The sequence below is a fragment of the Eleutherodactylus coqui genome, chromosome 11 (genome assembly GCF_035609145.1).
Source record: "Eleutherodactylus coqui strain aEleCoq1 chromosome 11, aEleCoq1.hap1, whole genome shotgun sequence".
Classification (NCBI taxonomy): Eukaryota; Metazoa; Chordata; class Amphibia; order Anura; family Eleutherodactylidae; genus Eleutherodactylus; species Eleutherodactylus coqui.
The window spans coordinates 107,723,296-107,795,384 of NC_089847.1; the positions used below are offsets into that span (position 1 = coordinate 107,723,296).

A 72,089-nucleotide genomic window follows, 5' to 3' on the forward strand; every position below is an offset into this window, starting at 1 on the left:
CTTACATATTAGAAGACTATAACAACAACGAGAATTAAAGAGGACTCGTCACATCATCTGTCAAATGTACCTTTACAGTTGCATCCTCACCAATTCCTCTGCTGTTTTTTTTTTTTTTTGTTTTATCCATTCTGGTTGCCCCCAATGGCTTCCATTAGCTTTAGAGCCCGATACTATAGTCTGTCTCACAAAGAGAATGTAGCCGAAAGTGGTTGTATTGAGTGTATCACTCCACCATTTGTGGTTGGGGCATTAGCCACCTGGTACAAATGTCATTGGTGCTGATCATGTAACCGTCTCTGCTGACTGGAGGAGAGGTGAGAAGAGAACAAGAGGTCAATCTCCCAACCACAAATGATGGAGTGATACACTCAATGTCACCTCCATCGGCTGCATTCTTGGCATGAAACAAACTGATTGCCAAATGGAAACCCCCGACTTTACAATGGACCGGTATCAGGCTCCAAAAGTTATGGAAAGATAAAATGGATGTGACAGGTCTTCCTTAAGTCACTATTAATGCTTTCAACTACCAAGAGTCGCAATGTATACATCCTTATAAGGTTATCTCTTATATATGTTGCAAATGTTCCCTTTACTCAAAGTGTCTTATAATTTTATAAGTACAGATCTATTCTTGTCTACTCTTGGACTATATCTTGTATTGCAGTTCAGCTCCATTCAAGTTGAATGGGGCTAAGCTGCACTACCAGAGGCAGCCTCTAGATCACAGTGGTGCTGTTCCAGGAAAAAAAAATCTGACACTTTTTTCTACCTTCATAGAATCCCTTCAAATACAGTTGGTCCTTGAAGTAACAGAGACTGTAAAGAATCATAATGCAGTAGACGCATTCATAGCAATGAATGGCAAGAATGTATCAAAACATCTATTTGAAAAAAAGTGCTGTCATCCCAAATGTAAATATCCATCAACTTAAGAGGGACCCATATTAAAACCCGGTGATGGCTTTGCAAAGAGAATGGCCATTTTTTTACCTAATCCCTAGATATTTCCATCCTAAATTCTCCCTAAAGTGCATCCATAGAAAGAGGAAACAGCAATAGCTTGGCAGAAACCAAAAATTCGTTGTATCACTTCACAAGGAAATAGTGATATTACTGATGCAAACCAGACCTCATGCGTCCGTTGCATTCTCATCCATACGAATCAATGTGCAAAATGGCTCCCATCTCTCACTAAAGAAAATGCACTTTAAACAAAGTTCTTGCACCCCTGTTCCTATAATCTCAGCTCTTGGCCCGTCCTTCTATGTTTGGTGGAGTGCCATACCTACGTTTTCCAATACTTGATACCACGCACGCATAACATCCAAATTGTTTGTTACTTTCCTCCGAAACCCGGTGACGGCTCCACATCTCATTTGCTTGCCTATTAGCATCAAGAGGACAATGTTACGCGGCCAAAAGTGCTTAGATAAACAACATCCAGGTCGCATTTGTAATGCAAATGTCAACAGAACCCAACAACATTCTGATCAGCTTCACATTCAAGATCTCGGCTCTTCTATATCTGCAACTTCCTTTTCTATAATTTTTTTTTTTTTTTTTTTTTAAGTAATGCGCCGGTCTTGTATGAATTCCCGAATAGTATACACAGCTGTAACGTAGCATACAAAAGCCTGCAAGAAAGAGAAAGCTTCATGCCCTCATTGAAATACAACTCCGTTTCCAATGCAGGTTCGAAAACGTTTAACATGAACATTGACTTTTTTTTTTTTTTTTGCCTTTTTTTTTAATTGCCTTAACTTTTTTATTTATTTATTTATTTTTTTGATCAGTAGTCTGATTCGAGTTTGCAAACACCTTCACAACATACAAAAAAAATTAAATATTCGTCTGCTTTTTTTTTTTGCTTTTTTTTTTTTCAGCTAGAACACATAGTCATGACAAGCTCTTCGCAACTTTTTTTTTTTTTTTTTCCAGGAACGGAAAAAAAAAAAAAAACGAAAAAAAAAAAAAAAAAACACGAAAAATTAAAAATTAAACAGTAGAGCTATAACAACAGCACCTTGACATTGTTTTAATTCCAACGCTATCAGAAGTTAAAAGCAGTAAACAGATATAATACCGACATGAATAAAGATACTGTCTAAAGTGTAAACAGAATGTTTTGGTTCGATTTTTTTGTCTTTTGTCTGGATGAAGACAGAGTGTTATCAATTCACAATTGAAGCAGCATGCATGCTTGTTTATATCTTTTTTTTTTTTTATGATTTCAATTCTTGGCAACATCAACAAACCACAATGTTTTTGAGGAACGTAATGCAGGCTTATCTCTTAACCCATGGACTGCAAAAGGGGCCAAGGAATAATTGCACAGCAATGTGGTCCCGGGCCCCCTAGCAGAGTACAGGCTACATTGTGCACAGAGGACTCTGTTTTCCTTTTAGGTTATGGATATGTTCAATAAATAGATTTGTAGAACCACGGTACTGTATAAACTTCATTTATACATGCAGTCCATAAAATTATTTCTTTTACTGAATAATTTACCCTGTTATGTATATATACAAATAGATAATTTTCTTTTCAATATAATCTATACAAGATAACTTCACTATCTTCCTCTTTTAATGGTCAGTGTGCATACACAAGAAGTGTCTATTCTTATAAAGCGCCAACCGACTTTTTTTTTGCTATCCATGGTGAGAGCGCGCACATAAGACTGGGTAGTTCGGCATTGCGAGTTCCAGTACCTCTTGTCGATGCCCCTGCAACCTTCCTTCATGTAGCCAATAGGATTGCATTTGGTCTCATAGAAATATTGTTTCAGTTGACCCTTCGGTACTGGGACTTTTTCAAGAACAGTAACTGTTTGACCAGCCATATCTATGGCAGTTTTCTTGTCAGCTGCAGTCACCCATTTGCTAATACTGTCACATACGCTCAATTCCCCACGCCTGGCTGGGTCGGAGTGGCGCCGTACCCTCATGGACATGTTTGCAGCATCCAGGTAATTTTTATACTCCTCAAGAAGAAAAAGCAAAGGGGGCTCCAAAGGCACTTGAGTGCTCAGCATAACCCTTGAAGAATACATATCTGAGTCCTTGTTCTCCTCACTCTGCCTTATGTTTTGTTCCTCTTCTAGGAGTTCTTCTATGACATGTTCAAAGGTATCTGTCAGGGATGGAAGTCCACCTCCTCTTGAACTACCCATTGGCCCACCTATGCTCTCCAGAGTACCATGGGTCCGAAGACCCGGATAGGCCAGGCCACTTTGTCCTCTGACACTGGCTTCTTTCATAGGGGCAGCTTTCATGCAACTGAAGTATGAAATAACCATAGTAAGGAAAAGGATGGTCATTACTCTTCTCACCTGATGGAACTGTGGGAAGAAAACACAAAATGATATAGAGATTAGAAAGCTAGGAAAGACAACAGATGTACCCAGTGACTCACACATTTGTAATTCATCGGAAAATAATAAATTATATAACTATTTCTAATAACATAATCTCAAATCAGTGTGAATGTCGTACATGTGTTTCTTTTAGCGTATAGAGTAATAGGAATACAGTGTAATTTAGAATTTTCTAACATTATTTTGAGGTGCGGATTGTAAATTAGTGAATATGAATTGATTGCTAGTGTTTCCCAACAAGGGTTCCAGGAATAAGAGATACTACTAGCAACCATGAGGCCCCATAGCAAAATGTGGGCCATACATATTAGATATTGATTTGCCAAACCTGCCAATTTTGAAAGGCCAGACCGATCATCTGCTATGCATGGAGGCCTCCTTACTCTCACCGGATGCCATGTGTCGGGAGAGATGAGGATCATAGAATTGTATTCCAACTGCTTGATCCTTTAATTCTCGGGAAATAAGCCGCTTCTATAGATGTCTGGCAGCAATTTTCTCCTCTGTGTACATTCAAAACACATGCACCCTCAGCTAAGTATGCATCTGTATGGAGGTGTCGAATGAGATAACTATCAGCTAAATGAGCATTTGACCAACAACTATCTAATCTGTGTGGGTAACTTTACAATAGACCCCTCTTCAACATCACAACCTTCAGCAACAAGTGAAATCAAGACTCAAGACATTTATGATTATTTTGGCTTCCACTAATCCCATGGATCTCTTCATCCTTACCTTGATTTCCTAGGGGTCTACTTTGAGTTTTCTACAACCCCTTCCACTCTCACTTTTCTTCATTCACAGTAATACCTAACTCAACTCATCTCTGATTGATAGTGGGTCCTCTATCTGCTACCCTAGTAGTTACACCTATGCCATGTGTCACTTTCAAATTAGTGGTGAAGATGCTGGTGGTGTGGAATGAAGCTTTTGTGCTTTACTAAATGCCCATACACCATCATTTGAACAACAAACATTTCTTCCAATGACTATTTGGCTTGGCCGAGAATTCAAGTGTTAGGGCCGGTAGACCACAACCAGACACCTCTGGCGATAGCTTTTCCCCTAAAGAACAAAAGGATCAGGTGTTGAAATTCAACATCTCCAATCCTTCTATCCCATGACATCAGCTGTCTGGGGAAAGTTAATCCCTCCCATACACATTTGAAGGTCATCTGGCCCCACCCAAATTGGTGGGTTTGGATAACTAAACAGTAATGGATGGAGCGCTTTAGACAGGCAGAAGTAAGTAAATGTCATCAAAAGTTTTAAAAAATTATGGATTCCCCATCAAACAGTAATATGGTATTTTGGTATAGCATTAAATTTTATATTCTCATGCCCTTTCTATTTTCCATATTTAATACCTAAAACAACCATATGAGGTGACCAAGGTTAAAAGTATTGCTTATCTTACAATAACACACCATTCATCTTTCAAAAACAGCTTTATCTCACTTAAGACACTTAACTAATACATAGCAATAAAGTGTAACTACAGAGCAATAAAGTGTAACAAGCACAAAAATCTTCTCAACCATTAAACATGGTAGTTTGGTATAACATAACATTTCATTTTTAAGATGCTATAACAGGTGTAATGGTTACATATTAAACCTTATAAAATGCTACTTGTCATACAAATAAAAGCGTTTCTATCGTACACATCTGTTTAGATGTCATAATTAGATGGAAAACCTATGTATAGTTAATAGGTGTTATAAAGTTGAAAAATAGTCAGCTGAATAAATGTACTAACATTCTGATTCTCTGTTACTGTCTTTCTAGTCAATGGGATGAGATTGCACCTGACAAGTCTTTCCCTTTTCGGTTTTTCTATTTCCAATATAAGGGATGTTGGTGGGTTTGTCTGGTTTATTTAGTATACTACTAGGCCTAGTCTTACAGAGAAAGGCTGCCCTAAATATGCCACTCAATTATAGCACTAAGCTTGGGCTGCAAGTGGCATGCTTATGATATCAAGCATGGACTTCATGCATCCTGAAGACCAGGCTTTGTGCCATAGACATGCCTCACGGAGCTCAAGCTTGATGTCCTAAAAACACCTCATGAAAATGAAATTAACATTCCTCCTATAGTCCAGACATAGTGTTATAATAGGAAACAAGGCATGGTGCCATAAACATACCTCATGAAGCCCAAGCTGGTACTATAAACATGCCTTCTGTTGCCCAGGCTTGATGCCATAAACACACATCATGAAACCCAGGCTTCATGCCACAAACATGCTTCCTGGATCTAAGGCTTGGTGCCATAAACATACTTTATGAAACCAAATATTAATACCATAAATGCAATTCTTAGAGTCCAGGCATTGTGCCATTAACAAGCCTGCTGTAACGCATGGCCTAGGGTCATAACTACAGCTCATGCAACCTAGACTTGGTGTGATATACATGCCTCCTGGTTTGATGCCATAACCACACCTCATACAGTCTAGGCTTGCTGTCAAATATATACCTGCTGTAGCCCAGTCCTAGTTTGTCACAACCATGTCTTATACAGCCCAGGACTGATGCTATAAACAGACCTTTTCTACCCCAGATTTAGTGGCATTAACACACATGTTGGAGACCAGGTTTGGTGCCATTGCCATGTCTCCTGCAGTTGTGGATAAAGATAAAATAAAAAGGGGTGGAGCAAACCCAATGAAGAAGGGTTGTCGAAGGTCAAAGGATGAAGGTGCTGCCTTCCAGGAGACCAACCAAATGGTGGACGGAGGGAATAGATGAGCCAAGGAACAGAAGTGTTGGCACTAGCCTCCAAAGAAAGGTTGTGAGACAATGGAATAAAGTATCCAGCTCCTTTTTTATTTATTAATTAAAACCAGCTATAAAATGCATTTCAGGGTGAGCCCCTTCATGAGTCATATTGGGGAGTACATTACTGGGTACCAAGAGCAAAAACACTGAACGTTAATCCGGCGTATCTTGCTTCTCCCCCTAGATCATCGTTCAGCATCTCTGCTCTCGGTATCCCTCTCCCATCCTAGAGATGCATACTTTCCTTCTACTGAACCCAGAATAACTCATGAAGGGGCTCACCCCGAAACATATTTTACTGTTGGTTTTAATTGAATAAATAACAAAGAAGTGGAATACTTTAACTCATTGTCTTAGACTTTTCTTTGGAGAGTTGCACCAACACACCAGTTCCTTGATTTAAGGCCCATTTACACTGGATGATTATCACTAAAAATTCGCTAATTGGCGATCATTTTAGCAATAATCGGTGCGTGTAAATGTCGCGGGGCACCCGCATTTCAGTCACTTTTAGCTGATTGTTAAAATCAAGCTCACCTAAAAATCGTCCTTCACTTTTATCATTTGTTCTCCACAGGGGAGTGCTGATAGCATTGTTTCCCGGTGGAGAACAAAGGATCTGAGCACAAATAATAGCCTAGGGCTATTAGCTGCATTCAATGAAGGCTTCATTTGCATACATAATTGGCATTTAAGTAGCTGAGTAGCTACTTAAATATTAATTATTTTTTATGCAAAATAATTGCTCAAAGCTGTCTTGAGCGATCTTTGAGCGATTATCTGCTGGTGTAAATGGGCCTTTAATAGCCCGAGGCTACTATCTGCGCTCAGATCCTTTGTTCTCCATTGGCCAACAATGCAATCAGCACTCCCCCTTGGAGAACTACTGATAAAAGTAAACGATTTTTAGGTTTGCTTGATTTTAACGATCAGCTAGCAGTGCCCGAAAAGCGGATGATGGGCGCCCATTTGCATGCACCGATTATCGCTAAAACGATCGCCGATTAGCGATTCTTTAGCGATCATCGCTCCGTGTAGATGGGCCTTTATCCTGTAGTTGTGAGTATGCCTTTCATATAGTTGGATCCTGTTGACATTTCTATGTATTATTGCACTCATGTTGACATTGGAGACATTTATTAAAGAACATCAACAAAATGTGGAAGATTTATCCACTGTCACCAATGAAGTACTTGTAGAAAAACTGATGTCTGGAATCCCACTATTATTATCAGTAATTGGTATGTTTCATTTGCATTAGCCTATATAAATCTCAAGCCTAGTCTTTGTCCAGGATGAAGTGGGGTGGAGCTCGCAACAATTCATGCTTTATTAAAGCCAACACTGCATCGAGAGATTATGCTATTAAGTATCTATTGCATTTGGAAATCTATTACTGCTTTCCATTTAGAGAAGTGTCTGATAAAAATGTAAGTCGTACTGAATCCGAGCCTAAAAAGATGATACACACGTTAGATGACATTCTCCCTCTATTCGCACATGGCAAATCATGATTCCATTATCCTCTGTTTACTTACTAACCTTCTACAAGATGAAACATTGTATTTATTGAGAGAAACCTCCCGCACTGATAATTATTGCATCCCTAGCAGAAGATTTCTTTCTCTCCTATTCATTGGAGAGAGAGTGAATACGGTACAAATATTTGTCATAGGATTTATAACCACGAAGAGATAACCTGAGAGCTTTCTGGAGCAAATGCTACATGTCAGAAGCAGTATAGAGATTTAATTTTTAATGAGCTCTCTTATTCTGTAAAAAGCATTGTAAGGGCATTATGGGAGATGTATCTAGGCAACCGCATCAAAGCTCTAGTAACACATTCAGAAATCTACTTTCATGAACATCATAGTGGAATGTGAGAATTCCCCAGCACTTTTTTTGTATTGTTGGATCCTTTATGCAAGAAAGACAATACAAAAAGGAATCTTAGTCTAAAGAAAAAGACATTGTACAGCTATATTTAGCAATGCAAAATATGCAAAATATGTATGGGCTGATGCTTATCAGTGGAGATATGCAAATATTCATTAGGGCAGGAAAAAAACCCTCTAAATATTAACTTTCTATTTGAAGCCATACAATGCCTAATGCATCTATAGGAATCTGAGACTTCAGGTATTTTTTCATGGCCAACTATCGGCCAAAGAATGGCTGAGATGAGAGATCTTAACTGATAGTTGTCCTGAGCGAGAAGTTGCTAAGTAGTCGCTAGTTGTTCCATTTTAGGTCCCTGAAACGGAATGACTAGGAAGCGACTTCTCATTCAGTATAAACAGCAGTCGTTGATCTTTGAACCACTGCTTGTTTGCAGTGAATGGAGGCGGTTGGCCAGAAAAGGTCTCCCGCATGCTCCGGAACCATTCACTTAACAACTGTTGCTCCTGTGTGATGAGACATTTCTAATAAGTCCTACGGTGAAATCTCTGCTCTGCTATAGCTACCTTGTGTCATTTTGACATGAAGACTTAATTGTGGGTCATAGATTCTGACAGAAGAGGAATGCCAAGCAGTGAAGCATGCAATGTATACCAGAAACATGGAAAACTGTAATCCAAACTTCTCCAGGAGGTACAACATACTTTTGGCACACGTTGTGTGAATGGGGCTCTACAGATGTTTGCCACATGTGCCTTCCTGATGCCTACACTGAACATAGTTCACAAACTAGGCGTGACTAGAGTTTAAAGATGTCCATATGTAAGGGCCCAGAGTGTAATATGGCCATAGAGCTATAATGGAAAGAAGGCCCAGAAATTGCGCTAGAATGATAGAGTGCACCAAAATGTGGTGCAACTGAATTGAGCATGTTCATGGGACACTTACTTTGATTATAAAAAGGGACAATTTTCTGCTGCGCAAACGCAGGACCAAGGATGATGGAAGCTGGAGCCTGTGCTGCCTGAGACCAGAGAGGAGCTGTAACACCACGCCTCTGAATGAGTGAAGTGCAGCATCCACAACAGGAACTGAAGAGAGTGAGCTGGGACAAGCGCTCCAAGGCCAGATAAAGCAACTAACTTACTTGGAACAATACAAGTTGGGACATCCAATGCAGCAAAGCCGTAAGTGAGGCTGGCCTTTGAAAGGACTATAGGTGTACAAAGCAATGGAGATAGATAATGATTAGCCAGCAGGCCTGCTGCAGTAATCACTATTTCCAGAGGCTGCACTGGGAGAGACATGTGGTGTCACTCAGGCTCCTGTGAGTTTCCTACACATTTGAGGGAGTGTAGAAAGTTCCCTATTTCAGTGCTGAGATACTCCGCGCAGTCAGCAAGAGGGACATCAGAGAGTAGCAGTGTGGAGTAGAGCTCAAGCAGCAGCCACCAGGAAGTGACAGATGCCTACTTCAGGCCTATGCAGCAGGCAAATTCCCCATGTTGGGGAGCTGCTGGGAGAGGGCATAAGCAAAGAGACCACCAGCAAGCCCTGATGACCTCGGGGCTGAAGAGGACAATAGCATCATGGATTCAGAGCACAGTCTACTGAAACTGCATTCGTAAAATCCCTGGCCAGGGTGGGGGTTTAAGTACCTTACGATACATATGAAAAGAAGAATTGCTAGCATAACTGTTGTTTGACACCGTAGTTTAATGTGGGGGCTTGCTGGGTAGTTGTTATGTCTTTGTAAGGTAATGTTGTTATGTTGTAATATGTGTGATGTTATGCCATATAAGAAAATGTAAGGGGGCAGTAAGAGGAGGTAGTTGAGGACTAATGTGATCCCGGGATTGAGCCGCCATTATGGTATGATGACTTCTGTAAGGATACGTCTACATTCTGTATGAAAGGACGCAGTTCCTATGGAGCATGAGTGATCAGACCCTACGGAAAAGTACATGAATGTAATGTTATTGCCACAAATTAATGTCGGGGGTCTTGCTGCTGCCATCATGAAGAGATATGTAGGCAATCTATTTACCGGTGTGTTACGCCCAGTAATGAGGAGCCATAGAACACATTATGAGTAATCCAGTACTGTTGCTTTAAAAGAGTTGGTATTGAGTCATCATGCAACATTTACTTATCTGAACCCTGTTGTGGAATGTAACAATATAAATACCGTTCCTGTTCAGTAAAGTTGCTTTCGATAAAAAAATGTGCCACCTTGACCTCTGAAGAATTGGCATGCCATCCCGTAACCTGCCACCAGGCATATACAACCTATCCTTTACAGTCAAACCAAAGTGTTCATGTGTATGGCAAAGCTAGAGAGATAGCTGTTCAGCCACAGATATTAAAGGTGGTAAGTAGAGATGAGCGAATCTACTCATTTCAAGCAATTGCTCGATCGAGTACTTCAGTACTCGGGTGCAAAGATTCAGGGGGGGGGGGGGGCGGGGGGTTTCGTGGCGGAGCGGGGGGTAGCAGCGGGGAACAGGGGGGGAGCCCTCTCTGTCTCCCTCTCCCCCCCACTCCCCGCTGCAACCCCCCACTCACCCACGGGGCCCCCCGAATCTTTTCACCCGAGTACTGAAGTACTCGAAAATTGCGGTGCTTGGGCAAAAAAGGGGCGTGGCCGAGTAGGTTCACTCATCTCTAGTGGTAAGGCATCTTTGCACTGGACGAACTGGAATCATGACTTTCCAGCGCCCTACCACACTAACGGAAAACCTTTCAGCAATACTTTAAAGGTCAATGGAACGTTTTGTAGAAGAGTGCAGCCTTTTATATACAAAGCAAGACCAACTATGGGCAAGGAACGAGATGTTCAGCAAATCTATATGGTTGATATATTCAGTTCTCTGTATATTTTTAGCCATGCTGTCTATGGTACCGACTGGTATACAATTCAAACAAAGTACTCATTGTGGGGCCAAGATACTATGAGCTAAAAATGAAGAGTCAGATCTGTCACTCATCACAATGTGGGTGTATTGACAAGACGACGTGGCCTCGCTGTCCAGAGAACAATGTCCTCATTTTTCGTGACTAATAGCCTGTGGGCTGGTCCGATATGACAGTGCGTAACCCGTCTTTGCTGAACATAGTGTTTTTACTTTATGTAAATGGAGATCAGGAGAAATGATTCACAATCGGAACTGAAAGATCGAGACAAAAGTATCAAAAGAACCTATGATAAAACTCCTTGTTTCGGAGGAGCACATTTTCTCTGACTGTTTAGAATGACTGCATCACTGACTCACTGATGTAACGCTGGGGAGCCGGGGATATTTTTATCTTTCAAAATATTAAAAACATGCATGGAACGCCTTACACCTCAGTAGCTGTGCCAAGGACAGTGAGAACAGAGACATGCATTTATAGTTATATGCAAACTCTCCACAGTAGACAGCGTGGAAAAAGAAAGAAACTGATGCATTATACAAAACGATTATGGATGAAATTAAACTCAGTATTGATTGTATTACAAAAAAATCTGACATAAATGAGGCCCCAGTGGTCAATTAGGACTACGGTGATAAGGGATGCTCAAGCAATGGGCTCTAATTTCATTCTCTACATTTTGTCAAGCTAGACCAATAGCTAGCTCCAGAGGCGTAACTTGAAGCTCCCGGGCCCCAATGCAAAACTTGTAACAGGGCCCCCAACTATAATGCTTTACTCATAGTACTGGGTTCCCTATATGGAGAAGAGAGGCCTTATGGGCCCCCTAAGGCTCCTGGGCCCGGGTGCAACCGCATCCCCTGCATCCTCTATAGGTACGCCACTGGCTAGCTCTATCTATGTGCAACTTGAGTGGTTCCAAAGGGCGTCAGCCACCTGCTTGTAGAGGGGCATGTAGGCTGTCTTAGGTTCTACCATGTTGTGGAGCTACATGAATCATCCTCCTCCTGTCTCTGTCTCATACTCTCTGATGTTCCGTGCAGCACAATTACTAGTTCTGTTAATCTATTTATGTTTGACCTTGGTTCTGGGACTGTATTTATGTTATGAGCTTGGTTCTGGTATTGCACTTACATGACGAGCTTGGTTAGGGTGCTGTTTTTATGTTCTAACATCGTTTTTGGTGCTGTATTTGTGTTATGAACTAGGTTATGATGTTGTATTTATGTTATGAGCTTGGTTCTGGTACCATGTTTCTGTTATGAGCTTGATTATGGTGATTTACTTATGTACTAAAGTTGGTTCTGGTGCTGTATTTATGTTATGAGTTTGGTTCTGGCACAGTATTTATTCACAGAGCTGTTCTGGTGTGGGTATGCTGCTATGTTGCTACTTTCTGCACAAGCAGAGTGATGAAATTATATAAAAAATTGTTTTCCCACCAAGTGGCAGTGAGAGTCAATGTGAGAACCTCTCACAAATATGTGATTCAGTAACCCAAGAGAGTAAGCTAGTGCCAGAGTTATCATTGGTCGTATATCCTTGCTGCGTGCACCTTCCACTTGGAAGATGTGTAGTAGAGTGGGTTGGGCAGAAGATTGTGACCAAGATGCAGGTCTGTAACAGCTAAGAGGCCAAATTAGTCGGGACTATGACTGGGGCTACAAACAATGTGTCCGAGACAGTTAGAGACAGAGAGAGGCCACGAACCAAGCACCAAGAGACTGGAAAGAATTGGATTGGGAAAGATTGAGCGGAGTTATTGCCCTAAAACTACTGCTTTCATCAGTTTGGTGCAATGCAAGTAATTTGGCTCTCCTGTTGGAGAAGGTTAATCTTTTGCTTCGAATATTGTTGAAGTATAAGGGCTGTCCTTGAGTGGCCGAACCAGGCAGTTGACTCCATTCCTAATGTTTTGACTCAAGAAACTTTCCTTGCCTTTTGTGCCATGTTCTGGGACCATCCAAGAGGTCCCTGCCTCTTCTTTAGCAACCTGCCTGCAACACTTTACATAATCACAAGCAGATTTGGTAATGTGACACATGCCATTTCATTCTTCAACTGGTTATTGTTGGTATATTAAAGGATTTTATTTGGGAGGTCATGATGAAGGCTTGCATCTAGGCATCTTCTAACTATGGCCATCAACTGTAAAATAGCTAGATGTCACTGCTCACCAGCCATATCAGATTAGGACCAGGGTGACATTAAGGGGCATGCTCAGTGCCATTTCGGTATTGGATGCCAATATGAAAACATCTCTGCTGGTGTTTATATGGATTGGTTGGCTAGGAGGTGTGTATTCCAGCTAGCCAATCAGCACCAGTCTGTACATGTTTATCCAGGCTTCTCCTTACTTCTATTCTGGAGGTATTTCTGGTCTCGTCAGCCACTCCTGTCCAACTGTTGTAACATCTTTCTTCCAACTTATTCCTATAATAGCATTAATATAACATCCGGTTCATTGTTTCCTGTTTTATTTCTATATCGCATGTATGTCATTTATTGTAGAGAACGTTAATCCTCTTTCCAACTAGGGAGCATCCGGTTCACCCTGAGTTTCTGATATGGGGTTGCCCTCATCAGTGTGAGTGCTCTGCTTTCTGATAGGGTCTCATTGCATTAGTAGGTGAGGGTCAGCTTTCCCCATTCCCCCACTTTTGGTTACATTGTACTCGTAAATATTTTGAGTTCTCTGTGTTAGTATATGATGTGTGTAGATGTCCTTTAAGGACATTAAATTACGTCTAGTCTGGATGAGTTGCTTTTGTGTCCAGCTCGGACGAAACACTAGATCTCTTTACTGCTACAATTACATCTAAGCAGCCAAAAAATCCCATATATACTGTGTTAATGGTGGTAATTTCTAAGAGGGTAAGGGAGTTAGTACTAGAAACATGCATGGTTGTTATACTATAGATGTAGGACCCTTTAACTATTTAGACCAGAATTTTCTATTATTTCTAGCTGTACAATGAATCAAGATGAGACCAATTCACTGTAATATCTCAAAATAGCCCGGTTTGAGTAAGGTTTATTGGTAATCTACAGGGCTGTCAGAGGTGGAATGAAGCAATACTCATAAATTTTTCCCATCACAGATGGTATGTAAGCAGTTTTGGAAAGCCCATTAACCTTATATTAACCATAAAAAGGTTGTGTGTATATCCATACTCCTTTTATAGCTTACACTTAAATGGCCCTTGCAGCTTTATCATAAGAGGATGTGATTTATTCCCATTATTTATACAAGCCATGGTTTAAATATTTTACAGCTTGTAATACTCTGTTCAGACACTCTCAAGGCTACCATTTTATGTCCAAATTTGAAGCTTTACAAAACTCTCTAGTTGAATAAGCTGCATGGGAAGACGGCCAAGCCAAGAACTATGCAACCTGATAAGAAGAGGATACAAATGAAATGTTTCCTATTTCTATCTTAGCTATATACTTAAGGCCAGTTATATAAAAAATCTGGACCCTTGGCAACAAGCAAAGGAGACCCATACCCTCTGCCGGTTCTCTGGTAATTTAAAATGCCTGGTGGTCTTGGATGATGAAAGGGTTGATTTTATTTTGCCTGGTGGTCTAGAGCAGTGAAGGGATTAATGGTAATTTTAGATTGCTTCTACAGTTCCTGTTCTTGGGATGGGGGCCTTGGCCACTCTCTAAAACCATCCCTCTATATATTTTTCATTGGATTGTATTAGTGCTAACACAAACTTGATTTGCAGCATCTATATTTTACATTGGTGCCCACTCTATAATTTCTCTTATTAAAAACAAGGCATTTCATCCTGGCTGTCGTCCAAGCAATAACGCTGTCTCACTAATTGGCTGTTTTTACCTCCCCTGTTTCATTAACGCCTATTCTTCCAAATGAATCGCAAGATGACCATCACAGAATATGGAAGAGGACTCATACTATTTTCATTGCTTTATCTGCCTTATCTGCCTTATAAATTTAGGGTTCCATTAGTAAAATAGACTTGATGTTGATTAAGCTTTAATATCGGATGGATATTCCTGAGCTATATTATTTCATAATGTTTGGCATATCTGGGATAACTAGACTTTAAATACCATTCCAGCTCAAAGCACCTAGACCATAGATCAAAAGTTAAATCTTGGTCCACCATCTAATTACCAATGACATATGTCATATGTTATGACATCATGATATCTAATACTATAGTGGGGTGGGGGGGGGGACAGAAGGGCTTCTTCAAACATTGATGTCAACCCAGAGACAGTTCCCATTACTAAAAAAGGTAACTTGACATTTAATTTCATAAACAATTTTAAGAACATAGAAAGTCATTTGTTGACTTGCATAAGAGTGAAATGATATATGTCCACTATATCGGTAACAACAGTCCATTGGTAGTCCTGGCAAAACAATAAACAAAATGCTACACTATCATGGCAAAAATTGGTCACTTAAGCAAGAATCAAAAGTAGTATTTATACATTGTTACACTTAGTGGCGTCTCCTTTAGCTAATGACATCGGATACTCTCTGTGATACACTCTCTACTTTCATCTGATACACTTCAGCTGGTATTTCCCTCCATTCATCCTGCAAACACTTGGCGTGTTCTCTCAAAGAAAATGGATGCTGTTTATATTTCCTAAGCCAATGTTCCAGTTCATCCCAAAGATGTTCAGTAGGGTTCAGGTCGGGACTCTGTACAGCCTAGTCCAATCGTAGAACATCCATTTCCTAAAACTAAAGTAAAACAGTGTTGTACAGGTGCGGCATGTTGTTGGACGTATTGCTGACCATTCCCAGAGTATTGCCACATTTTCGGCAGCACATGTTCATGGGTCTTGCCACTACAGCCAACAGGCTGAGACCATGCCACATAAAACATCCCCAGACTATAAGGGAACCTCCGCCGTACTTAACTGTTCACGCATCACACTCAGGTAGAAGGTGTTCCCAGGCATCCTCCTCAGCCAGATACAATCCACCTAATTTGAAGATGGAGTAGTATGATTTGTCGCAACATAGACCATTCTGTCATTACTCAACTGTCCAATGATGACACTCCTTGCACCATTGCAGACAGGCCAATGGATCTTCTTTGTAGGATAAATGGAGGGAAACATAGTAACATAGTTTGCTAGGCTGAAAAAAGACAAATGTCCAACCAGCTGAAGTGTATCAGATGTTGGTAGAAAGTCTTGGAGAGTATCCAATATTATTGGGGCGAAGGGGGCACCACTAAGTATTCACATGTACATAAATACTACCTTTGATTCTTACTTTTGGCAAGACACTGTAGTTCAAAATGGCTGCCTTTTAAGTCTAGTGACAAAACCACTTTAAAGATAACTAGTCACATCTTTGGAGAAGTGAAAATGTCTATATAACGTAAAGCTGGGTGCTCACCAATTTCTTCACTGTTTTTATTTTAGTCCCGACCCCTCTTTTCATTCCACCATGATCACTTCTATTATACTAGTTAATTGTTATGTGGGTGGTCTCCACCACCCAGTGTCAATCAGATGTCACCTCTATCATTGACAGTGGGAGATGGAGACTGCCTATATGACAACTGACAAGTAATAGAAAGGATTGTGCTCAAACAATGGTGGGGCTAGAAGAAGAATAAAGACAGCGCTGGAATCAGTGAGGTCCTGGCTATATAGGTATGCTGCCACTTTCACTTCCATTTTAAGTAAACTTTCTAATATTCTCTATTTAATCGCTAACTGTAACAACTCAGTTCTATATTTAGAAAAACAGATGTGTAATGCGGCACAAGAACAAAACATTGACAGGAATGAGGCTTCCATGGACAAATCTGGAAAATCTGGAAATTATGGACAGTTAGCTAATTTGACAGGTGGATTTGGGAACGCTTTGTCTAAAAGTGGCAACGCTGTGATGTAATGTATGCATAATGCAGGATTAGATGGTAGCTGTGTATACCGAGACATTCCGCAGAACAACATGAGTGTATACATGTCCCTTTAAATACATATCTGTGGTAGGCAAAGGAGTCCAGATCCCAAGCTGGTCATGTATTTGCATTTCAAATAGTCACACATGGAAGAGATGAGATATTTCTATAGCCAAAAATAGCCCCGCAGAGATATAATAAAGGCGACAGACGTTTTTTAAGTAAAAATGAAACCATTGGTTTGTCTTACAAAATGCTGGGATATAAAGATAATATATTACAATGAATGGATTAGGGCCAACAAGTGGGAGTTCGCAGCAATTTACAAGGCTGTTCGTAGAACCATGTCACTCTTTAGGTAAAATATATCACTTGGGTGCCTGATGATCTGTTAAGCCGTCCTGCCAAATACAATAGTGCATACAAATTCTATACAACGCGATGTTAACATAGAGTTTGCATATACACTAACAGTACCAAGCATGAATTTTGAGCATTACACAAATAGCTTAGGCACGTTGCAATCTGTACACTATTGGTATAGTGCAGCCATTGCCATTCACTTTGCGTGCTATGAAAATATCATAGGTGCTCAATGCACAGATTTTGCACAGAATGGGGCAAATTGATTGTACTAAGATATATGTGATAGAATTTTGGTTCAATTTGCACCAGAAAACCTTTGTACATGCTGTGCACCACATCTATTATGTGTGTTAGCCTACGTGCACCCTATTCATGTCTGCAAGTTGTACCTGAGATAGTTGGCCCAATTCGAATCAGACAGCACACAGACACCAGTCCATTGGCTGTCTGATTTATGTTGAGGCAGCACATTGACATATATGCGTATGCCCTGTTTCTCATTTATAAAATGGGCAGGAATAGGATATGCCACATGTTTTTTCCCCCAGACCAATTGTCAATGTGCATGTCCTCCTAGACATATAATGGGGCCGTGTGCTGCCCGTGGATTAGTATGGACAGCACACAGTCCAAAGTATGCTACTGTGTCGGGAGCTCAAGAGACTTTTTTGCACCTTACTTTGACATAGAAGCATGACTTAGTGGAAAATTAGCATGGCTTAACATATAAAGGGGCGTGGATTAACATGCACCAAAATCTTGCGCAAAATTCTGGCGCAAGCCAAGGCAAGAAATAGGTAGTATAAAGTTAGACAAAAATACACCAGTTTATTATACAGCATTAGCCACTGGGAAAGATGACTTTCTAGTCTAAGTTTATGCTGTCTGAGGCCTAAGTCACACGGGCGTTTTTTCCCGCGATTTGCGGATCGCATAACGGATGCGCATCCGCAAATCGCGTGACCGGGGCCGACGATTCGCTGAAAAATCTGCACCTAGCAGCGTTTTCAGCGAAAGGGCCCGATCACAGCTGTGGCAGAGGAGAACGATGTTCACCCATTGAATTCAATGGAGCCGGCAATAGAGCCGGCTCCATTGAAAGCAATGGGCTGCCGGCAAGCGCTGTATGAATTTTTGGGGAAGGGCTTAAAAGATAAACCCTTCCCTGAAAAGCATCCTGCAAATGTGTAAAAATAAAAAAAAAATGTATACTCACCTTTTTTCTGCAGCCGGAGTTCAGCCGCGTCCGGCCGGCAGTTCTCCTGAACTGCTCTCTGTAGTATTCAGCAGCCCGGGATTTAAAATCCCCGCCTGCTGAATGGGCTGCCTCTGATTGGTCACAGCCCTCACCAATCAGAGGCAGCTCTGACTCACCCATTCATGAATTCATGAATGGGTGAGTGAGTGCTGCCTCTGATTGGCTGAGCGCAGGGACCAATCAGAGGCAGCTCTCAGCTGTCATTCAATAGCACATAGGTTTTAAGAGTCTATGTAATACATTTTGCAAAGAAGCCAATCCATACATCAGATTTTGTTTCAAACCAATTCAAGCTATCTCGGTGGTAAGAACTTTTGATTTGTTACCAGTATAGGCTGAACTGGAAAATAATGGAAGCTATAGGAATACTCATGATAATCATAAGCTGAAAGATAGTAGTAGACACAACATGCATGGTCTTCCTTCCCATGCTCAATGTTTGCTCTGCAGTCTACAATTATTTTAGGCCATCGGTAATGATCATGGCCAACGCTCCTATTTAGCATGTTGGCATAAATAGAAAAAAAGATTTCTGAAACTTGACGTTGAAGGACGAATCCTGTTATTTATCTACAGGATATTGTGTCATTGTTATGAGCTCAGCCTGAGAATTAACTGTATGACAAATAACTATTTCAACCATCCAGTATGAGTCAAGCGTAATACATTCAGTTCTCTCCAGTGTACTCAGCATGCCCAGTCATTACTGTATCACTAAGCTCCGTGTGGGTCACCATAAAACTAAAAACGCATGAATTTATTACTTGCCACAGAGCTTGCCACATATAGTGTATAGAAATCAAACTATTGCACATAAAGATTAGTTCAATTTCTGAATCAAAGCCGGTAACTAGTGACCCCAAGCTGTTTATTGAGTAAGAATTCTAGGGTATGCTTTTCCCTTTAAGGCTGGGTTCACATAGGGCGGATTTGCCGCGGAAATTCCGTGCGAAATTTTGCCGCGGCAAATCCGCATGCGACCGCTAACCCTGGGATTAGCCAGCCAAGTGGACGAGGTTTCTAAGAAATCTCGTCCACACGGGACGGCAAATCTGCTGCGGTTAAGCTGGCAGAAGCCGCTGCTGCGGCGCGGATTTGCCGACCGCAGCATGTCTATTTTTTTTTTGTCCGCTGCGGCCGTGCTCTCCTCTATGGGGGCGCCGGCCGCAGCGGAGGAGCGAGCAGCCACACAGCTTCAAAGCTGCGGCGGTTATCCCGGCGGAAATGTCGCGGTTTTTTGCTGCGGCCAAACCGCGACATTTCCGTCGGGAATCCACCCTGTGTGACCGTGGCCTAAGGGTTTTCCCAGGCATCTTCAGGATAGGTCATCTATTGTTAAACGGTGGGGGTCCACTGGTAATGATACTCGGTGATCGGCTGATCCTCCGGTACACCATCACTGCAGTGGTGCGGGAGGTCTACATCGGTGGTCAGAGTTGGAAGTGTAATAGATGGCAATGCCTTCTATTGCACTTCCGGCTCCTCATTGCAGTCTGAGCTGCAAGTGTAATAGATGGCATTGTTCCCATTGATTTCAATGGGAGTCAGCCCATCTTTTATGCTTCCAGGCCTGACCATTGATGTAGACGTCCGGCTCCGTTACAATGACAGCAGGTTGAATGATCAGCTAATCGGCGGAGATCCCCACTGATCAACTACCATCCTTCTGGCACTACAGTTTCCTCCCTCACTGATGTAAGTGATAATAATCTCTGTACAGTGATTGTGCCATATGTTGGCACTCTACAAAATGTAGTAAATAAATAAATGCATTAGCCGACCGTACAAATCTCAAAAATTTCAAAAACTCCGAAACATAAATGTTTCAATCCATTTTATCACATTTTTAGAGCTGAAAAGTCAGAAAATTCAACATCGGATGCTTACTTGCATAACTTCATCCAGTTTCAATGAGAGTTGTGTTAACATTTCTGACTTTCGGGAATATCTAACCAGGGACAAAGGTTTTTTTGATGCATTTTTTGAAGCGGAGCTTTTATCGAGAGGATTGAAGATATAATCATATGATCATAAAACATCTGATGCTCACAAAAACACGTTTCTTCAAACCATCGGAAATTCACCAGACGTCAAGATACATAGATGACGTTCCCATATATACCGTGTATGAGATGAAATCACACTAATGAAGAGGACAGAATAAAGAGGAACTTCAGGACGGTGTGATAGAAAATTATCGTAGATTTTACCATCGCGATGCATAGACTCGTAGTTTGCTGGTTGTTTTCAGTGATCTGAGCTATTGATAATGTTGTTACAATAGAACATAATAGAAGACGGTTTCTCCTTAGCATCAGCGCCTTCTCAAGGTCCAACTTTCCAGGAGAAAGCTGTGCTGGTCAACAGTTACCATGGAAATATGCTAGAGACAAGATGGTGTATACGGCTGTCATGGCTCATGAATATTTAGTATGCAAGGTAATAGTTAATTCCAGTGGAAGCAGATTGTTCAGTGACCCTTGGATAGTAATTATAGTTTACGCAGCATTCAAGCAAGAACATTGTACAACAACTGAAAATTAGACAAGAATAACAAATTAGTATGTCAGGCATAAAGAGAGAAAAATAAAAACTGTTAGGCCACAAATGCCCAATTATGAATTTGCTTAATTATGGCAACTTGGCAAAGCTTGTGTGTGTTAAATGGTCCAGGATTATTGTGCATGTATAATTAGGCAGGTTTCACATGTAGAATAATACAGAATGTTTCTGGTAGACCTGACTATATAAATCAGTGGAGAAAACTACGGTAGTAAAAAAAAAAAAATACAAAGTGCCATAGTAAAAAAAAAAAGACAAAAATGTACATATTTTAAATGCAGTAGTAAAATAAAAAAAATCAAGGTTGAACTCTGTGATCATTTCACCAGTAGTAACATTTTAAAGGAAGGCTGTCAATAGTGTAAACCTCTTTAAATTAGGGCAATTACCAGGCTAGTACTGGATGACAGCTTTAATATATACCAAAGTTGGGCAACTGCCAAGGGGCAATTGCCTCTATAAGAACTTCTAATTAGTCTTAAGGGCTCATGCACAGAGTTGTGTGATAGATTTGTTTTTCCTTCCTATTAGGGCTTCTTTAGAGGCACATGAGCCCTAGACTATAACTCTATATTGTTCCAATTCGTAAGAATTTGAATTTTTGTTGATTTTTGCACAAATCCTACAGAAAAAGTGGCATGTGCCCATAAGAGGAATTACAGAAAAATATACACAGTCTCCTTGATAAAGACAGGACATTGCTGACGGTAGGCTTCAGAGACATACGACTCCTCATTCACCTCCCTTCCGACCACGTTGGGTCTTATCTAAAACAAGGACTCTCATCCCTAGTAACCAGGTAAGGACTTTGGTTGATCTTCATATATTGGCCGTGACTGTAGAGTTAAAACCGCCGACATGAATTTATCAGACTTCACAAAGACTTAATTGACCCAGGAATGGGGATTTCAATTGTTTAATTGTTTAAAGCTTTAATTAAAGTTCAGTGTTGCAAGCAATATGTTGGCTCTCGAGCATACTCCAGTTATCAATAGAGTGTCCATGCCATGGCCAACAACAAGGCCTATTTTTGGCCTCAACCCTCTCTCGAATCAGTGTAGCCAGAGCTGGGGCACAAATCCCTACTATGCCTTCAAATGTTTTTGTTGAGCTTTTTAAATGGTTGTCCAAAAGCTATTGTAGTACTACACTGGTTAAATGCTTCACCCCTATAGGCTTCCATAATAAGTGCAGAAACATTAGATGCATGGTGTGTTTTCATTTTCATGGATGTGTTGCAGTAAGGAAACAGAGCAACTGATTGACCAAGACAATTCAATTTTTCTTATACAGTTTGTAAGCTAATCATATAATCTTATCACCTCAGAATTATGCACTGTTACATCCCCAATAGTTGTCAGCCGAAATCTATTTCTCCCAACTCCTCCATACACATGAGTGCACAGTTCGGCCAAGCTTTCATGTATTTTCAATGGCAAAAGTGAGTAAGTTAGCCATTGCCAGACAGCTCTGCTGTAGCTTATCTCCTGGGAGTACAAAAGGATTAGGCATTGAAATTCAATGTGCCCAGTCCTTTTTCCTCTGACATCGTCTGTCAGAAGAGAGTCGGGAGGCTGCTGTACACATACAATAGTCAACTGGTCCCAGCAAAATAGGTCTGAATAACTTTTCCTTAATATGTATGGGAGTCTTCAATTACATTTATGGTCTACGGACCCACTCATACCCTCTATACTACAGGACCTCTAGTGACAAGATCTGTATAAGATGTTTCAACAGTGGGGTAACTTGAAGGGGTACTGGTGTATCTTGTCTCCACCACAAGTATGCCTGGAGACCTAGTGCTGGGCTGTACCCACCCAGTGTACGCCCACAAAATACTGATTGGTTGCCTGGGACAGAGGTTTGCTTTGTATGGAGGGTTAGTTTAAGTGTTAGGCTTACATTATTAACTGTTTACACCTAATAATGTAAGCCTAACACTGAAAATAACCCTAACTCTAACTCTCCGGACAAGGCAAACCTCTGTCTTAGGCAGCCTACCATCATGTCGGGCAACAGTTGTTGTCCATGGCTGTGCGGCAGGGAGAGGAGTGTGGAGCATACTCACAGTGGTCCCCACCTCAGGGGGACTAGTACCGGAGATGAGAGTTCGGGTGGGGAGAGCAGCGGGGACCCCAGTGACAGCACTCCGGGCTGCAGCATGCGCTCTGGGGGAATGGGAGCCCACATTGGCAGTGCAGCGTGAAGAGGAGCCTGGAGAACATTTACAGCGGTCCTCGCTGGCAGCGGCTGACTGGAGAGAAGGGAGTGGAGGTGCCAGTCTGCCGAGGAAAGCAGCAGGGAGCTCAGTGACAGCGGTCCTGGCTTCAGCAGTGGCAGCGTTGAACCATGTGACAGCGGCACCGGCATCAGCAGTGGCCGCAGGCTGCATGGGAGCAGTGGCTTCCCTGCCGCAGTTCTGCCCAATTGGAAGCTAGGGGTGTGACAGGGGTGTTTCTTCCTGCTAAGTTTTGTCACACCTCTATCATATATATCTTCCGGTGTTGACAAGGTACAACAGTACTACTTGAAGGTTTAGTGCCCGGATGAAAAATCTGTAACAGGTTCCAAATATCATGTGCATTTAGTAGCAATGGGCTCCTAATACGGGGCAGAAGAACCTTTTGGCCTACCTCAGTTTCCATGGCCTAGAACCCGTGAACCCCCTATAATTAACACCTATGCATTTTGGTTTTTCCCATGCAGAATGAATGCCATATATGAGTAAAAATACTATAATCAGGCAGGGGCACATTTGCATTGGTTAAAATGGCATGTCAATGTTGCCTATAGCACCCAATTAGTTTTTTTAGAAGTAGGTTTGAAAGGCACTATGATTGGTTGCCGAAGACAACATCGACACATATTTTTTGTATGTGAAGCCCAAAGTTAAGAACAGCAACAACTACAAAAACAATTGTACAAAGAATTAGTGGGTATTTAGATTGTACCGCGGAGTGAGTATATATTGAAAATTATTGTAATGACTATCCAAATAAATACATGTACATGAATAAGTCAGATCCAGCCTTCAAGGAATCTCCTGACAACTGCTGAAGGAACGTCTTAACTTCTTTTTAAATAGCTTCTCACCAAAAGCGTTGGAATTTTTGTTTTATTTTTACAAGAAACACAAAAGGCAGAGGGTCCACACTTTGTCATAGGCAGACATTCAGTAGAGCTGAATGTCTAAATCAAACAACCAGCGAGAAAAAAAAAAGAAAAAACAACACACAAAACATTCCCTTAGCAGGAAGGCAGAAAAGAAAAACACATTCCTGCCTGTGCCAGCTTCATTTTAATGAAGTGTGGGCAGCCGAGTCCAGAAAAGTGCAAACCAAATGTTGATCCTTGTCTAAACATTTGGGTGTGTGTTTGTTGTTTTTCTTTGAGTTTATTTTTGTGTGTTCTTTTCACTCGTTTGATGTGTGTTTGCTCCGAGGTTGAAGCTTAATGGCTTCTCATTGTGCTTTTGATTAGAAATGAATATGGATTTGTGATTTCAAATGGTGAGAGCTGTAACAACAGAGTAAGTTAAAGGAACTAAAAAGTGAATAAGACTAAAAATATATAAACCCTTAGGACTCAAGGATTTATTAGACTCTATTCGATTGATTTGACTTTTTTCAACAAATCAATGAGTGAGGGCCTACAAGAAAGGAGAAGGCACCAATGTAAGAGCTCTGTGGTGTTATAATCAGTTCCGGGGTGAGGTTTCTTAGGGCCCATCCTCCATCTATACAGCACATTTCTAATTAAGCTTTGCAGCCCATCAGTATGTAAAGGCTTGATCTCATGGGGAAAATCTCTACTACCTGTTATGTCTGGTATAAGTAATTTGCACAATCGGAGGTGACAGGTTATGAAGAAATAGACAGGATTGAACCAGTAACCAGTGATACGGGTCTTTTTAAGCTAAAAAAGGAATGCCAGGATAAGGAATAGCTAAGCACAGAGAACTACATGGATAACCAGGTCAGTTCCTCAAACAGAACACCCGCTCTGAAAAGGGCGCCCCTACTACAGGAGAGTCACTGGAAACCAATCCTAGAGTAACTGGTGATCACTACCCTGAACACTAAACAAATGCATTTAAGCTATTAAAGAAATAAACTGACTAAAGCCCTAGAGAAAACTTTTAATACTGAATACTGTGGCACAGCGAGTGGCTGGTTTATATACACTACAGCCTGACAGGCCTGAAAGACTGGACTGAAAGACAATTCAGCTGACTTAATGGCACTAGCACCAAAGAGAGATGTTACTCTCTCAGTGTCCAGCGCTAAATGACCATCTGGCATATCACATGACCCCTTCTGTGAACCTAGAAGTCATGGACTGATAGTATTCTGGCAGACCAGTCCATCCTAGGCTATAGCTCATGGTGCTTTAGACCTTAGAAAGTTAGCGGGGACTTTTCAAGAAGTTGGTAAGGGCAAGCAATAGTGCAAAATAACTAACTAAGCAGTACTCACCTTTTTAAGGTTCTGCTAGTCCAACACAGTCAATTCCAGTCATGTGTGCACAAATGTCATGTGAGCGTTGAGGTCAACAACTGGCTACAGCAGTCACATGTATGATGAATGGCACATGATTGCTGCAGGAGCTTCCAGGACAAGAGCAATGGAGATTGAGCAGCTGTTCTGAACTCTGGCAAGACATTTAACGGGGAAGTACTGCTTAGTTTTTTTATTTTACATCACTCCCTAGCCTTAATAACTTTTTATGAAATCCCAGTAAACCCCTTTAAGATGTAGAGTCAGCAATTGCCCCTTACCCATTTATACATTGCATATACTACACACCCCTTCATCTCTTGGGCTAGCCTAGGATACATTGGCAGTCAGTTCCATCTTTAGTATATTCCATAACCCTACCCATTATGCCCCCAGTCTACAGTGCAGGCATAAATAGAGCACCAAATATAGCAAATGGCCATGGTTCTCTCATTGCCATACTCCAAATGCAAGCTTGAAATAAACACATCTTCCCAAGCCTTATCATATATATTTTAGGAGCTCTATATATTAATTCTGGCCAATGTTGGAGTGATCTAAGGTCTCTCTAACAGTGAAAGAGCTATCTTTATTATCGTGATTAATAATTAAAAAATGACATATAATCAGTAAGAAGAGCTTGAAAGTAAGAAGACTGGAGGAACCGTAAAAGCCGGATTATAAATTAAGCAATTTATCAGACAGGAACCTTTCAATTTCTAAAGCTCTTAGAAGGATCCAAAGGTCAAACGCAAGCCATTGTTAGAGCTGAATTGGAGATTATTATACATACATTGACCATATGCAGTTATTACACTTATCTGAGTGGGAGCTTAGATAAGAAATGCCATCTCCCACCATTTTTTTGTTTCTTTAATAAGAAGGTATTAAGTAATTTCTTGCTGCTCATTTCAATGGCCTGCATATATTGGACAACCTGCTTTTCTGTATCCTATGAGTCCCATGACATACTGTGAAGAGGGTAGGGGGTTCTGTCCTTTATCCTTACCATTATTTGTCATGGGAATTCCACTTTTAGTTATCTATGGGGATATCATTGCAAAATTCCAATAATGTACGGGGCTGTGAGCAGCAGTTAGAGAGCCAACGGTGGACACTAAGTTGGGCTTGCATGGTAAGGGGTTTTTCACATAGCATGATGATTGGGTGCTAAGTCTTGTTCAACAGATGATCACTAAAAATCATTGTTGTTGGACATACATCTCCTGTGATGATTTGTCTAAAGTGTTAAAACGCTATTGGGGACCAACAATTGTTCTTCTCCCATTGTGTCTGAATCAGTCTGCATGAAATCCAGGTAAACAAGCACTGATCTTGGTGATCTGCGCTCGTTACATGGCTCAGGTTGAGCCATGTAGAAGAATCCTTACAAAAAAAAACAGCACCAATAGCTCTAGTCTGTGATTCTATTGTAAATGGGGTTTTGCCACTAAAAGATGGTATATTAATTGAGTGCAGAATAAAGGGATGATCAGTGGAGGTGCTTTGAGTTCCACCACTCTACTAGCATCAGGCATATGGGAACTCCATCTTTGGGATTGGTGTAGGTACCAGTCATCTGACACAACAGAACAGACATTGTATCTGTGCTGGTTAATGTCTATAGTAATATCATTTGCAAGATGGAACACAAGACTTAAAGGGGTTGTCCCGCGGCAGCAAGTGGGTCTATACACTTCTGTATGGCCATAATAATGCACTTTGTAATGTACATTGTGCATTAATTATGAGCCATACAGAAGTTATAAAAAGTTTTATACTTACCTGCTCCGTTGCTAGCGTCCTCGTTCCCATGGAGCCGACTAATTTTCGCCCTCCGATGGCCAAATTAGCCGCGCTTGCGCAGTCCGGGTCTTCTGCAGTCTTCTATGGGGCCGCTCGTGTAGAATGCCGGCTCCGTGTAGCTCCGCCCCGTCACGTGCCGATTCCAGCCAATCAGGAGGCTGGAATCGGCAATGGACCGCACAGAAGCCCTGCGGTCCACGGAGACAGAGGATCCCGGCGGCCATCTTCAGCAGGTAAGTATGAAGACGCCGGACCGCCGGGATTCAGGTAAGCGCTGTGCGGGTTGTTTTTTTAACCCCTGCATCGGGGTTGTCTCGCGCCGAACGGGGGGGGGGGGGGGGGGGGGGTTTAAAAAAAAAAAAAAAACGTTTCGGCGCGGGACAACCCCTTTAAATCCATTAAGTTCAACTGATTCTTCTGCATTTTCAGTCCAGCAAAAACCATCATGATGCGAAACCAATTTTTCTTAGTCCTTCACATTTCTCAATAAATCTCTGGACAGAGAGCCCAAGTCCTGTATTTACTTTACACATTTATATAGTACATACATATTCCTTAGTGTTGTACATCAGTTGATGTCCCCTTTGGGACTCACATTCTAAGTTCACCTATTAGTATGTTTTGGGAGTGTAGGAATGAACTGAAGTACCCAGAAGAATCCCAAAGAAACACAGGGAGAACATACAAACTCCATGCAGATATTGTCCTTGTTGAGAGTTGAACTCCAGACCCCAGCGATGCAACACAGCAGTGCTAACCACTGAGCCACCATGCTTCTTTTTCATCCATACCCTCAATAAATATATGCACTATATAAATAAAGGTGATTGTTATGAAGAAGAAAGCCATACAAATACAGGAAGGACATACAAACTCCATGCATATATTGTTCTTGTTGGGAATTCAACTCAGGACCCCAGCATTGCAAGACAGCAGTGCTAGCCATTGAGCCACCATGCTTCATTGTCCTCCTTATCCTCAATAAATGTATGCACTATATAAATAAAGATGATCATTATGAAGAAGAAACCCACACAAAAACAAGGAGAAAGTATAAACTCCATGCAGATGTTGTCATTGGTAGGATTTGAGGTCAGGGCCCCAATGCTGCAAGCCAACAGTTCTATCCAATGAGCCACCATATTACCCAAGTACACATAAGGCTCCATCACATAACAGCTTTCTGTTGGGAATACCGAATGTGTCAAGAGTATTTCCCAATATCTGCCCCAATATGGGCATATAGTGGTATATGTTGTCCCTAGAGTTCCAATCCAGTATCTGATTTCATTTTTGTTTTACTGGATGCCTCTATATGGAATAGCATAGCCTGCTAGTAATAAAAAGGTATACCAATACAATACTTTCCAATGTATGCCAACGAAAAGAACACTTTTTTGGCATAAGGTTGAGTCAAAGGGCCCCTTTGGACTAAGCCTATGCACTGGGAGATTTAAGAGTACGTACAGCAAGTGTAGCTTGTACTCCGCTTTGCGTCATAGCATAAGTCATAGAGGAGAATGCATTATTAATATACATGTCAGATTCTCTGCCATGCCATTAATGTTAGCAGACAATGTAGAAAATAGTTGCAGATCGATGGCCTCAAGAATATCTGCAGAACCGTCTCTATAAATAAAGTCATAGAATATCAGCGGCAGGTCTGAAAGGTGCAAATCCCCACTTCACCTTGGAAATAAAATTAAAATAGAGAGGTTCATGTTTTGTTTGTCCAAACCAAGCTCTGAATTATTTACAGCTTGTTATCTGGTACCTCTGCTAGAACAGTGCTTGTGTTATGTGATACAGATGCTGTAGGATTGTTGAACCGAGCTTGATTGTAATTGACATCCTAGTGGTTTTGTGAAAAGAGTTTCACATTGTCTACAAGTCATTCATTTATATACTGCTAGGGGTATGTTGGTCGGATTGAGTAACTAAAGGTTCAAGTCCCTGGGTCCTGTAAATTCATGAACTGCATGCCGGCCCCCACTTCAAGTATGTTGAGTCAACCGGCTGAATTTTTTAGTACCATCACTGGAACTTTCTTATATTTTGCCTATGTCCACCTCATTAGTAGATTGTAGACTGCATAGCTACTTTTTAGTGCTATATTATCCAAAGGGCTTGAATGAGACAGGAAAAAAGATCTTTGCTTTTTTTTCCAGAAACAGCAACACTTATGTCCAGGGCTGAACTGCCCATCTGGCAATTCTGGCAAATGCCAAATGGGCATGAAGTGAGGGGGCCTAGAGGTGGTATTGGAGCCCTCACTATGGGCAGGCAATAGGAGTCGTACTGGTAAGGCTAGGATAGTTTCCTCTATTATCACAGGAGCTGCCATCTTGGGAGAATGGCTTCTTTCTTCCCATGGCAGGACGACAAGACTAGTAGTGGTGGCAAGACTCATGCGATCACGCTTGATGTACATGAATGGGGCCACAGTCCTGCATAATTAATAGCGGTCGGTGGAGGGAAACCGTAGATTCACCAGCTGTGTTGCAATGAAGAGGACAACTAGATTTATTGAGTAATAAGTCATCCAGAGATCGGAGGTGATTAATACTTTAAACATTGTGTCAACAGTCCCAATAGCCAAGTAACAATATAACAGTCCAGTCCTTCCAGCTCCGGAAGCCCTCTTTAATACCAGTGTCCAAGGGAATATCAGCAAGCACATACTCCGTACTCACACTTCTATAGAAGCTTGTGCAGTAAAGTCTTTATCCTTCGGTCCGAGGAACTCAACAATCAGGCAGTGGTGGACACGTGAGAGCGCTGGCCCCAGAAAAACTTCACTAGTATGTTCACATGTTAGCAGAACGGAGTTACTCTGAAGTCTGTCTGCTGCTGCATTCTCCCAGCTATGACTCCTCATAGTCAATGCCCCACTTTATGACCGATCCAAAGGTCTTGGTACAAGAGCCCACCAGTCGCCTGGATGCCTCTGCACCCATGCATAGGATCAGCTTCTCTTTGTTTCCTGTTTCCTCCCTCCCCCGCCCCCAGCCCACATGACCACTGCTACCAATAAGAAAATCAATCCTAGCAAACCACATAAAACCTGCCATTACCTATACTGGTCAGTACATGCCACCAAAGAACTATTATATGCATATACAGGTAAACAGCACATTCCTCCTATTACATCTCCATGGGGGGCATTACTTTATAGACCTTGAACACTGCATTAGATAAACTAATAGCAAATAAACAGAGCTTACACATGATAAATCATCATCCCCCTACTGGCGGGTTTCCTCAGTGGGACGCCCTCTGCTCTTGTTGGCAGTGGATTGGCGCACTGTGTACTCAGTATACAGCCTACTACATTTACTCAATGTAATAGGCTGTGTAGTGCAGTGAGCAGGCTCGAACTCACAATTGCCAGTGAACCACACTAGTAGGTCAAACTATGAGTTGGCCGACCCACCATTAGTCTCCCGTGAGTCAATGGCAGACTGCAGTCACTTTTATTGCTTATTATTTTCTATAAATGAGAAGCTATAATTTACCACCATTGGCCCCCTATTTGTCCTGGGAAGGTTGTGGAGGTTTTTGTCACCTGATACATCCATTTCTGACTATGCTCACTCAGTGGAGCGGTTATCTGGTTGGCAGCACCTCCAGTACACTTTCATTTACCTGTCTTCTTCACTGCCCACGGCGTTACCTTTGGTTTAGTCCCCATTTACATTTTGGGTTTGCTCAACCTATTTTTCTCTATCAGAAGAATGGAATCCGATCGCTGTGGCCTCTGATTGGCTGCAGCGTTCAGGTGGTAGCTGTTTTGCAACAGAAACCCGGAGGATTGCGGGGCTGCAGAGCTGGATCATCAGGTCTGAGGACAGGCAAGTACTGCTACTTTTGTTATTTCAACAGGGTTGGCTATATTTTAAAAAAAGTTATAATACCTAGAAAACCCCTTTAACTAAATGGAAATTTTAATTTGATATTCTGTATTACAAACCTTAGCATAGGTACGCCAATTAAAGGGGATGTGAAGGCATAAGCTCCTGCCAAATCTGATATCCAGCATTCAGTGGCATTTTTCCACACCCAATATGGATCAGTACTGTATTATCATGGGGCAATCATCAACTGGGGTGGAGTTAGCCATCAGGCAGTCAGACACCATGTGCATGAAGTAGTTGGAGAAGCCGTGCGCCCATCAGTGTTGGTCCAGAACCGGAGGGTCACTTTAAGCTGTTAGCTTAAGCCTTGATGTTTTTCCATAAATTCGCAATAACTTTCGAGATATCCAACTTTGACTAGTAAATACTAAATAACCGCTTCCTCCGTCTGTTTTGCAAGATTCTAATTCATTCATGCATTCTGCTGTGGCTGGTTAGTTTTACATAGTGTTAACCTCTCTTTTTTCATAGTTTAGTAAAACATCACTGCCGGTTATAAAATATTGTCATTTTTTTTCTTATACTCGCTTCCCTTAAAGAATTCATCAAGCAAAACACTCTGCAGTGCCTAGAGAAGGGCCTGAAGGGTTCATGACACAGGGATTTGAAGGGCACCAAGGAGAACCCTTCAGGCTCTGCACAGTGTATTAATTTGCTGGAAGGGTTTTTGTTAACATTAAAAAGGGGTTGTCCCATGATTTTTGTGACCTGTCAATTAGATAGGTGGGAATCTAAACTCCATGACCTCCACTCTTGCTATGAAAGAGGGGCTCCAAATGAGAATATTGCATGCAGAAGAATTTCGAACCTTAACATTGGTGGGAGTCACAGAGGCTGAATCCCCGCCTAAGTTTTATGGCCTGTATTTGACAACTCCCAAAAACCGGTTGCTCTGGGAATCTGGAGCAAGCCTTTCACATCTACTGTTGCAAATGTAAAGTGGAAGTCCCATGATGGTGGGGACCCTCTTGAGAAGAAAGACAGAGTACTATGAGATGAGATTACAAAGATCAAGCCCACCGGGAAATCTTTAGGCCAGGTTCGTCCCACAAGGGTTAGTCTCTCTCAAATCTCTGCAAGTTTAGGCCTTAGAAGATACAGACACCTTTAAATTGCAAAACAACAACTTCTCCTGGCGGAGAGGACCTTTACTTGTTACAGAGCATGATGCATTGATCAGAGTGATGGCTTAAAACATGCCTCACTTCGACTTTACCGAGCCCTGGTGCCATTCGGCCCCACATTGCCCCCACTTTTTCAGATACCTTGTGGTCACAGTCTTGGTGTCCTTCAGCTCAACCGCTGTTTCAGATCCATTGATGATCACAACGTTAGGTTGATCCCTCCTCCGTGCAAGTAGCTCCTGAGGGGATGATACACACAGCATGGGCATATACCCAAAATGGCTCTGGCAATCCCTATCTCTTCTACTGGGTACCTTCCACGCGTTTTTGTTGTACTCACTCTCAGCAGCATTACCATTACTGTCAACTGGCCCTTAGATAGATCACCAATGCTCATGTTAGTGCACACATTGTGGTTACACCCTTGTATTGTCACGAACCCTGACTACAACCAATATCGTGTCTGAGGCCATAACTCCCCAGCTCCATATTAATTAAAGGGGTTTTCCCATAAAAATAAATGCTTTAAAAAAAGTAAAGCCAACTGTGCAGAATTGACCAGGGAATCCAGGGAGAGCAGCAGGATGAAGATTGCACAAACTGCACTCTTCTTGGTTTGGACACTCAGAGCGCAGGTCATTGCTGATCTCAAGGAAAATGCAATATTTCAAAAAGAAGTGCATTAGAAATGTAGTTTTTAAATTAAGAATGTTTAAGGGCATTTATGTTTATGGAAAAATCCCTTTAAGTTTTACTAAACCCTCTGAGAATCACAGCACCACAGCGCTGGAGGAACAGGTCCCAATCACACAACAGGTACAACTAGAGGATATAGCACAAGTATAATAGCAATATTCCCACACACTTCATTAACCAATAGGAAGCACCTCAGCTTCATTACACAGAAGCAAAAATAACTGCATATTATACAGAGGCAGCAAATTTGAACCGAATGCTAATAACTTGCTGCAACAAGTTATCACATCTTAAAGGAGTTTTCCAGGACATTAAAAATGGTTATATGGCCTTAAAATAAAGAAAAATTGAATACTCACCTATCCTCTTGTTTCCCTATCCAGCGCTGCTGTCCCAGGGCCCACCACACCGAACTCAGAAGAAGTGGTGGGCGGTCATGTGGCGTTCATTGTGTACATGATCGCTTAGCCAATCACAGGCTTCAGCGGCTATAGTATAATAACCACTGAAGCCTGTGAGTGGTCACATGCACAATGTACGCCCTGTGATAGTCCACTGCTTCTTCCAGGTTCCATGCGGCAAACACCGGGGCTGCAGTGATGGATGAGGAGCTGTTAGGATAGGTGAGTATTCGACTTTTGTTTTAATTAAAGCCCCTATAAATCAGTTTTTTTTACGTCCCAGAAAACACCTTTAAAAACCACTAAAAAGGCAAGAAAAGCGTCCGTGCCACAATTTAGTGTCAAATTTGCTGCATCTGTACCATACAAGTTCTGTAGCTTTTTGCTGTCAACCGCTATTGGTCTTGGTCTCTATGTAGAAGCAATCTAGACACAACAAAGCGGAAGGAGGGTTCTCTCCATGTTCTGCACATGCTCAGAATGCAGAGGGAATGATGGTTTTATCCGAACTACAACATTCATGACTTCAGAACCCGGAAGCCAAACTAATACAACTCATCCTAAGAAAATAGCAACTCAATCTGGTCAATATGTTGGGGGTGCATCAAGCATTTTTACTGAAATATTCATCTCACCCAGAATTCTTCTCTAATCAGTAGAAAATTGTCCTGCCACAAATATCTAACTTCTAGATTATCTCAGCTGCCACTAGAGCATGAAATGTATTAGTGTGGTCTCCATCCGTTCTTCTGGCGCTACTACATGGCTTATCTCATGACAGCTGTATCAATTAGCGATGCCTAGATTACACTTTAATTTGACACACAGATGAGAATGCTGTTGCTATGGAAGCACCAAACATTCATTATGTGTAACAAAACCCCAGTTGAGAAAGCAAAAAAATCAGTATTTGAATAATTCCTTTGCACAGGTTCATTATGTAGCTTTTGTCGATACGGTGGAAGTACATGGTGTTCAAAGGGCTTGGCAATAGAATGTAAAGCTAACAGGAGATTCTCTGCAGCGTCGAAAGGATAATTGCAATTAATGCTGTCACATGTGTGAATGAAGCATGACAGGACACGTTAATTTATAGGAAAGTGCAATTAACAATACTGACAACGTCTCAGCAGGATCGCTGTCTCAGTCACAAAATGCACTCTACAAGATGTTACTATTCTTGTGCCGGGCAGGGAGTAGGCAGCTAATTGTCAGTTGCTAGGAATACTTCTTGTATGATAACTACATGGAGGAGCTATAAAAATATCATTAAAGCAACTTTTAGGACAAAATTCTGTCTCCGGACTGGAGGGAAGGGGGAGTTTATTACCTGCAGTTGTCCTTTTCTGCCATCCCTCCTATTCGACAATTCCAGGTCCCGGTATTGGACATCCAAGACAGCCAGTGTAGTCTTCAGACTAAGTGTATTGGCAATGTTAGACTATACAATGCACTCTCTGCTCTCTGATTGGCTAGAGCTGCTCCCGTGATCAGCAGGGGCCAATCAGGTAGCAGTGCACAATGTGCAATAAGTAGTTTGAATACTGCTGCAGACATTTTGCATGGCCGAAACTGGGACTCGAACTGGTAGATCAGATGGGTGGCAGAGAAAAACAATTGTGTGTAATAGAACCTCCTGCCTCTTCTTTCTCAGGGGACAGAATTTTGTCCCGTAACTGGAGGGTCACTTTAACAGTCTGAAATGAAGATTTTTTAGTATAAACGTGACATTAATTCAAGCATTCAGCTGACTATCAACTCTTAGGGCTTGTTCACACAAACGTCGGGGGTCCGGTTTAGACGTCGGGGGTCTGGTGTAGAGACTCAATTACCAAATTCCATTAAAATACTGGACAATTTGTCCATTTTGTTCTATAAAATGCCTGATGGCCGGACGGAGACTGATCTGATCCCATTATAGTCGATATGGTCTGTTGGGTTCTATCATAAAACAGATCCATCCAGCCAATGGGTTCCATTTTCCTGTTCCCAAAACACTAGTATGAATGAACGCTTTAAAAGGATCGTTCATTTAAGTCAAGGTTTTAATGTTGGTGAAATATACTTCCCAATTGTCCCTATGTTGGGGGTGCAGTTTCTGCTTTTGACCCCTTTATCTCTGTCCCTCTGTAAAGTGGTGAAAATGACCTTCAAACATTTCTGGGAACATTTTATCTGTACACATTAGTAAGTGATTTACAGGTGCAAATGGGTAAGTCAACATTTAAGTCGATGGTACACAAGGCCATGTGGAATACAGCCTGAATTTGCTGTAGGAATGCCACAGAGGCCAGGGTAACATAAGGGCATGAAGATGCCAGGTTACGCTGCCTATGTGTTCCATGAGGTTGCATATACAGCTCCTATTTCTGGTAGCGCAGAGTGGTTAGTAGCAAGTAGTATGACATAGAGTGTTCTGCAATGATGTCTGAAGACATTGTTGGGTTTTCCACTGTTATTTTGAGAGGACGGAGAGCAAAGTCTAGAGTAGACAGCTAAATTGAGCGTGTAAGTAAGACGTTGGGGCGTAACTATAGAGGGTGCAGGGGATGCGGTTGCACCCGGGCCCAGGAGCCTTAGGGGGCCCATAAGGCCTCTATTCTCCATAAAGGGAGCCCAGTACTATGAATAAAGCATTATAGTTGAGGGCCCTGTTGCAGGTTTTGCATTGGGGCCCAGAAGCTACAAGTTATGCCTCTGCATGGTTTAGGTATGGGTACGGGTACAGATACAGATAGAGGGGGGGCCCCAGCTCACCTTTTGCATCAGGGCCCCTGAGCCTTTAGTTACGCCCCTGTTAAGAACCCAAATGAACTGAGAGTGAAATAACCACCTCCACAGCTATTTGTATTTGCAGAACCGAAAATAAGAGACTGTTGTGTTAATTGTTGGCGTAGAGAACAATCAGCATAAAGTCCAAGTGGTCATTCAGTACTTCCCCAGCATGGAAATCTACAAAGCGGCCAGAAATCAGCCTGGTCACTTCATACCGGCCACTTCCAGTATGGGGAACTATTGTATGCCATTATGAATTGATCAGAGGGGATCAAAATACTGGGACCCCCATCAATGAAGAAGTTGCAGTGATCTAAATATTTCCCTGTATGGTGCTGCTTCTGTCCGTTTCAACTAAGCCCTACTCACTTGATGATATCAGCATTCGGCTGAGACCCAGCCCTTCATTCTCATGGGAGTCATTGCAGTCGCCCACCTGATCAGCAAGTAACGACATGTACCAGATATAGGCCATCACTTGCTAAGACTAGAATTCCTTTTAAATACAGAACTGCTGAAGCATATACATACATACATACTTAAAAAACAATCTGTCTTTCATCCTTCTACAATGGTGGGGTTCAACGTGATATAGTAATACAACAACAATGAATTAGTGGTGGGTAGATCATAATGAAATACAAAACCACAGGAAGATTTTGATTTTAATGAAACCTTTCATTTGATAGTTTACCAGAGATTCCTAGGGCTGCTGAGCTGGATGGAAACAGAGCTTTGTTACATTGTAATGCTTCTATGATCTTATACTTTATCTCTTCAGGTGAAAAGTTTGAGACTATGGCAATAGATAAAATACGTGAAAAAATATCCTCAGAGGAGAAGCTTGTAGCTCCTGGTATTAGCTGCAAAAGCTGCTATTCGTATTAACTAACAGCCAGTGATGTAATCTGCTGCTGCCTTTTATGACATCACTTTGTAAAGGATATTAAAGGGGTTGTCCCGCGGCAGCAAGTGGGGTTATACACTTCTGTATGGCCATATTAATGCACTTTGTAATGTACATTGTGCATTAATTATGAGCCATACAGAAGTTATCAAAAGTTTTATACTTACCTGCTCCGTTGCTGGCGTCCTCGTCTCCATGGTGCCGACTAATTTTCGGCCTCCGATGGCCAAATTAGCCGCGCTTGCGCAGTCCGGGTCTTCTTCTGTCTTCTATGGGGCCGCTCGTGCAGAATCCCGGCTCCGTGTAGCTCCGCCCCGTCACGTGCCGATTCCAGCCAATCAGGAGGCTGGAATCGGCAATGGACCGCACAGAAGAGCTGCGCTCCACGGAGGAAGAGGATCCCGGCGGCCATCTTCAGCAGGTGAGTATGAAGACGCCGGACCGCCGGGATTCAGGTAAGCGCTGTGCGGGTTGTTTTTTTAACCCCTGCATCGGGGTTGTCTCGCGCCGAACGGGGGGGGGGTTAAAAAAACAAAAAAAAAAAAACAAAAAAAAAACGTTTCGGCGCGGAACAACCCCTTTAATCTATAATCAGATGAATGTGCACAATGCATAATAAACTCAAACACCTCCATAGTGCCTTCTTATGGTGCTGCTTAGAGATGCGGGAACTGAACCAGTAGGACCCTGTTTTGGGTCAAACTTTGCTAAAAGTTTGGATTAACATGAAAACTGGTTCGGTTAACTCAACATCAGTCCTGAACTCCAGTGTATAACACTGTTTAAGAGCCATAAAGCCCTGTGTAACACTATCAGGGTGTTATACAGGGCTTTTATGGCTCTTACACAGTGTTATATACCAGTTTTAGGGGTTTTGGTGAACCTTCTATTTGGTTTGTACTAATTTAGATTGAATCAAACTTTTTGCAACAGTTTGGTGAACTGGAGAACTGAACTTTTCAAAAGTTCGCTCCTCATTAGTGCTGCACTATTTACTGGGTTGTGTCTTGTTTGACTTTTTAAGGGGGCACTCTTGTTTATGACAGTGAGGCACTTTAAGTGGTATTGTTTATGGAAGTGCTCACTGACAGGCACTCTATATGGATGCGCTTAATGTAGCAGTCATAAAGGAGGTACACGATGTAGGCATTCACTGTAGCATTCTTTATGAAAGCGCTCAAGGCCAGGCACTCTTTATGGAGGCACTCAGTGGAGCACATTTTATGAAGGCGGTCAGGGCTAGGCACTCCATATGGAGTCTTATAAGGCCAGGCACACTTTATGGAGGCATTTGATGGCAGGCACTCTTTATGGAGGCACTCAATGTAGCTTTCTTTATAAAGGCGCTCAAGTCCAGGCACTCTTTATGGAGGCACCCATTGTAGTGCATTTTATGAAGGAAACCAATGCCAGGCACTCTTTATCCACTCTTACAAGGGCGGGCACTCTTTATGGAGGCACTTGATGAAGGCATTCTTTATGGAGGCCTTCGATGTAAGGCACTGTTTATGGAGTCGCTCAATGTAGCATTTACTATAAAGATACTCAAGGCAAGGCCCACTTTATGGAGGCGCCTGATGACAGGCATTCTTTATGGAGGAGCTCAATGTAGCATTCTTTATGAAGGTGCTCAAGGCTAAGCACTCTTTAAGGAGGCACTCGATGGCAGGCACTCTTTATGGAGGCACTCGATGGCAGGCACTCTTTATGGAGGCACTCGATGGCAGGCACTCTTTATGGAGGTACTCAGTGTAGCACATTTTATGAAGGCGACCAAGGCCAGGCACTCTTTATGGAGGCACTCTTTATGGAGGCACCCAGTGTAGTACATTTTATGAAGGTGCTCAAGGCTAGGCACTCTTTATGGAGGCAATCGATGGCAGGCACTCTTTATGGAGGCACGCAGTGTAGCACATTTTATGAAGGTGATCAAGGCCAGGCACTCCATATAGAGGCACTCGATAGCAGGCCCTTTTTATAAAGGTGCTCAATGTAGTACTCTTTATGAAGGCACTTAAGGCCAGGCACTCTTTATGGAGTCTTAAACGGGCAGACACTCTATATGGAGGCACTTGATGTAAGGCACTCTTTATGGAGTCGGTCAATGTAGCATTCACTATGAAGGCACTCAAGGCCAGACACACTTTATGGAGGCACTTAATGGCAGGCACTCTTTATGGAGGTGCTCGCTGGGAGGTACTCTTTTTGGAAGCACTCTTGGTATGCTTACAACATTGAGGCACTTTGGCTGGCATTGTTTATAAAGATACTCTCTTGCTGGCATTATTTAGGGCCGTACTCGCTGGCATTCACTTTTTATGGGGGCACTCTTGCTATGTATACAACAGTGGGAAACACTGGCTGGCATAGTTTTACAAAGACACTCTCTGGCTATGTTTATGGGGGTACTTTGATGTCATCGTGCCAATGCAGCCACCATCCTATAAGAGAATACTGGGGATTTGTGGGTATGATTTCTAATTAATTTTCATCATCATTTCAAAGGCTTCATGAATAAGGATCAGGGTACAGCATGTCTGCCTTCATTGTATTGCCAAGACGTATTTTATTGTTCTTTATTCCCTGTTAAAACCAGAAGCCAACTTCACAGATTTGCAAATGGTAATGGATGTGAAATCCTCACTTTCAGTGACCTGGTGTTAAAAACATCAGGCTTTTCCCTGACAGCAGTCACTACGTTCACTAACTACATGTGTCTCTAAAAGGAAGGCTCATGAGGGACTTCTCATTTTTATACAACACATGGTTAGGTAGGACCCAGGAGACATTTGTTGTGGAGGGTTGAAGAAGTGGTAATTTCTAGTAAATGGAAAAATTCTGTTCAAGCGACTGCAAAGCACAAACGTATTTCACTAATAATATTTTTTCATTAGTACTATTTTTTAAATTAGAACATGAAAAATGAATACTGCCGCTAACGGCCAAGTGGTTCTGAAAAAATATAAACCCGTTCTGAAAAACATCTGATGATTCAATATAACTGTTCCCCAAACCTGCTGTGTAACTAAAGTTAAAGGGATCATCTGGCCTGGGTATAGGGTAATACCATGTAATACCTGGATATGTCAAGTCCTGTTTGTAATGGTTTTCAGGTCTGCGTAATAGATGGGGGTCCATATTATTCTGCCTAACAAAAGCATTGGAAACCTAATGGATCAGATCCTAAGGCCTCAAAAATCTAGTTGAAGCCAATGGACACGTTTATGTGGCTACGTCGGAGATATGACTTGTAGTTCTGGGGCTCCAATGGATAATCTGCAACAGCGCGCTTCTCACCTATCATGTTCCACTTGTTATTACTGATATCATCATATGTAACAGAGGGGCTTCTGGAGACAAGGGTTTGGTGCGTCTGCAAGCTCTGCACATCCTATAGTTATGCTCTTGTAAAAATGATGGAAAACAAAAACATAGGAAAAGATGCCAGTGCAAACATTCTGCATCACTGTTTTTTTTTTTTGCCTTCCTCTGGATCAACAAGGGGGTGGTGGGACAGGCTGAACTGGATGGGCATTTGTCTTTTTTCAGCCTAGAATACTATGTTACTATGTCCAGAGGCTTTTCGCAATTTCTTTCTTAATCCCATGTCCCGTATACAGTAGACTAGGCAGCGAGGTTATGGACAGTTGTTTGGCAGGACTGGTGGTCTTCAGCCTTTCCAGCTCCATTAACTCTATAGAGTGAAGACCTTCTTAACACAAGCTTCATATATCTTGGCTTCCTGGACCCCTGAGAGTTTGACAGGGGGATGAGGGATTTTGGGATTAAAGGTTTTAACCAGGCAGCCAAAATACTTACTTGATGCCGTAGTGCCGATACTGCAACTTCCAGCCTGGTTCCAACACAGAGTCACATTGTTTCGTGTCTTCCTAAACTTTCCAATTGTTGGTGACCTCCTCCCAGGGGCTGGCTGTTTGGACAATGTCAATAACTAAGCCAGCCACCTTTGTTTTTGGAGAAAAACTCGCAACCACATAGCATGGAGTCAGGACCAGGTCAGAAGTGGCAGTGCTGTCACCACCTGGATTGGGTAAGTATTTTTGCCTGTCTAGATAATCTCTTTAAAGCCAGTTGCACACTAGTCATGTGTTGATGTTGCGCCCAGAAACTAGTGCAGCTTGCATCAAACAGTACATGGACACAAATAGGTGTGCTGTCTAATTTACGCAGAGGAGCCACATTGACATGCACTGGCATGTCCTATTCCTTGTCCATGAAACGGAGAGATATAGGACATGTCACGAGGTTTTTCACATAGACCATTGTGATGAATGTGTGGCCTGTAAGGATCTGACCAATGAGACCCTCAAGGACCACTCAAATGGCACACCCCAAGTCTACCTAGTTAATTGGACAGTGGTGCACATGCATATTTACTGCTTCAATCACTGGAGATATCACAACACGGTGCTTGGTTATCTCTTTCAGTCCCTTAGAAATCACTTATGTGTATCACCACTCCTTTCACTTCGGGTGCTGTAGGTGCACTGTTCTCATAACCAGGGGCGTAACTATAGAGGGTGCAGGGGGTGCGGTTGCACCTGGGCCAAGGAGCCTTAGGGGGCCCATAAGGCCTCTCTTCTTCATATAGGGAGCCCAGTACTATGAATAAAGCATTATAGTTGGGGGCCCTGTTACAGATTTTCCATTGGGGCCCAGGAGCTTCAAGTTATGTCTCTGTGCAGCATGGTTTAGGTATGGGTACGGGTACAGATACAGATAGAGGGGGGGCCCAGCTCACGTTTTGCATCAGGGCCCCTGAGCCTTTTGTTACGCCCCGCTCATAACCCTTGGGGTCCCAATGGTTGGACCCCCAGCGACCATGTATTTATCACTTATCCTGTAGATAGGTGATAAATGTTGTGGCTTTTTTTGTTTTAGATGACTCTTTTAAAATAAATATACAACTCATCTACTGACACAAAATCACAAAATACATATATGGGGAACATTCAGCAGCCTAGTTGCAGAGCAAGATTTATCTGTATGCAAAGCATGTTCCTCCTGACCAGCGTCGCAGCTGAAGGAGTTACACATTATATTCATAGAGGGCTCCGCAGGATTTCCTTTCAAAACCCCTCTTCATGAGTCCGTTCACAGTTTGATGTAACCAAGAGTGCTTGTTTCAAAATTACACAGTGAGATGAATCGGTCTGAACAGCAATTTTGCAACAATAGAGAAAACTAAGTAGTCATCAGAATGATTTGAAAAAGTCAAGTTAGTAATTCTATCATTAGGAGGATATAACCACTTACTTAGGAGACGATGCTGAAGGCATACAGGGATTTGGTTTACCCAGTAAGAGAGCTCATACAATCATATTATTAGTTGCTGATACTTGTTACCGGTTCTATTCTTGGCCACTTAACATACCTCAGTAATTTACTACTTAGCCTACTCATGTTCATGCCTCATGCAAAAAGTAGTAAGACAATTACTGTATATTCAAACTATATTCCAAAAGAAAGCTGAATTAAAGAGCATTTTATACTCTCACATATACTTTTCATACAATGTTTGCACTGAACTTAATAGTAACATAGTATGCAGTAAACTACTATGCGCCCACTAGTGGTAACTGGAGGTAGACAGAATTTGTCATTTCACTTTATGATCTATACAGGTTGGATTTGCAGCTCTGTATCATAAAAATGCTATAAAGAGTTAGAAATTAGTGCACTACAGAATTTTGGATGAAAGAGACATGGTGAACATTAGTGTTGAACAAGTTTTTGAAAAGTTCAATTTGAGCGGTTCACTGAACTTTGACAAAATGTTCGGTTTGGTTGGGATTAGTTCGAACTGAACTAGAACTTCATTAGTACCTCTAAAACTGGTGTAGAAACTGTCTAAGGGCTTAGTCACATGGGCACATCGGCACCCGTGTGACTGAGCCCTTACTGCAGGAAGAAGACGGCCGTACTTCAGGACACACGACTCCCCGCAGCGCCGAAGAAAGAACACATGGTCGGCAATGAAGCCGGTCACATGTTCTTTCTTCCGGCGCTGCAGAGAGATGTCTGTCCTGAAGAGCGGCCGTCTTCTTCCTGCAGTAACACGGGCGCCGAAGCGCCCGTGTGACTAAGCCCTAAGAGCAAGAAAAATGCTGCTTGTCCTTTAATCAAAATTCAACCCAAAACAGCATTCAACTGTTTCAGTTTGCTCAACACTAGTGGACATGCGAGAGCCTTGTGTGGCACAGGGTGTTAAGGCAGCAGCAGTCTCTCGCTCATTACCTGAAGGTTGCGGGTTCATTCCTGGGTTCAATCCCACAACGGTTCAGGTAACCGGCTCAAGGTTGACTCAGCCTTTCATCCTTCTGAGTTCGTTAAAATGAGTACCCAGGGGGTAAAGACGAGTAGGGAAGGCAATGGCAAACCACCCCATAAAAAGTGTCCGCCAAGAAAACGTCACCCTAGGAGTCGGTCAGTGGACTTTACCTAGTGGACATGCACTTTAAGTTTAAGATTAATTATTGCACTACAAGGGAATATGGATGATAGAGGGTCTCCCACTTGGCATACCCGTCTATGAGCCTGAGAGAACAGGACTAACATGATGCTTAGAATATTACATTTGTCCTTGCAGGGAAAACGGCAGCTCGGATTTCAGCTGGCTTCCATATTAAAGGCGTGTTTTGTGGTAAGACAACCTTTTAAGAGCTGTTGTTGTACATCTTAAAAGAGGTTATCCCACGACTCATACTAATCTTCTAGTATCTGACTGGTGTAGGGATTATGGTCCCATTTCCACCAGTATGAAGGGCGTGATGGCCAAGCATGCATATTACTGCTTTATTGATGTCTGTAGAACTACCAGAGATACCCAGTGCTGTACTTGGCCTCTCTTGAACAGATCCATTGGGATGCATGGATGAGCAGCACACATATTCAGCCATCGCTTCTTTCATATTTGAGGACACAGAACTCCCGTACTCACAATTGGCGAGGATGAGACCCTACCAGTCAGACACTTATCTCCTATCCTGTGGATTTGGAATAAGTTTAACTCTTGGGACAACCCCTTTAATGCAACTGTTCAGTATGACGATCCCTTCAGGTACGATGTGAGGACTATTCATTGTCTTAATCGTTGTTAGTAGTAGCCATGCAATTTTTGTCATCGTGATTGTAGTATCCTTACTAGAGATGAGCGAGTACGCTCGGTAAGGTGAGTTACTCGAGCGAGCCTCACTCATCTCGAGTAACTGCCTTCTCCTCTGGGCGTGCTCGGAGGGGGTGAGGGGGAGGGGGGAGGGAAAGAGATCTCTCTCACTCTCCTTCCCGCTCCCCTCTGCTCTCCCCTGCCGCCCCCCCCCCCCCCCCCGCTGCCCCCTGAGCACTCTTGGAGGAGAAGGCAGTTACTCGAAATGAGCGAGGCTCGCTCAAGTAACTCACCTTATCGAGTGTGCTCGCTCATCTCTAATCTTTACATTTCCACAGTCTGACACCACTAATAGAGGTCCACACAATCTTAAGTAAAAGGAACAGACAGGCAGAGCTGGTGATGTCACTCAACAATGTCTGCCTTACACTTCATTCTAAAGTCAGCAGCTGAAAGAGGAGCCATGGGGCACGAGTTGAGAGTATTTATTAGCCCCAACTAGTGCTTAGTATACTCAAAAGGAGGCCTAAAAATACTCTCTAGTCAGCAGAATGCACACTTTATACAGAATTATGCAGTAAGGGAAACATATCCCCACATCTAGAACCCTTTTAAAGAAAGGGCCACATGCAAAAAAATATTTCCAGAAATCCCCGAAACAGCAATATCTCCATCATTATGTGTGGCGTTGAACTGGTTAAAGGAAACACTGACTTACATCTTTGTGAGGTCTGCATGTTGCATCAGAACTAATTATGCCTTTGCATTAAAGCCAATTTGTATTGGATTTCTTTGTACATTTCACACATTTTTTTGACACACTTCCATAATTGAAACAAGCTATACTTGGCTTTCACACATTCTAACATTCTAAAGAAATTCTTATTTTGAAGAGCCAAAATTACTCATCCCTCCGCCATCCTCCCCCAGTCCTCCGTTGACTTGTGTCTAACTTCTCATTGCCAACGCAAATAACTGCATGTGCATGTACAAGCAAGGAGGCTGCCTGCTATTTGGTCTATCTCACAACCTTCCCAAATGAATACAACATCAAGTCTTGTCCGCATACATTAAACCTCAGTTACTAGAAAACTAAATAAGTCATAACTATTGATTCTCTTGTGGATATAATCTAAAAATTGCAAACTAATCGTAATGTGGGCTCTTCTTCATAAAGCACGGAGGATAAAAACATCCACCTGCAATTGATCCAGTTGTAAATGGGTTTATGAAAAAGAGAAATCTTGGCCAGTGACCATCATAATGAAGAAAAACAAAACACAATTCATGTTGTTCGCATTTTATGAATGGTCTTAAAGGGGTTTTCCTCAAACAGATGTATCCAGCCTTACTTTAGCACTTTGGTTCACGTCACTGGGTGGCCACAAATAGACTCATGTAGAATATATGTCACCTGACAGAATATCATGAGATCATGGTCATTTTTTCAAAACTGGACTTTTCACACCACATATCTTGGGATATTGTGAGCCAAGAGGACAAGTAAGGGAGGACACTTCTATATGCCATTGGGACATCCAAGAACAAAAGTTGGGGTAGGCTTGTGCACACCCAAACTAATGGCAAAACCAAAATTTAGTAATGTCCTAGGACCATTTTTGGTGCTGCCTTTGGGTGTATATAGTGAAGATGTGACACAGTGTCATTGACATCAACAACCATTCCAAAGTAATGGAAGCTGAGAAGACTGTGAGCTACAAAAGACTATTACTGAAAATCCAACAAATTGTTGCGATAATTATTAATTTTAGGGTTGATTTGTTATTAGAGATGAGCGAGCATTGCCCTTAGCGAGTACCTGCCCGCTCGGAAGAAAAGAATCGGGTGCCGGCGGGGGACGGGGAGCGGTGGGGGAGAGCCGGGGGTAGGGGAGGGACGGAGGGGTGATCTCTCTCTCCCCCCCACTCCCTCCTGCTCACTCCCACAACCCACCGCTCCCCCGCGCCGGCAGCCGAATCTTTTCTTCCGAGCGGGCAGGTACTCGCTAAGGGCAATGCACGCTCGAGTAATTGCCCTTAGCGAGTATGTTCGCTCATCTCTATTTGTTATGTCTTTCAATTGTTGAACAGCAAACATGATTTTTTTCGACTATGCCTTATAGTTATGTTATGTTTGAGTTGGCATGGGGGATGGAGAATGAATGAGTATTACATGAGCCAGCATCATGAGACTTTATTGTCTGACATCTGGATCCCATGCATTTGCAGTAGAAGACATCATCGATGTAACTTCTATAAAGATAGCAAAGATTGATTTCCCACATATAATGTCAATTTTTCTCATATCCCAGAAGTAATCAACTAAGTTTAAGAGAAGAAGGAAGGAACTCATCAATTAGCCTCTGGCTCAGTGGAATAGTTACCCCAATTGTAATCAGTGTTACCTTACATTGCTGAAGAATGGTTGTATAGAACTGATTATGAGAGATTGACATTTGACAAGTTGAATTTTCCAAATCCGTTCATATCTTGGCCACTATTGGATGCTCTGGGACAAATGAATTTAAAGCCATGGACAGAGGTGTAACTTTGGTTTGAACCTTAGATATAACGAATTATATGATTGAGTACTTACTGTATCGCGAACCAAGAACGAAACATATTGATGAATCTAGCACCTACTGAAGCCTAATAACAAGGACGTGTATCAAATGATTATAACGTACGTTATAGGGGGTAAGTTTTCAATGAGCGTGGCTGAAGAGTCATGCCCGCCCATTCTGTCTCGATGCATCAACTCTGTATCAGCTACATCTCTATGAATCACTTCCTAATCAACTACACCCCCTCTCTGCTACTCGAGAGTTGGCTTCCTGGTCTATAGGGTTCTAGATTCACTGAGAACGGCTAAGTGACCCTTATCATTGAACCACTAGCCTTATCATCCTCCTAACCTGATTGAGGGGCTTCCCAAATTACCCCTATGGAGGCTGGTGGAGGGGAGGACATTTTTTGTAGCACTGCTACTGAGAGGGGGGCCTGGGGCCTACATGGCGAATTTTTAGTGTGTGGTGACCTGTAAGGGGTATTATTACTGCGTGTGGGCCTGTGAGGGACATTATTACTGAGTGGGGGTCTATATGGGGTATTATTACTGAATAATTGCTTATATGGGGAATTATCACTGAGTGAGTGCCTGTGAGGGTCATTATTGAGTGAGGGCCTATATGGAGCATTACTACTGAGTTGGGGCTTGTGAGGGGCATTATTACTGAGTGGGGGCCTATATGGGGAGTTATCACTGAGTAGGGGCCTATATGGGGCATTATTACTCAGTGGGAACCTATATGGAGCATAATTACCGAGTGGGGGCTTATATGGGGTGTCATTACTGAATAATTGTCTATATGGGGATTTATCACTAAGTGAGTGCCTGTGAGGGTCATTATTGAGTGAGGGTCTATATGGAGCATTATTACTGAGTTGGGGCCTATATACTGCATTATTACTGAGTTGGGGCTTGTGATGGGCATTATTACTGAGTTGAGGCCTATATAGTTCATTATTACTGAGTGGAGCCTCTGAGGGGGATTATTACTGATTGAGGACATAAAGGTAGCATTATTATTGATTGGGGGCACTTTTATTGTGTGTGGGACATGAAAAGTGGCACTTACTGTGTGGGGCCTACAGGGAGCACAAAGTGGCGGATACTATTACTGTGTGTGTCACCTCAGGTAGCAATACTTTTCTTTGCAGTGATCTTTTTCAATGACCGTATGTTAGTATTATTCATTATGTGATTATGAGGTGGCGGTATTATTTGACCCTTATATAGTGTTATTAATGGCAATATTGGTCTTGACATAATGGGTTTTGTTGAGTGACAGTATGGAGGTAATTGTATGGGCCATGATGATTGCAGTGCTACTGTGTGGGGGGTTTATTTTGGCCCATTAACAGGGCTAAATCTCTGCGTATTCGTGGCAGAGCAGCCATGGATGTCTGCTGCATTTCTCCACACAGATTGAGAGCGTAACATTCCGCAGCAGAATCGACCATGTGAACATACCCGTATTCGTGTATTGCCTATTGATAGGTCAAATTCCTGCAAATTGACGCCAAAAGTAATATAAGAAAGACGTGGATTTTAGAGGTGGGATTTTTCTATGGTGAATTCCGCTGTGTAAACATACCCTTAGGGTATATACACACATAGTGGATTTTGGTGTGGTTCTGCACCAAAAACGGTGTGAAAATCTGCAATAATGGTGCAGATTTTCATGCGGATCTGAAGCAGATTTCATCCTGCAAAGTAAATGGATGAATTCTGCTGCGGATCCATGTCAAAAGCAGCACCAAATCTGGACATACCCTTAGGGGCAATCCTATTGGGACTATTAGGGTAGTTTCAGACATGGCCCAAGCTGTGTAAACCCAATGGTGACATAGCTAAAATGCTGTACAAGAAGAGCAGAGATAATCAGAAGCAGGAGACACTGTTCATTAGGAAACCTTGATTAATAATATTAGTTAGAATTCCAAGTAAGTTTATGTAACAAGTCAACAGAATAAGACTTTAGATCCGGAATTCCAGTTATTGCAACTTGCATGGCTTACATTCCTTTAAAGGTTACATTTTAACAAGTGGCTTACATATCACTTCCCAGCCTGTTGAAGGGACTGAATGAGGGAAACAAGTTCTTTCTAGCATAGTATGGGATAGTGTCCAGCTATCAGGAGCTCTACAGCTGTGAACTCTGTAAAAGTGATGACTTGTTATACAGAGCTAGCAATCTACTGGAAATGATGCCAAAAAGAGTGATCCCTAAAGTAACCAGCAGATATACTGCATCACATAGACCCTCAATCCATCACAGATGTAGCTCTCCATCTATCCATCTATCCAATTGCTTGATCCTGAATCATCAGCAGTAGACCTCTGCAAAGCCATTGATACATAATACATTCGGCTCTGCTACATCTATTTATCAACAAAGTAACAAATTAAGAATGCATAACACATTGTACATGGTTATTAGGAAATACTTAATACGCAGTTTCCTGAATTATCCCAATACTCCATACCACAACAACAACAAGATATACAGATGTTCCATATTAAAAGCAGAGGCGGGAAGGGTTTCACTTGTTACGAGCTTTAGGACAACCTAAAAAATGAACCCCAAGTGGATTAACCACTCTGTGCCTAGCTATGTCAAGAACATTCCTTTAGTAGTGATTTAAAGGGATTCTGTCACCAGGTTCATAAAGTTTGATAAGTTCTGAGTCAAGGAGGCGGGCCATGCCAGCTGACAATTCTCCCTCCTTTTGTGTACAGGGAGAAAGCTGTCACTAGAAGAGGCCTGCACAGCTCTCCAAACTTCATGAACTTAGTGACACAATCACTTTAAAGAGTAACTAAACTTTAATTCTTTTCTTCCATGAATCGCTAATACAAATGAACATAAGAAACGTTTTACTATATCTCATGACAAAAAATGCTCCTTTCCCCCTACACTAATCCCTCATTCTGAATTTACTGATAAACTCCATCTTCAGTGAGGCATTTGTAGCTCACTGAACGATGTGGTTATAGTGCTGCCCATAGAAATCTATGGAGAAGTAAGGGGAGGGGGGGAGAAGGAGCTGTAGAGAGAGGCGCACACATATGTGACTGCAGCTTCCAGTAAGGGCACATTCACATCAGTGTCAGAGCTCCGTTCAGAACCTCCATTGCTGATTTCAGCTAGAAGACAGGGTAGAAATAGCACAGAAATCTGCATTATTTCATCCTGTAAATTCCAGCGAAATGCTGGACTGCTGGCCGTAAATCGAATGGATCCATTTGGTTCTGTCTTATTACACATCCATTCAACCAGGGGGTGTCGTTTTCATGATCCTCAAATGCAGCAGGAAAACAGAATTCCCAAACACCGATATACACAAGCCCTCTGTATTGCTGTACAATGTCCTCCATGCTGCTGCTGCTTCTTCTGGTAAGTGTTTTACAATGCTACCTCAATGCTGGATTCTCATTCACACTGCTCAGTATTGCTGTATAATGTCCTTCATGCTGCTAGTGGTCCTAATGGTGTGTAAGAGAAGTAAGGAAACATATCTCCTCTTCTCTATATGGGCTATCTATGGGAGACAGCATAGCAGCTAATCTCTACCCACCAGCTCGTGGAAGTAGAGATACAGCCTGTAGAGGGGAAATCTGTTGAAAAATGCCATATACATGTCATCTAAAGGCCAGAAATAGTTATGTACACATGACAGCTTATTCTGACAAATCATCTGAAAGCTTAGAGCTGTATTTCATAGATCTGAAGGGATAATGAGGACTATACTATCGAAAAACTAAGCATCCACAGCCGGACAGACCTCCAAGGGGTAGATCATGTATGAAATTGAGGTAACAACTTTATTTCGAGTCCTTTACTCTGCCAGCAGGGGACATTTTGTACAGATACTATGTATCCCTGCTCTTTCACTTTCACATCACAGAACAAAAATATCTAGGAAACCCCCTTCCTCCTCGACCTCATCAATGACAATGCTAAGTTATTACATTTCAATAATGGTAATAAAATCTAAATGAAAAATGTACGTTTTTATAAAGGCAATAAATGTAGGGGGGGGGGGGGATCCATTTTCAACAAATGGCTATGAACGGGATGGCTTAATGTTGTTGGACGTCACAATGTGAGGAAATAACATCCAGATTAGGGAACCCTGAATTTAGTAACATGTGATGACCAGTAGAGAGCGCTCTCATACTTCTAATACGCCTCTGTCTGGGAGAAAATAGTAGGAAAAAGCTGAAGCGTATGGCTTTGTTCCAGATGCCACTGCAAGCTCTAGTCACATTCTTTTTATTTGCAGGTATTAAGATTTCTTTCCCTCTATGATTTGCTCATCGTTAACGAAATCACTTTCGCTAAAAGGTTTATAAAGAGTTTAGTGGCATTTGCTAAACTACATTCAACACATGTGCCAGAGCCTGGAATTGGGGAGAGACGCAGACACAAGCAGCCAATACTGGGATTGAGAACAGAGAGCAGGGAATTACATCGCAATTGGGAGCAGGCAATCCCATGTAACCCTTTAGCAACCACAGATCCTACGACAGCAAATGCAAAGAGCGATGAGCAAATTCTCTGATTCATGTCTTCTCCATCAGCCCAATTTACTGTCAATCATGAACCTTGAGAATTGATTCTACCATCTGGCAAGACAAGTTTTCGTCACAAAGGAGTCCCATCTTTCTATTTAGAGCCATCGTTTAACACTTTCGCAACCACAGATACACCACCATCACATAAAGCATAGTCCAGAATGAAATGACGTAGAGTCATGATGAGTGAGAAAGGATACCTACTAAACAATAAGTACATTTCATAGATTATATGGAAGCATTCTATGATTATTCAGTTAGCACAGTTCTAAAGAGTTAAAAACGACAGACTCGGCTCTGCTACATCTGTGCCAGCGAGGACTGCAAAGACATTCCTAGCTATAGAATGCAAGAAAATGCATTCCCCCTTCTGTAAACTAAGTCATGCTGGAGTGATTTTCTAAACAATGAATCGCCTCTAGCATCAAATACAAGTTATGTCCCTCTTCTTGAAAAAGGAAAAACATTCTTATATCCCAGTGTTACACAAGAACAAATCTTCTGTAGACTTTCTGTATTTCCCAGTAGCCTCTTACTTTCCAGAAACCTCTTGATCACCTGTAGCCACTGTCTCCTATACATCCCCCAGTAGCCTTCTACTCCCTAGTAATCTCTTACTACATCTTTGCCTATTTATCATACTCCCTATAGTCTAACTCCTACTGTCACTACCTCCATCCTCTTACTATATCGTCTTCTATGCTTCCTTTGGTAGACCCTTACTCCCTAGTGGCCCCTTCCTCTAATTCCCCAGTAGTCTCTTAATCCACAGTAGTCTCTTCCTCCATCCCCCAGTTTCTTCTTCTTCTCCGTAGTAACCCCTTACTCTTACCCCACAATTATCTGTAACTTTACAGTAGCCCCTTTCTTTCATTCTCCAGTAGCCCTTCCTTCAACTCCCTAATAGTCACTTACTCAACAGTGGCCCCCTTCCTCCCATTCTCCAATTGCCCCTTACTACTCATGCTCCCCAGCAGCTCCTTCTTCTTATGTTCTAGTAGTCTCTTCCTATAATTCTCCAGTAGCCCTTATGTCTCCTCCCTGGTAGTCACATACTCCACAGTGGCCCCTTCCTCCCATTCCCTGGTTGCCCCTTATTACACTTATTTCCCAGGGCTCCTTCTTCTTATATCCTAGTAGCCCCTTCCTATAATTTTCTGGTAGCCCTCCCTAATAGTCCCATACTCCTCAATGGCTCTTTGCCCCTTCCCCAGTTACCCCTTATTACTCTTTCTCCCCAGTAGCCCCTTCTTCTTACTTCCTAGTAGCCCCTTCCTCCCATTTCCCAGTAGCCCTTTCCTCTTAATGCTCGTTAACCCCTTCCTTGCACTCCTTAGTAGTCCCTTCTTCTTCCTCCTCAGTAGCCCCTTCTTTTCCCTACCCAATAGCCCCTTCCTCTTACTCCCCAACAGTCTCCTACTCCTGTAGCCCATTCTTCTTACTTCCCAGTAGCCTCCTACCTTTTGTATGTGTCAGCTTTTTAATGACCCTTTATTTTGGGTGCAGAAAAGTGTTTCGATGAAAGTTTGGACTGCTCACAGATACTCCCATGCTGGTGATTAGAAAGCAGATTCATTGCAGTGCCTGAGTGACAGCTAGCAGCTCCAATGTCTCATGAAATGATTATGAGAAGATCAGAATCCTGTTCTTTGCTCCTGCCTATAGCCCCTTCTTGTTGAGTTTAGCAAGCTGTTTAGACCAGAATGTCTTGGCTTTTGTCAGTGAGAAATTATTTAGAATCCTCTTTGTACTTCTATTGGTCAAACTCCTATTCACTCCACTGGGCACTTAAAGGGACAGGGCATCATCCCTCTTCCCCAGCAACAGACAACAACATCATAAAAGAATAATGTCAACCTGATCAGAGTTAAACATACACCTTCCATATGCTTAAACTTTCCCCTAATATCTCTTGCCAAGTGTTGTAGCCAGAGACCAGACACTGGCATCTTAGTCAGTACTTTGCTGTTATTTGAAATGCAAATGTAATCACCTGGGGAGTTCTTGTATTTTTAGTCTGAGCGCAGAGAGCTGGGAGTTGCAGTGAGATATAAATATTCCCTATTTATTTCTTTTTAAAGCCTCCTTTATGTAACTGGCGCCCTGACAAATATCTTGCCGAACATGATTTATAATTGCTCTCCAATGCAAAACAATATGCGTAACAACTACAGATGCAGCAGAGCTGACTTTGCAAGATGCAGCAGGGCTGAGTTTATTAGCTGGCACAAGTCAATGTTACTATTATTATCTGCTATCTTTAGGATAGAGGTAAACGACCAGTTCAACTCTGCTTTGTTTAAAAATATTGTCTTACTAGTTTACATTTGGTTGTTGCAGAAAATCTAGTGAATTAGAAACAAAATAATATTTAAGAATATGTTATATTTTGATATATATATGTATGTATATATATATATATCTATATATATATGTGTATATCTATATCTATTTATGTATATATATATATATGTGTGTATATCTATATCTATTTATGTATATATATATATGTGTGTATATCTATATCTATATATATGTATATATATTCTATACCTATATATATATATATATATATATATTGAATTGTATAAAAATCTACAATGTTTGGTATTAAAAAGACAATAGATTATCTTAAAAAAAGTAAAAATGTTGCATATTATGATACATTATAATCATCAATATTGGATTATGATTGTACCAGGAGAGATTCCTGGTGATCTATTTGCACAATCCCATACAGGAGCCAGTCAAAGTAATTATTCTAGAATTGGATCATTTACAGATATTAGCAGAGCTGAGTCTGTCATATGCCACAACGCATTGCAATATCACAATATGGTTTTTCCCCAGGTAAACAACTGCTTTGTCTTAACTCAGTGCACAAAAGAGACAGTTCAATGACAAATTCAGCTCTGCTACCTCTGTACTAGAAAACGAGAAGGACCCACCTTTTTTTTTCAGTTAGTTTCCAATGAACACATCAACACACTTGTATTTTTGGAAATCTCAGTTGAAACTCTGGATAGTTTTGGGTTTGTTTTCTTGCAACTTCCTATGAGAAAGGCTAAAATAAAAAAAAAAAAGACAATGTGCAGCCTGGATCTTCTTTGTGCTGTATGTAGCAGAGATAATTTAAATTATTGATAGTGGAAACTGCATGGTAAAGGCAGTGGAATCTCCTCATTAAATGGCTCCATTTGATCTTGTTGGAGAGAGAGACAGCTCATACTACTGGAACTCACTAGGGTTAGACAGAAGCTGATCAGCCTTCTGGAGCTGTGAATGGGATGTGGGAGGGGAATCTACACAAGTCTGTTCTACTCTCTTTGACGTGGGTTATCACATGACACCTCCCCGGCCTCTTAAAAAGCACACCGCTGAATGAATTACAAGCATCACAAACCCCCTGCAGAAGGGATGGGTCTCTCTCTCTCTCTCTCTGTCTGTCTTCTTCCCTTTCAATTAACCCTTTTCGCCGGTAGAAACTTTATATCATTTTTCTATTTCCCCCTAAAGAACTTTAAAAAGAAAAAAAAAAAAAACTTAACGCAAAATAACAAATTCTCTAAAGATATATAACCCAATGGATAAAAAGTAGCAACAAATTCCTGATCGAAGTAATTATTTACCTGTCTATCATTCAGATAGCTCATACATGTTCCACAGCACTGTACAAAGCTTGTCATCGCTTACATCAGTCTCAGTCCGCAATGGGGCTCGCAATCTATATTCTGAATTAAAGTATCAGTATGTTTTTTGGAGTGTGGGAGGAAAGCTATATAAACACAGGGAGAACATACTAATCCCATGTGGATGTACTAGAAGCCAGGAATCCAATGCTGCAAGGCAACAATACTAACCATCCAAACACCATGCTCTGCTTATCTATCTATCTATCTATCTATCTATCTATCTATCTATCTATCTATCTATCTATCTATCTATCTATTTATCTCCTATTTATCTATCTATCATCTATCTATTTATCTATCTATCTATCTCATATCTATCTATCTATCTATCTATCTATCTATCTATCTATCTCTCTCATCTATCTATCTCATATCTATCTATCTATCTATCTATCTATCTATCTATCTATCTATCTATCTCCTATTTATCTATCTATCATCTATTTATTTATCTATCTATCTCATATCTATCTATCTCTCTCATCTATCTATCTCATATCTATCTATCTATCTATCTATCTATCTATCTATCTATCTATCTATCTATCTATCTATCTATCTATCTTTCTATCTATCTATCTATCTATCTATCTATCTATCTATCTATCTATCTATCTATCTATCTATCTATCTATCTATCTATCTAATCTATATTTTCCCATCTCACTATAGTGACAGAGGACAGAGATGTCAGTTCTGAGTCTGGTCTCTTGACATTGCCATCTCTGCCACTTTGTGCAGACAGCAATATAAATTCTACTTAAGAGCCTTCATCATGAAATACCACCTCATCTGTCACTGGTTATTAGATATTGTAACCCAGCAGCCTGAGGTTAGTCAAGTTTCCTTCTGCTGAGACCAGATAGTCTCTGGGCTATCTTACTGTATGATCTCTGATATTAGGCAATGCATATTTACTGTGTTAATGAGAGCACAGGTGCCAGAGACAGCACAATATGCTATTAGACTGCTCGCAAGACAGGAGAATGATTGAATAGCAGTGGGATTACACAGTTTTAATGAAATATCTTTTATCTATCTATCTATCTATCTCCTATCTATCTATCTATCTATCTCCTATCTATCTATCTATCTATCTCCATCATATACCTAGATATACAGTATAATCTTCCTTTGTTTGGGGATATCTTTTGTTTCCAGACATGAGACACAGATAATGTCTGTGCAAGTGTCTATTACTGACAATGAATGGGACTCTTCAGCACTATCTCCTGCAGGAATCTTGTATTAATACTATGGAACAGGAACAAACATATTGATACTTGAGAGTCTGATAAATATCATTGCTTTCCCCAGTGTTAGTGAAAGGAGTCCCTAGGGGGCAGAACCACATATGCAGCGTAATGGGCAGAGGTTATCTTCTTTGTGTCTCAAACAATTTGCTACAGTTGTGTTTTTTTCCCTTTTTCTAGACACTGCACCATCCTGAGATGCAGCAGAGCTCTTTGCAGAACAGTTTATGCTGGCAATGAGAATCTTTTTTAAGTGTTTATTTAACTAATGATGTTTACAGTCGTCTCATCCATTTGCCAGGACTTACCATCCATTATGGGCACGAGCTTCACTTTAAATATGTTTTTTTTCCAAATAGGATCTAGAGCTTCTTTTATTCTCTACAGTCTAGGAGAGAATACTGTGAGTCTTTAGTATTCGGAAAACCAGACACAATAGCAAGTAAATTCATGGTGGGGTGGGGGCTGAAAGCAGCTAAAAAGGCCTATATTAAAGTCCAGAATTGGCTTCTCATGGAGGACATACACAGGAAATAACTTGACCGAATTGAAAGAGACTCAAAGCCACCTCATTAGTAACCCTTTTTTCTGATAAAACGCAAACTTCATTGATTCAATTCAAAGAAAACAAAGAAGAAAAGAAAAAGAGCCCTATTATGGCCCTAGTATATTATTACCTAAGTGGAGTACCCGCTCTTACAAAAATGAACCCACTCTGGAAACTTTGCTGAAACCCTAATCTGATAGTAATAAAGGATAAGAAATAATGGTTGATCCAGCAGAGAAACACGGATCCACTATACCTGGTTGTAATGGAGATATATGGCTAACTGTTTACTTGTTCTAGACCAGCTATTACTGGGGCGCCGTGTACTATATAAGCTTCCATGTTTCTCTTCTGTATCAACCATTGTTTCTTATCCTTTTTTAATATCCGATTAGGATTTTTCAGGGAGACGTTCAAGAGTGGGGTTGCCTTTTTCAGGGCGGGTACACTGCTCAGATAGTAATGTACTAGGGCCACAATAGGGCTTTTTTCTATTCTTTTTTAATAGAATCAATAAAAAATATGCTTTATCAGAAAAAAGGGTTCCTTTTGAGGTGGCTTTGATTTGATTTTGTATGAACCGACATAGTGACTAGTTGGGTGCAAAACCCCGATTTATTGGTTTGTAGTTATTTTGTTTCTAATTGTAAGAGAGGAATGAGCCAATGCTAGACACCTCTTGTAGTGTCTTACTTTGTGTGAAAAAACTCCAGCATGACCGAATCTGCTTTGCACTGATATCTGTTGTCAGGAGAGTCAGGTAGCCACATACACATGAGACTGTTAACTAATCCTACCAAAATCAGTGAGTTCAGCCAAGTTTGGCTAACATGAATGGATACTTATATGGAGATAAATTAACTCCATAAAATATCCAAAAAGAAGGGGATTATTTGACCCTCTAGGCTACACAAGACTGAAGAACAAGTTATGACGGCTCACCAAAGTTTAGGGCTACTGGTCTGTTCACTGGTGCTTTTTAAGTGCTCCATAGCTCAAAGTCTTCATAAGCTCCTCCAGGAAGGAGAAACAAGATTGAAGGTGGGTGAGGAAACTAATGACTCTGCCAGACTATCAAGAGGGGCATCCCATATGGGCAAGCTCCAATATTGGGTATGTCTACATAAAAGCACTCACTTACAGTTTATATATAAATAAAAACTCTATAAAACCTTAACAGTGTGTCACACAATGTACATGGATCCACTGTGCCTCTAGATCTGAGGGTTGCACCTAGAAATCCCTGGTTTTCACCTTTTAACTGGTGTTTGCTGCAGGTAACCCCAGACTACAACCCCTGAAATAGTCTCCATTAACAGGGAGCTCTGCAACTTGGTCAGGAATACCATAACATGGTACCAGATGGTGTAGACAAAGACGTAGCAAAGGAATAAAGACATGGTCAAGACTGATAGATTTCTTGTGGAGTCAAGAAGCATGCTGAAGGTCAGGGCAGGTAGTGGTCAGAAGAATCTTGGTCAATAAATTAGCCAAAGTGAGGAGAGGAGAAACCGGGAAATTTGAGTAGGACAAGCATGAGTAAAGAACCATGAGATCAGACAGAAAAACTTTAGCAGTAGGACACAAATTGCTCAGACATCTTCCAGTGGGGAGGGTGACTTAAGTAGACTGGAACCAACCAGAATTGGCCAGAGACTGGAAAGTTGAGTGCTTTAAGAGGCAAACAGAATGTGGGTGCACCCTTCAGGTAGCATTGGCAGCAGACAAGTCAGGAGGGAAGGTGCAGGGTTTGCCGCAGGTGACACAATGGACATGGCGCTGGCCATGACTAATGGCAGGAGGAGGTAAGAGCAACCATTGTCCATGACCAGCAGACATTGCCTTAATTCACTTGTACTGATTCTGACATAGGGCTCTTTTACACAGGCCAATGATCATTCATGAACAAACATTTGTTAGAACATTTGTTCACCTGATCAGCGATCAGCCCCCAAACGAGCAAATACTCATGCGATTGCATCTTTTGTGAAGCCAGAAAAAACAGCAGCACATCTCTTTGTGAACAGGGCATGTAGTACTGACAGCTATGAAAATGCAGAGGGGATGAAAGATCATATGAATGAACATTCGTCTACCATACAGCTGGCATTGGCCTGTTTAAAAGGATAGATAAATGAGCGCCAACATTGATGAGAAGTGCAAATCAAGTGCCTAATACCGGCCCATCTAGAAGGGCCATTACCAGGGATGTAACTAAAGGCTCAGGGGCCCTGATGCAAAACGTGAGCTGGGGCCCCCTCTATCTGTATCTGTACCCGTACCCATACCTAAACCATGCTGCACAGAGACATAACTTGAAGCTTCTGGGCCCTAATGCCAAACCTGTAACAGGGCCCCCAACTATTATGCTTTATTCATAGTACTGGGCTCCCTATATGGAGAAGAGAGGCCTTATGGGCCCCCTAAGGCTCCTGGGCCCGGGTGCAACCGCATCCCCTGCATCCTCTATAGTTACGCCCCTGGCCATTACAGCTCAAATTATAGCATTCACAGTCCTGCTGGTTGTTTACAATTTTGTTAACAGACACATCTTTTCAAGCAGAGTTCCAGTTTCAGAAAACGTTTGACTAGTCGTGAGTGAACCTTTCAAAAGTTCAGTTTGGCTTATTTGCCAAATCTTGGGGAAAGTTTGGTTCTGTCCAAGTTAGTTTGAACACTGGAGCGTAGATACAGGGGGAGCAGAGGTAGCAGTTGCTTTCAGGCCCTGGAGCCTTAGGGTACCCAAAGGCCCCTCTATCATATAAGAAAGCTCCAGTATTATAAATGTCACATGGATGGTTGGAGGGCTGTGTTACAGATTTTGCATTGGAGACCCCTATATTTATCCTCTGCATAATCTTTTAAGATTCTAGCAATGCACCTGGCTGCTAGTGTTACATCGATGGGTTTCTTAAGAGACCCAACAATGCAGAGGAAAGTTGTGGAGGGGCCCTCATGCTGAACTTTTGTATCCGGGCCGACAAAGCCTTTAGCTACACCTCGGGTTTGAACCAAGCCGACAGTCTACCAATAACCCTAAAACTGTATATAACAGAAAGAGAAGGATTTTTAGTGGGTTTGGCTGAGACGAACTGTAAGAGGTTCGTGGTTGCACCAAACCAAACTTTTAGCAAAGTTTGACCTGAAACTGGAATTGACTGTTTTGCTTTGCTCAATACTACTCTTGAAATGTCATTGTGACATGTCAGACATTTTGAATGGTAAGGGTCCAATGCTGATACCCACATCTATTGCTGAAATGAAGACGCAGAAGCACTCAGGTGAGCACCATGTACCTTCGGGCTGTGTTGAGCGTAGGTGTACCGACTCGTGTACGTTCTATGAGTTTGTATACCTCTAATCCAACCTTTCCAAACAGCCAAACAGAGTCAAAAGGGGCACTCTCATCTGAGTGTTTCTGCCCCTTCATTTCAGCGATAGGTGGTCGATAGGTAAATCAGCACTCAAACCCCAACAATCAAAACTTATGCCAGTTTTGGGCACACAGGGAAAAGCCTTTAAGAGCTGAGGTCCTATAATGGAGTGGGACAGCTGTTTTGTCGTGAAGATTACTGTACAGTGTTTAATGCAAAGAGAGAACTTTCTAGAAAACTAATTAACAGAGCATCCTATATATGGATACTAAGCTGCAAAGGATGCTGGGAAATTTCATCTCTGAATTGTAAATGCAGCTCGGAACTACAAAACAATTTGTACATAAGAATCGGTAAATAATAACTAAAGCAACGTTTCTGCAAAGTTAGCTTTTTCCTGTAGGTTTAACCCTTTCCAATCCACTGTCTGACGTCTGAAGACATTCTGATTGAAGGCTGTACAGCTCCGATGTCGGAAGATGTCCGGCAGGGTATTCCTACTGTATATTACTGGCCGCTCTGTTGTCGGGGGTTTCCCCAGCATATCCAATACCGCAGTACTGGCTCTAGCCAGCAGATGGCGCCATTGTATAATGGCAGAAAGAGAAAGCCCCCTAGGAAACCCTGAATCCAAAATTGGATTGCAAAGGGTTAACATAAGCTAAATACTTCAATCTCAGCTGTAGCACCAAATTAAATTCCAGATTGAAAATTTACTGCAATTTGCCAGACCATACAAATGGCTGAAATTGGCTATAAAATCTAGATATGGTGAAACACCCTATTCATGTCTAGTTCTGCCATGGCCATGTGGCGAAAAGGAATAATCTGCATTGCCCCACCCATAATCTGGAAGTGAAGAATAAATCACCGCTTGTAAGTAAGCAGTTGTGTAATTATCAACTGGAAATTTACACTTAATTAAAGCGTAATAAACAATTTTACATGAACTCCTCCAACCTTCCATCAGCTTTACTCCAAGTTCCCACCCTGTTCTTAGACACAAGGAAAGGTCATGCCGTCATACGCTATCCTTCCCAGCCACCATGTATGACTGTTGTTAAGTATTTACAAGAAATTGTGATTATACAAATGAGATATTAATGTACCAAGGCTCGGCATCCCAGCATCTTGTGCTGTTAATAATTTTAATTGGCTGAGGTCAGCTATAACAACACTTTGTCTAATTATATTCCCGATGAATCTCTCCTTCCGAGTACTGTATGCTGTTTATGTGGTACGATGGCAGCCTACAATACAACACATACTATCATGCCTCCTCTGCTCTACAATCATGGACTATTGATCAACGTCAGCTTTAACTTTTTGCCTGGGACAACCTCTTTAAGCCTTCACATTTAATGGGGGTGGTTATGAACATTCGAGTTTTCTCACTTAGAAAGTTGTATCCATTTTTATTGTAGAATCTGTTAAAGTAGTAGCTAGTGGTGAGTAAGATATTTCCTATTCATTTCATGCATTGCTTAAAAAATAGTGTGGCCATACTGGTGATCCATGCAACGTCAATGGGGTTCCTTTGAGAGAGGAGGGCCCAGCTGTGATTGCACTATCCCTTTTTCTGCTAGATGGTGAGACCAATATGCAGGACCTTCCTCCAAAGAGGAACTACATGGTTAGTAAACAAGGAGGTAGAGAATTTGCTCAAGGGTCATTTTAAAGGGCATGGGATAGGAAACTAACACCAGGGACTAGTCAACTGGATGCTGTATTGAGGCACCCATTTAAGCTTTTTGTATAAGGCCCCATCTCTATTATGTACACCACTAGTCATACAACTCTATTAATTATTTAGACAAGCATCTGATTGGGCTGCAAAATTCATAATTAAATTAACTTTTCAGAAACTAATACTAAAAACCATAACTTTATTATTGCTTGTACGGCCACTGTCAGAATCTGAGAAGCTAATCCAAAAGTAACAACTAAAGGCCCTTTTAGACACAATGATTTTTGCTCAAAATTCGCTCAAAAGCGATAATCGTTGTGTCTAACTGCATGCTGAAAGATCAGCAATCAGTTATCAGGAGTTCACAGCGGGATACAGCTGATACTATTGTTTCAGTTGTATCCCGCTCCCTGATGACAGGCTGGGTATGAAGAACAGAGCAATCCAGCTGTGTTTTTCATAGCCCGCTTGGAGCACTCGGCTGTATAACAGCTGGGTGCTCTGAGCAGAGAACAGCTGGATGCAGAAGTCAAGCGGGGCCACCCCGGTTGTCTTCTGCATCCCCCGCTCGGAGCGCTCAGCTGTATCCAGCTGTTCTCTCCTCGGAGCACCCGGCTGTTATACAGCCAAGTGCTCTGAGCGGGGTAAGGAGAAAACAGCTAAACCGCTCTGTTCTTCATACCCTGCCTGTCATCAGGGAGCGGGATACAGCTGAAACAATAGTATCAGCTGTATCCTGCTGTGAACTCCTGATAACCGATCACTGATCTTTTATGGATGCTGAAAGATCAATGATCAACGATGGCTTAACCCTGCTTGTCTTCTGCATCCTTCGCTCGGAGCACAAGGTGATCGCTCAACGTTTAAGCGATCACCTTGCGCTGTAAAAAGAAGATTTTTTGAGGGATAATAGTTGTGTCTAAACCAACATTAACATACCTGCACTTCCTGTTGTCCCAAAGAAGGTAAATGTCAGTAGATGTAATGTAATTATCAAACTTTTGCTACTACTGTAAAGCCTGTTTTACACAGGATGATTATTGTGCAAACGCCCGTTATATCGAGCATTTTGCATGCAGTCCATGAAATCATCATTGGTCTGCTGCTGCATCCATCAGTTCAAACAGGCAGTCGTTCATCTATGAAGACTGCCTGATTACTGTGAACGGAGGCAGGTGGCCCCGAATAATCTCTGCCCTACTCCGACTCCATTCACTGGGCGATGATCTTCTTGGGTAAAAGCACAGGAGCGATCATCACCGGGACAGTCGCCCAGTGTAGAAGGGGCTTAACTTCTAATTTACTAATTTTTTATATTTTGGTTGGAAATTTAGAGTTTTGGGGGAAACCGAACTTTTAAAACTAGGAAATTGGGTAAATCATTCAATGAAAACAATCAGAGTATCTTGGAAGCATTTAGCTGTGTTCATTGAAATACAAAGACTAGACTAAACCTTCTGCTGCAAATATTTGACAGAATGCTCTTAATTGCTATGTACTTTGCTTGAGGTATCAATCACAGCTTTGCTTACATGTCTGTGCTTCATAAATGATGGAGGACTATGAAAGAGTCTTCAAATCTTGAGCACTACAGCTTAGTCGTACAATAAACTTTCAAGGGAGCAACATTCACGACAAGCTGATGATTCATTAAATATGATCCTTATTTGACCTATATAAACATTCATCCCATTCTAACGCCATTGTTGTTATGATAGAAATGTGTAGATTGTAATTAAAGCGACTCTCCGGAACTGGATTAACCAAGATGGCCGCACTGCTTCTCTGATTACCTGATCCACACTTCACATTAGTATGCATCATTAGTCTAAGACGCTACATGATACCTTGATTGGGCGGTACTGCCAATGTTAACAGCAGTAGCCAGTTAGAGCAGCATGTAGGGTCTTAGACTACCGATGCATACTGATACACAGTATGGATCAAGTAGTCAGAGAAGTAGAGTGGCCATCTTTGTTTGACCAGGACTGGATGACCCATTGTAAGTAATTGTAGGGTGGTATTTTTCTAGGATGGGAACTCTTCTTTGGCTTCTACCAAATACATCTGTACAGACGGACATCCCACTAATAAAGCATTTTAATGAAGAAAGATGGTCTGCTTTTTCTAGGCTGTGTCTGGTGTTGCACAGGAGCGATTGGAGCAGGGTTGCAATACTAGACAAAGCCCATAGCAAAAGGGGTGCTTTTCATGAAAGTAGAAGCAGATCCTTTTTTAGAAATCTCATACACAATGGTGTGCGTAGAAGAGACGCAGACCATGCAACTGCTATGGGGCCCTTTGAGAAAGAGGGGCCCAGCTGTAATTGTACCATTTCTACTGGATAGTGTATCCATATGCAGGACCTTCCTCCAAAGATAAACTACATTGTTAGCAAACAAGGAGGTAGACAATTTGCCCAAGGGTCACTTTAAAGGGCATGAAATAGGAAACAAAAACCGGGCACTAGTGAACTGGCTGTAAAAACTGCATGCTATAATGGTGGGGGGAGGGGGGGAGTCCAATAAGCTTTTTGCTATGAGGTCCCATCTCTTCTATGGATGCCACTGCTTATACAACTCCATGAACTATTTGGACTTGCATCTGATTGGGTTCCAAAAACCTGATGAAGAAACCCAAGTGGATTCGAAAGCTTGCTGTAACATCATTTCTTTTTGTTAGTCATTAAGAGGTATCATATCTACAAGATGACTTTTTTTTCTAACTGAGAACAATCATAAAATCCACATGCAACACACGCAGATTCTGCCTTGAAGTAGTTGTAGAAATTGGCATGGATTCCCAACCAAATCTGTAACCATAATTGTCTACACCGTCTAGACTTACATTTTAATCTAGCCTTAGCCATGTGTGAGCCTGCAGAGGTACTACAATTAGGTTTCCATTCATGTATATTTGCTAGTGTGCAATGCTAATGCCTCAGGCTGACAGAGTCTCCATCCTTTACCGAACTGAGATACATATTATTAATCTATTCTGTGTACGGTCAACCTTTCTATTTCCCTAAAGGCCTTGAAACGGAGCTACAGCTGCCCTGCAAGATCATAACACAGACGAAAACAAATTCAGTCCAGGGAAACATGTTTTGTCAGTTACTCCTATGCTCAAGGTAATATGTTAATGGGTTTGAAATGACAAGGAAGGACGGTGAGATTGCAGGTAAGGTCAAGAGCACATGTACAATAAAAAGGGAGAGCTGGAGACAATGCAGATCATTGGGCAGCTGTCGTGTTGACTCTTCCCATGCCATTGTCACTTGTGAGGACATCAAACCATGACAGTTCTTCAAGTTAATAGACTACTGTTTCATTTTGAACTTTCTCTACTTGTTACAGTGCTGATGGAAAATATGAAGAGATCCATCGAAAATGACTAGGAATGGGGATAGGACCAGTATGGTAGAAGGAAATTGGACTTTGATGGACTTTTTCCAGTAAAGAGGAAAGGACACAAATATTTTTACATGAACCAACATTTTAGACTTCCACACAGCAAGTTCATCCCCTACATGGTATAAGTTAAAGTGGAGTTTCATTACCATAGGCTTTTTGTGCATTAAATAGTGCATACAAATGCATTTTATAATATACATTTTCGACTGGCAATCAAATAATCATGTAAGAAGTACTACTGTAACTCAGATGAGGACGAAATGGAGAAATCATTGGCCGAACAGTACATACATGGTGGTACTCAGTCTGTGTCAAGATCTGTAAAAGTTAGTCGATCTGTTTTTCTCATACTATATATGTGGCTGCTATAGGTCCCTCCGAAAGACAGAGCCCAGTCATCGTTGGTTCCATTGCTATTAGATGATTAGAAATTGATGAACTTTATCTACGTGTCTTTTTTAACCTAAGTGAGTTTTGAATTTTAAGCAAGTAAGCAAGAGGATATTGGCTCATGGTCATGAAAATGGTTTGGAGTAGTGGTACTCACCATGATCAGCTGAAATAAGGGTGATTTTTGCTAAAGCGAATCAGACTATCCTGAGCAGGAAGGACAGGAGTGTTGGCTTGGCACTGCTGCTTTGCAGTTCTAGGTTTGAATCTGACCTTGGAAGGGATTTGAACTTGATAGGGAACCCCACCACTGCCAGGCAGCATTGCCAACCACTGGGCTGCCACCACCAACTCCACTGTTGTTCAAGAAGGCCAAATTAGAGAACCAAATTTTTACTCCTATTGATATTAGTCTTGATTCACAATTATTTTTAAAACCTGGTTAGTCACTCCTGACCTGATTATTTCAATAATCACTCAACACTAGTTTGGAGGGTTAGCAACGCTAGGCCCAATCTATCCTTGGTAGCCAGTTTAGATCTTTGCAATGTGCCTCCTTTATTCTTGGGTTCACCTTACTGGCATATGTTGTACTAGCTCAAGTAAAGGGGATAGTTGGAGTGATTTGCTCCAAGCTCATTACATGACACATGGCTCTTAATAAATTTCGCACATTTGGAACTAAAAGTCAGAAAATCAAATCTACTCTCACTATAAGCAGGTATAGATTTGGGCCAGAACTTGACCTATTTTCAGGCTTTCTTAATGGGGTTGTCTGGATACTACACAACTTTTTAAGGACAGGTGCACAAACGTTAAAATAACAAAAAGAGCAGTACTTACCAGTCCTCAGCATCTGTGATCCAGCATTGCAGCCCCTCAGTCCTCCTGGTCCTTGTTGTGGAATGAATGCCACGTGACAACATCACCATTCTGAATTCCTGGCACCATGACATGCAGGATATGAGCACTGATATCAGGCAAATGGGCAGTGATGCAGTGGCCTCTGATTGGCTGCAGCGGTCACATGTTTCCATTCCACAACAAAGATCGGGAGGACCGCGAGGCTGCAGTGTTGAATCGCCAGGGTTGAGGGTCGATAACTATCACTCTTTTTGTTATTTTAACACCTGAACAACTGTTCAAAAAAAGTCATATATTGACCTCAGATCCCCTTTAATGAATTTGACTAAAACAGTTTTTGTTGCCACAAGAGCAATTTAAAAAGTAGCAAATTTTAGAGCAAACTACACGTACGTCACCATTTGTACCTATTTTTTGGAACATTTTATATGAAAATCTTCTTAGTAAACGTGATCCATGAAGTTTCATGAACTATTCTAATTTGGAGTTGATATATGTTACAGTTTTATACCCTACTTTAGGATACATTTTTCATCAGGTGCAATATAGGCTTTTTTCTTAGCAGACTTTACAACGTGGGTAATGGGTGTACATTTTGTAAGGAGACAGTGTCGGTATATACAGTACAACACTGACTTAACAGAACGGATTATAGTCAGAAATTAGGAAGTTATTGCACTTTGCTAGCTTGGGGTAGTTTAAACAAACTCTTACCACATGTCTACATTCCTTGGGAACTTGGTCAATGTTAAGAATGCTGTTTTCCTCTTTTTTATTCTGTACAACTCTATTATGTCTCTATCCTTGGGTTTTCCCATCCTTCTCACACACGGTTTTGGCCTCTGTGCCGTTGTTTATAAGGAGTTGAAAAATGACCTGTTCCAACATCATGTAAGAATGCAGTCCATAGCAACACTGAGCTGCGGAATGTACTGCCTGACATCAGCGCACAGTCTAGGTGTCTGTCAATAGTCTAGATGACATCGTTGTGCACTATAGTAACCCGGGGACTTAGACCTTGTTCACATAGCGCAGTTTTTTTTACGATTACGATTGTAATGTGATCTGTAACACATCTGTAATATGGATGCGTATTACGATAATTTCTTCTGCAACCGACCTTAAACTTCTGTTTAGAAAAAATGCTATGGACTTCATGAATTTTTTGTAAGTGTTTTTTAGGGTTTTCTACACAAATCCATTATTTTTTTTCCCCTTTAGTCAAGTCTGAAAAAAATGGCAAACGTAAACCATGTTACATTTTGGAAAAGATGCCATGAATCCGAAAAAATACATGTAAAGTTAGGAAAAACACCAGAAAATAATCCACGGTTATATTGTGTTTAGTAACTTCCTATTGATTTACAGTTAACACCCGGCCATGACCTTTTTTTGGTGCTAGACGTGCAGGAAAAATACTGGAAAAAATGCCATTAAAAAAGTGTGTGAAAATACCCTAAAGGGTTGTTTCCAACATCAGAAGTTATGTTATATCACTAGGATATGCCATTACTGTATGATCTATTGGGGTTTGACCTCAAGTGAATGGGGCTGTTTCGTAGTTCCTTGAAGGGTGGGTAGACAGGAAAGCTGCTGTGCATGGGATGTTTGTAAAGGAGCTATAAAATTATTAAAAGGGGTTGCCTAGTTGTAAACTATTGAGGACCTATCTTTATGCAGGCCATCAATAGTAGATTGGCGAGGGTTGGCCAACTAGGCCTCCTGCCAATATGCTGTATGCTAGGCCTCTGTGCTCATGCACTGAGCTGATTTTTGCAGGAAGCAAGCTCTGTTTCCACAGCAGTGGCCAGGCTTGGTGTTACAGGCATTGAATTGAATGGGAACTTGGTTCGCAATAGGTCATCCATACTTTACAACTGGACAACCCCTTTAAACTCCTTCATTATATGGACTGGGTGGGGGTGCCAGCCATTGTACCCCCACTAATCAAGAAGTGATGCAATATCCTCGTTATGCCATCCCTTCTAATACTGCAAAACTCAAGTTAAAGGGGTATTCCCATCTCAGACTTTTATGGCATATCCACAGAATATGCCATACAAATCTGATAGATATGGGTTCCACCTCTGGGACGCACACCTATTCCAATATCTGAACTTGACCACCTGCTGTATACGTTAGCCGGGAGATATGGAAAATTCTGAGCAGCTCTGTTTTACACTGTTTCCTTAATCCCCATAGAAGTGAATAGTGGGAGTTATAGAAACAGCCTAGCACAGCCCTCTTGATTGTTCCCATACCCCAGGCTATGCAACGTATAAAGGAATATTCTCATCTGGTTCAAAATGGATCAAGATAGGTGTACCCCTTTATGTTGGTATAATTCAATTACTAAAATTAGCATAGCTGTGTTAAGGACCATTTAGACACAACGGCTATCGCTCAAAAGATGCCTTTTGAGGGACTTTTGAGCAATAATCGTTGCGTTACTTACAGCGCAAGATAATCGCTCAAACGTTGAGCGGTCACCTTGCGCTCTGAGCAGAGGATGTAGAAGACAAGCGGGCCACGCTCTGAGGGAGGATGCAGAAGACAAGCAGAGTGGCCCCACTTGTCTTCTGCATCCAGCTGTTCTTTGCTCGGAGCGCCCGGCTGTTATATAGCTGAGCACTCTGAGTGGAGGATACAGAAGACAAGCGGGGTGTCCCCGCTTGACTTTTGCATCAAGCTGTTCTCTGCTCAGAGTGCCCGGCTGTTATACAGCCGAGCTCTCCGAGCGGGGTACGGAGAACAGAGATGGACCGCTCTGTTCTTCATACCCCGCCTGTCATCAGGGAGCGGGATACAGCTGAAACAATAGTATCAGCTGTATCCCGCTGTGAATCCCTGATAAGGCTCATCATTGTCTTTCAGCATGCTGAAAGACAATAATGAGCGATGGTTTAACGAAAACTGCGCGATGTCAGTGCAGTTAGACACAACGATTATCGCTCAAAAGACGGCTTTTGAGCGAATTTTGAGCGATAATCGTGTGTCTAAACGAGCCTTTAGAGTATCATGCCAATGTGGTCTATGATAGCAGTTAGGGATCAATGGGTCATTAAAATGATCTTCTCTGGTTCATTTCAGATTTGGAATACGATGAATCCATTCCACCATCTCCAGTAGTAACAGATTAGGTTATCATAAGCATTGGGGTTGAAAACACGAGAACGGCCCGAAGCACACAAAGAGATTAATATGTATGATTTTCTCATATGATAGAAGGATATTGGTATATATTCCTTGTGAAATATGATCACTGATGAGACCCATACACACTAAAGTAACAGTTAGTAGGTAACGTTGTCTCGGTAGACACGGCTGTGTATTTACCATAAACCTATAATAGCATAGTCTATATAATAAAGCAAGGGAAAGATGTATTGTGTTATTTTATGGTTCATTTTTAAATATATCATATTGCCTTTTTTTATTAGTTTTTTTTCTCCATCTTATTTACGTTTTTTCGTCTTTGTAGCAATCCCTTTTTTGCTTCACTGTCTTGCTAACTGCTCAATTTTCTCCATAAAAAATAATAGAGGAGGAGGTGCGGGGTAATGGGGCATAACCACATTGGAACACAATTGCTAAATTACGGTGCAATCACACAGAGCGCCTAGGGCAGCAGCAACAGTAAACACAGCTCTATCTTCAGCCATTATGACTGTCAGGCTGGAGATTCTTGGTTGAAAAACAGAAAATTAATTACATTTCACCTTACAAAATGCCTGCTGTTTATCATGTCACAGGGAGGAAAAAAAAATTACATTTTTTTGTATTCTTTTTGCTAATTTTCTTACCTTAGTAACATCTTAGGTTATTATGAAACCAGATGTTGTCTTTTTTTGTTACATTATTATTAGGACATTATTAATATGATCAAAGAATAAAACTGTTCAATGTGGGCGTAGTTTGTCAATTGTCCGTAAAGTACAATAATAAGTGAACCAGTTCTTCTAAGCGGATTACAGGTTTATACACCCACATTTTCGTCTTAATTATCTCCACAAGGATGAGATAGTTAGGTATGATCTGTAGCTTTTCCTAGTGTCACCGTGCCCACACACCTTCTGTAATTCATGAGCTAGCACACACCTTTCACGCTAGCTGGGCTACTTCATTATCTATTGTTGCCAGATGGGAGTCTTGTCAGCCAATCAGAACGCATGTTTCAGAGAACAATATTTGGTTAAAGATATTTATATGTGTGGTTGTATTTTGTCCTTTTTTTATAGTCTACTTTTATTATGCTTTTTAAAAAGGGAAATATTTAACCATCCAGGATATTGCGCTAAAGAGTACTACCGCAACGGGGCGGATATTATGGATTTATATTGTGTAAGCAGTTTATTAAGCAGACTAATTGCAGTTTTCTTGTTTTGTGTACTGCACATTTTACTGTAAGCATCATTGAAATTTATGTTTAAGAACATTTCCCAAAAATTTTCTTTTTGGCCAAATTTGGTAAGTGAATCAATTTCGTCTTGAGTGTCATTCGAAAGTAAAACAAATGTCACAGCTCAATAGCCACCATTCTATCAATTTATATGTTAGCTATTTATTCAGATTACATAATTATTATTATTATTTTGGTTTGTGTTTTAAGTTTATTATCTTCGATTTGTGTGAAATCATTTTTTTAGGAATTCTTTAAAAAATTGGAACCAGCAAATAAACCAAAAATTAATCAGGCACGAAAGGCAATCCATAAAACTTTAAGAAACAGCAAAGCCAAATCCTAATGCCTATGTGGTGGCAAATTTTTAGTGGGCAACAATCGGACACATTAGCTGACATTTATGTGAAATAATTTTTCATGAATTCTAAAAAATTTTTAAACTAGCAGATAAACCAAATATTAATCAGGCAGGAAAAGCAATCAATAGAACTTCCAGAAACAGCAAAGCCAAATCCTAATTCCAATGCGGTGGCAAATTTTAATGGGTGGCAGTCAAACACACTTTTTGTTCATGTGATGTTTTTCTTTATTTTCTAAAAAAATGTAATAATGTAATGATCATCCAATGATGAGTATCCTATATACACAATTTGTTAAACCCTATGCCAGATGGGGGGCATTTGTCAAGAGGGAAATTTGTGATGCCAATTTGCTGGCAGCTTTTCTTCCGTTTTTCCAGTTTAACCATGCGATAAATTTCTCAAATGTTGCACAATTTTGGTAAATTTATTGTATTTTTAAATAGGTCTAAAGATGTGGAAATACTTTATATGCCAGCTAGCTACTGGAATGAGATTGTGTTGAATATTGTGTCTTTTTAAATAGTTGCATGTCGTAAAGTCTCTAAAAACCCAACTCTACTCAAACCCGACCCCTTTTCTGGACACTTTTCAAAAGTAAGGGGTAACCTCTGTTCTTTTTGGTGAAAATCACTGGTAAATTTG

General features: G+C 41.5%; 1 protein-coding gene across 2 annotated transcripts; it reads right to left on the reverse strand.

Annotated features, from left to right (window-relative positions):
- Positions 1-2,001: 2,001 nt before the first annotated feature.
- On the reverse strand, positions 2,002-54,727 carry BDNF (brain derived neurotrophic factor). 2 transcript variants are annotated; one of them, XM_066582199.1, is made up of 2 exons: positions 54,412-54,727; positions 2,002-3,346 (listed from the first exon to the last, which is right to left on the reverse strand). In XM_066582199.1, exon 2 carries the CDS (start codon positions 3,323-3,325, stop codon positions 2,579-2,581), a length of 747 nt encoding a protein of 248 aa, XP_066438296.1. In that variant the 5' UTR covers positions 3,326-3,346; positions 54,412-54,727; the 3' UTR covers positions 2,002-2,578. The 2 variants fall into 2 exon arrangements, with proteins under 2 accessions (XP_066438296.1, XP_066438297.1); XM_066582200.1 differs by lacking the exon at positions 54,412-54,727 and adding an exon at positions 52,924-52,944.
- Positions 54,728-72,089: the final 17,362 nt, after the last annotated feature.

Bases quoted from the DNA above. Each gene is read 5' to 3' on its own strand.
- BDNF (XM_066582199.1), bottom strand. From the start codon at position 3,325: ATGACCATCCTTTTCCTTACTATGGTTATTTCATACTTCAGTTGCATG.